General features: G+C 32.6%; 1 protein-coding gene across 1 annotated transcript; it reads left to right on the top strand.

The window, feature by feature from the left end:
- The first annotated feature begins 45,755 nt into the window (after nt 1–45,755).
- On the top strand, nt 45,756–52,326 carry LOC139840009 (uncharacterized). Its single transcript, XM_071830229.1, has 16 exons — nt 45,756–45,915; nt 46,799–47,007; nt 47,216–47,352; nt 47,432–47,542; nt 47,639–47,740; nt 47,917–48,025; nt 48,855–49,049; nt 49,144–49,312; nt 49,401–49,482; nt 49,880–49,973; nt 50,078–50,174; nt 50,415–50,508; nt 50,739–50,811; nt 51,224–51,397; nt 51,535–51,657; nt 51,970–52,326. The coding sequence occupies exons 1-16, from the start codon at nt 45,903–45,905 to the stop codon at nt 52,132–52,134; spliced, it is 1,947 nt and encodes a 648-aa protein (XP_071686330.1). The 5' UTR covers nt 45,756–45,902; the 3' UTR covers nt 52,135–52,326.
- Nucleotides 52,327–72,089: the final 19,763 nt, after the last annotated feature.

Here is a 72,089-nt window from a genome sequence, read left to right as displayed (position 1 = left end):
AAAGGTTTCAAAACAACATTTACATGTAACGACTAACGATGACTTAACGACTCAGTTAAAATGTATATACATGTAGTGTTTTAATATGTATTCATACACTTTTGAAAGACTTCAAGACACTTGTCAAAATACTTCTACTTAACAAAAATGCTTACAATTACATCCTCGTTCAGTTTCATCAACAATTCTATTCGTATGCACCCGTATTCGTACTCGTACAATACACAGCTTTTAGATGTATGTACTATTGGTATATACACTCCAATGATCAGCTCTTAGCAGCCCATGTGAGTCACCTAACACATGTGGGAACCATCATTTGGCAACTAGCATGAAATATCTCATAAAATTATAAAAATATTAGTAATCATTCATGACTTATTTACATGTAAACAAAATTACACATCCTTTATATCTAATCCATATACCAATGACCAAAAATACCTACAAACACTTTCATTCTTTAATTTTATTCATCTAATTGATCTCTCTCAAGTTCTATCTTCAAGTTCTAAGTGTTCTTCATAAATTCCATAAGTTCTAGTTTCATAAAATCAAGAATACTTCCAAGTTTGCGAGCTTACTTCCAATCTTGTAAAGTGATCATTCAACCTCAAGAAATCTTTATTATTTACAGTAAGATATCTTTCTAATACAAGGTAATATTTATATTCAAACTTTGGTTCAATTTCTATAACTATAACAATCTTATTTCGAGTGATGATCTTACTTGAACTTGTTTTCGTGTCATGATTCTGCTTCAAGAACTTTCAAGCCATCCAAGGATCCTTTGAAGCTAGATCCATTTGTCTTTTTTCCATTAGGTTTATCCACAAAACTTGAGGTAGTAATGATGTTCATAACATCATTCGATTCATACATATAAAGCTATCTTATTCGAAGGTTTAAACTTGAAATCACTAGAACATAGTTTAGTTAATTCTAAACTTGTTCGCAAAAAAAAGTTAATCCTTCTAAATTGACTTTTAAAATCAACTAAACACATGTTCTATATCTATATGATATGCTAACTTAATGATTTAAAACCTGGAAACACAAAAAACATCGTAAAACCGGACATACGCCGTCGTAGTAACACTGCGGGCTGTTTTGGGTTTGATAATTAAAAACTATGATAAACTTTGATTTAAAAGTTGTTCTTCTGAGAAAATGATTTTTCTTATGAACATGAAACTATATCCAAAAATCATGGTTAAACTCAAAGTGAAAGTATGTTTTTCAAAATGGTCATCAAGACGTCGTTCTTTAGACTGAAATGACTACCTCTTACAAAAATGACTTGTAACTTATATTTCCGACTATAAACCTATACCATTTCTATTTAGATTCATAAAATAGAGTTCAATATGAAACCATAGCAATTTGATTCACTCAAAACGGATTTAAAACGAAGAAGTTATGGGTAAAACAAGATTAGATATTTTTTGATTGTTGTAGCTACGGAAAATATTGTAACAATTCTATACAAATCATATCCTAGCTAACTTATATTGTATTATACATGTATTCTAATATATTATGTAATCTTGGGATACCATAGACACGTATGCAAATGTTTTGACATATCATATCGACCCATGTATATATATTATTTGGAACAACCATAGACACTCTATATGCAGTAATGTTGGAGTTAGCTATACAGGGTTGAGGTTGATTCCAAAAATATATATACTTTGAGTTGTGATCTAGCCTGAGACATGTATACACTGGGTCATGGATTGATTCAAGATAATATATATCGATTTATTTCTGTACATCTAATTGTGGACAACTAGTTGTAGGTTACTAACGAGGACAGCTGACTTAATAAACTTAAAACATTAAAACGTATTAAAAATGTTGTAAATATATTTTGAACATACTTTGATATGTATGTACATATTTGTTATAGGTTCGTGAATCGACCAGTGGCCAAGTCTTACTTCCCGACGAAGTAAAAATCTGTGAAAGTGAGTTATAGTCCCACTTTTAAAAACTAATATTTTGGGATGAGAATACATGCAGTTTTATAAATGTTTTACGAAATAGACACAAGTAAATGAAACTACATTATATGGGTGAATGATCGAAGCCGAATATGCCCCTTTTGCTTGGTAACCTAAGAATTAGTAAATCGATCTACTAATTGACGCGAATCCTAAAGATAGATCTATTGGGCCTAACGAACCCCATCCAAAGTACCAGATGCTTTAGTACTTCGATGTTGTTTTTATCATGTCCGAAGGATTTCCCAGAATGATAGGGGATATTCTTATATGCATCTTGTTAATGTCGGTTACCAGGTGTTCACCATATGAATGATTTTTATCTCTATGTATGAGATGTATATTGAAATATGAAAACTTGTGGTCTATTATTATGATTTGATAATATATAGGTTAAACATATAACTCACCAACATTTTTGTTGACGTATTAAGCATGTTTATTCTTAGGTGATTATTAAGAGCTTCCGCAGTTGCATACTAAAATAAGGACAAGATTTGGAGTCCATGTGTGGCGACCCCGTCAAAACACTTAACGGATCCGTCAGTTGGTCCCATAACTTGATCGGACTTAAATGAATTAAATAAATAAAGTTGCATTCTTTTATTTCAAAATGTTGCCCAAAAAGGAAACAAACCCAATTAAGTAGTTTAAAATCAACCAACCATAGTAATGAACCAAAAGTTGACACAAAACATTGCCAACAAACCCACAATTTAAATTATCCAAAATAGAATGCAAACTTAAGTTTCATAAAATCTGCCCAAATGCATGCAGACTCTTCTAACGACAGCGGAACCATCAAATAACTCAAGTACCTGTGAAAACATGCAAGTAAACTGTCAACACAAAGGTTGAGTGAATTATAAGTTTAAATAAATAAGTAAGCTTTAGACCACAAGATTTAAAAATGTTAGAAAACATTAAACATTATTCCATTATCAATGAGCCACCTGGTAACCACTTAACCCTTTATTTACCCTTGCCAAACACAATAAAAATATACACTTGGACAGTGTATCTACAACAAATTACGAAGTACTAAATATTCCGATTATAAATTGCTAGCGCGACTAGCTCGAAATGGGGTTGTCAAACCCGATAGATCTATCCGTAGGATTCGCGTTCACCGGTAGAAACCAATGATTACAGTTACCAGACTAGGAAATATTTTTGTCCAACTCACAATGAATAATTAAATTTAACTGTTACTTGTGTCTAACCGTAAATTAAAATATGCATGTAATCACATCTCAAAAAGTATACTTTGAAAAGTATATAAAAACGGGACTATAACTCACCTTAATTAGCAACCGAAGAAATCTCACAAACAAGCGAACAGCAAGTAAAGTAAAGTGATCAAGAAAGATCACAACGCCGACCTATAAATAAAGCAGGTCGAAATAAATAACAAACTTAGGCCAAGTCTTAGTATGATAGCTATTGTACATGTTGCAAGTAGGCATAGAACATTACTCAGCAAGCATCGGTTTGATTGGAACAGCATAAGGACACACACTTTCTATTTTTAGAAAGTTTCTATTTTTGGAAAGTTTCTATTTTTGGAAAGTTTCTATTTTTGGAAAGTTTCTATTTTTGGAAAGTTTCTATTTTTGGAAAGTTTCCTTATTTAGAAAGTCAACAGATGTCAACTGAAAGTCAAAGTCAACCGAAAGTCAACTCAAAAGTCAACCTTGGTCAAACATAGTCAACATTAATTTGAAAAGTGTAAGTTATAATAATAACATAGGTTATAATGTTATTTAAAGTCAAAAGTGTATAATAATGTCTTAACATAAGTTTAATTAAATAAAATGAATTATTAAAGTTAATATAAGTTGAAATGTTATAATTAGTACGACATAAGTATTTAAATAAATTAATTAAATACTAATCATAATATAAGTATTATTAATAATAATAGTTTTTAAATTATATCATAAGTATTTTTAATTAATAATGAATTATTAATCATATCATAAGCTTCTAATTAAAATTATTAAATCATAAGTATTTAATAATTAAATCATAATTAAATAATAATTAAGTCTTATAATAATTAAATAATTATTTAATCTTTATTATAAGTCTTTTAATAATTTCTCAAAAACAAATTTAATACTTATCATAAGTATTTTCCTTTAATAATAAAAGTATTATTAATCATAAGTTTAATTAAAATGTTAATTAAATCATAATTAATAATTAAATGATATAATAAATATTTATATCATAAGTTTTAAATAATAATAATTACTTCTTTTATCTAAAGTAATTTATTAATAATGAAATCCATAATTTTTATCATAAGTTTAATCATTAACCACAAGTTTTAAGTTTAAAAGTTCATCGGGTCGTATCTTGAGCCCCGGGTGTCGGTTTCGGGCGAGCCACATATGCATTTCCGCCTACTCAAACCACCCAACACAATTATGAACTCAAGAACACTCCAAGAACAGTCCCTAGGTCGTGGATATCAGCCATGACCACACTTGGGAAAATCAATTTACTCAAAACAGTAATTTAGGCACAACGGGTGAACCGTGGCTCGGATTTAGGTGACCCGAACATGAAAATTCGTCCCACCATCAGTCCTAACCAAATGACACACCCTAAAGACACCAAGGATGGTCACAAAGTCGGACCCAACCTTGTTCATGCCAAGAACACCTTTCAATCTTTAACAAAAATCAAATTAAGCATATCTAGGGCTCCGGGAATCGAAACGACATGAATCCGGAGTCTAAAATTAATGTCTTGATGAGAGGAACTCATTTATGTACTTTATTTTAACATTCATATCAGTTAAAAAGTCAGAAAACACGAATCAAACTGCTGTCCAAAATTTACAAACCGAAAACATATGCAAACGAGTAATTCTACGCATCCAAACAACATTACAACAACTAATAAACATCATACTAATAATATAAACACAAAATACAGAAATATAAATAAAAATGAAAAGTTCTAGAGTTAGGGTTTATACCCTAATCGAGAATAAAAGAATATAGATGTGTAGAGGAGATTGTGTAGAACGCGTTGGTGTTAATTGTTTCTTGATCCAAGCAATTGTTGAAGCAAAATGATGATGATGATGGGTGTGAAGGGCGACGGCCACAAGAGGGAGAGGAGAGGAGAAAAAGTGCAAGTTAGGTTTAGGGAATTTTTGTGAATTAAAATTATGTGAAACAAAAATGAGAAGCAAAGGGATACACCCCCCTCCCATATTCGGCCGATTTTGAATGGGGGTGGGCCCCTTAGTGGGCCAACTTGTCCATTATTGAAAAACGTGCAATTCCTGATGGCCCGAAAGCCCGAACGAATCCCGAAACGCGAAAACACGCTTACGCGGTTAAAAATCCGGAAAGATAACAAACGCGCGACGAAAAATAAATATAAATACACCTATTAATAATATGATCATAAAATATCATATTTAAAATATTTAGAATTTAAAGATCCCGAAAGCTCGACCGTTGGTTTAAAAACCGAAAAGATTCGCCGGATGGAAATCCGCGAGACGTAGAAACGTATAAATTAAAATATGAATACATATATTCATATAACACATAATAATTATTATATATATATTATTACAAAAATAATAATATAGGTCATAGAAATGACGTGGCACACTAACAGTTAACGGTCGTTAAATAATTAACGGAAAAAGATAACGGAAAAAGTAGGGTCGTGACACCATGCTTGTATGATATTATGTAAAAACTGCATTCAAGAAACTTATTTTTGATGTAATATATTCTTATTGTAAACCATTATGTAATAGTCGTGTGTAAACGGTATATTTTAGATTATCATTATTTGATAATCTACGTAATGCTTTTTAAACCTTTATAGATAAAATAAAGGTTTTGGTTGTTTTAAAAATGAATGCAATCTTTGAAAAACGTCTCATATAGAGGTCAAAACCTCGCGACGAAATCAATTAATATGGAACGTTTATAATCAATATGAACGGGACATTTCAGTTGGTATCCGAGCGTTGGTCTTAGAGAACCAAAAAATTGCATTAGTGTGTCTTACCGAGTTTGTTAGGATGCATTAGTGAGTCTGGACTTCGACCGTGTTTTTCTTCAAAAACGACTGCTTAACATTTTTTTGTTGGAAACTATATATTATTAACATGTAAATATTATGTGATATATTAATCTCTTAACGTGTTTGATATTGTGTGATAGATGTCTACCTCTAGAACAAATCCCATTGATTCACCTAATAATAATGAAGATTCGAATATATTTTGGGAAGATTCACAAATTCCCGAAGAGGAGCCGAAAGAGGAGGAACCGGAAGAGGAGGAACCAGAAGAGGAGGAATCGGAAGAGGAGGAACTAGAAGAAGAAGAGGTTCCGGAGGAAGAAATATTGATACCTATAGTAAATCGATTAAATAAAAGAAAATCTTCAACCAACGGACCAAAGTTAATAATGGTCAATGGTGTTTCCGTCGAGGAAGCAAAATATTGGGAAGATTACCAATTTTCTGATGAATCGGATCCCGATGAGGATTCCGATGATGTTATAGAAATTACCTCGACCCAGTTTAATAAAGGGAAAGAAAATAATAAGAGAAAAGGTATAAAAATAGAGAAACCCGATTCCAACCCCGATGAACTTTATATGTATCGGCAACATCCGTATTTCCTAAAATGTAACAATGACCCGGGAACCTCTAAACCATCAGGTTTTTCTAAACCATTATGGAAAACGACGGCTCGTATTAGAGGAACACTATATATTCCTAGAAAATTAGGAAAACGAACCAAGTCCGAAGAAGAAGAAACCAGTGATTCAGATTAGAGGGTTGTAATCATGTTGTATATTATATGTATTGTAGTGTGCTTGTACTTTTATGTTCTATGTAAAAAAATTGCTTGTATTGTTTGTTAATTATCTTTTACGAATCTAATCCTTGTCTATTTTACAGTATAAAAACAAAATGGACGTTAAGGGTAGACAACCGAATATTTTAGAAGACCTACCAGAGGATATGATTGAGGAAATTTTGTCTAGAGTCGGTCAGAATTCATCAGCACATTTAGTTATGGCGAAATTAACTTGTCAAACATTTGAAAGACTTTCCAGAAATGCCTTAGTTTATAAAAGGCTTTCCTTTGATAGGTGGGGTATATCACATTGGGGAGACCGTAAGTTACGCCGTGTTTTTTTTAAAGCATTAAATGCGGGGAACCCAAATGCAACTTTACGCTACGGGTTAAGAACCTATTTTGACTCAACATATCCCAATATAGGATTTCGTGAATTAGAAAGAGCTTCTAACATGCAACATAAAGAAGCATGTTATGCTTACGGGTTAGTGATGTTCGCTTCTTACCGAAGTGAGAAAAAGAACATCGAACTGCAGCTTTTAAATAAGACTTTCCCACAAGTGACGGATTCAGTAGTTGGGGTGAGAAACAAGGTTTTTAGATTATTACGGGGCTGTTGGACATTACGAAACCCTCGTCCTTTTGACGACATTACAATATGCTGCCTAGCCAATGGTCATAACGGTTATTTTCCACAAGACCAAGGATGAGAAGTCGTCTTAGTAAAACCAGAATGCATGACTTGTTTCTGGACTTATGAATTACGTGTCTTTATTTCCTTTGCTGAACAACTTGCGTATTAACTAGGTTTATCTTCAAAACTGTCCTGTATCAAAGTGTACTATATTTCATGTTATATGTAATATAGCGAAGTTGTAAGTTTGAAGAATATTTGTATGTGATATATTATTATAATCAGTTTTTCATATGGAATTATAGTAGTTGAATTGTATATTAGCTACTAAGTATGAACTTAACGGGTAGGTAGTACCCGAATTTAAACTTATAAAACGCTAATATGAAGAAAAAGCTTTTATAAATGAGTTCATATTATGCTACGAAATACTATTGACTACTCTTAATATTCTGTATGATTAACTCAATTCAATTAGCTATTTTGAAGGAAATGGCACCGACTACTCGACACACCATGAATATGAGCGAAGAGGAATTTCGTACCTTTCTTGCTGCAAACATAGCTGCAGTACAGGCTGTGCTACATACCAACAATAACTCTGAATCTAGCAATGTAGCTAACGGTGCGAGAAATCGTGCAGGATGCTCCTACAAAGAATTCACTGCCTGCAAACCTTTGGAATTTGATGGAACCGAAGGACCAATTAGATTGAAACGGTGGACCGAGAAAGTCGAATCGGTGTTTGCCATAAGTAAGTGTACTGAAGAGGACAAAGTTAAGTACGCTACGCATACCTTCACAGGTACTGTGTTAACATGGTGGAACACCTATCTTGAACAGGTAGGACAAAATGCTGCTTATGCACTACCGTGGTCGGCATTCAAGCAATTGATGAACGAGCAGTACCGTCCTAGAAACGAAGTCAATAAACTCAAGGCAGAACTTAGAGATTTACGAACACAAGGGTTCGACGTTACCACATATGAACGATGATTCACAGAGTTGTGCCTATTGTGTCTGGGAGCATTCGAAGATGAAGAAGAGAAGATCGACGCGTTTGTAAAAGGGTTACCAGTAAGGATTCAAGAAGATGTAAGTTCACACGAGCCCGCTTCTATACAGAAGGCAAGTCGAATGGCTCATAAACTCATAAATCAGATTGAGGGAAGAATTAAAGAACAGGCGGCCGAAGAAGCCAACACGAAACAACTCAAGAGGAAGTGGGAGGAAAACGGTGACAAGAGTCACCAGTACAACAACAACAACAATTACAACCACAATCGCAACAACTATCCCAACAACCGCAACAACAATCGCAACAATAACCGCAATCCTAACAATAACTACAACAAACATCCCAACAACAATAACAATAACTACAACAACCGTTTCAACAACAATAACAATCCCAACAACAACCTCAATAACAACAACGGCAACAAAAACCAAAAACATCCATGTCATAAGTGTGAAGAAAATCATCAGGGGTTTTGCACGACATTTTGCAACAGGTGTAAAAGAAATGGGCATAGCGCGACAAAGTGTGAGGTCTACGGACCAAAGTTTAACAGAACTAAAGGAACAAATAATGTCGGAACAAGTAATGCCGAAACGAATAGTGTCGAAGCAAAAATACCAACGCTGTTTGTTATAAATGTGGAAAACCAGGCCACATTATTAGAAATTGCCCGAATCAGGGGAATACTAATGGGCAGGGCCGTGGAAGAGTTTTCAATATTAATGCGGCAGAAGCACAGGAAGACCCGGAGCTTGTTACGGGTACGTTTCTTATTGACGATAAATCTGCTTATGTTTTATTTGATTCGGGTGCGGATAGAAGCTATATGAGTAGAGAATTTTGTGCTAAATTAAGTTGCCCATTGACGTCTTTGGATAATAAAATTTACTCGAATTAGCAAATGGTAAATTAATTTCAGCAGATAATATATGTCGGGATAGAGAAATTAAACTGGGTGATGAAACGTTTAAGATTGATTTAATACCAGTCGAGTTAGGGAGTTTTGATGTAATAATTGGCATGGACTGGTTGAAGAAGGTAAGAGCAGAGGTCGTTTGTTACAAAAATGCGATTCGCATTATGTGTGAAAAAGGAAAACCTTTAATGGTGTACGGAGAAAAGAACAACGTGAAATTAAATCTTATTAGTAGTTTAACGGCGCAAAAACTAATAAGAAAAGGTTGTTACGTCATTCTAGCACACATCGAGGAAGTTAAACCTGAAGAAAAGAACATCAGTGATGTTCCCGTAACAAAAGAATTTCCCGATGTATTTCCGAAAGAATTACCGGAATTACCCCCACATCGATCCGTTGAATTTCAAATAGACCTTGTACCAGGAGCTGCACCAATAGCTCGTGCTCCATACAGACTCACACCCAGTGAAATGAAAGAATTACAAAGTCAGTTACAGGAACTTTTAGAGCGTGGTTTCATTCGACCAAGCACATCACCATGGGGAGCTCCTATTTTGTTTGTCAAGAAGAAAGATGGTACATTCAGGTTCTGTATCGACTACCGAGAGTTGAACAAACTTACCATCAAGAACTACTACCCACTACCGAGAATCGACGACTTATTTGATCAACTACAAGGCTCGTCTATTTATTCAAAGATTGATTTACGTTCTGGGTATCATCAAATGCGGGTGAAGGAGGATGATATTCCAAAGACTGCTTTTAGGATGCGTTACGGTCATTACGAGTTTATGGTTATGCTGTTTGGATTGACTAACGCACCAGCTGTGTTCATGGACCTCGTGAACCTAGTGTGTGGGCCATATCTTGACAAGTTTTCATTGTTTTCATCGATGACATACTTATTTACTCGAAGAATGATCAAGAGCACGAAGAACATTTGAGAAAAGTGCTAGAGTTGCTGAGAAAAGAAAAACTGTACGCTAAGTTTTCAAAGTGTGCATTTGGTTGGAAGAAGTTCAATTCCTCGGTCACATAGTGAACAAAGAAGGTATTCAGGTGGATCCAGCAAAGATTGAAACCGTTAAAAAGTGGAAAACCCCAAAAACTCCGAAACACATACGCCAGTTTTTAGGACTAGCTGGTTACTACAGAAGGTTCATCCAAGACTTTTCCAGAATAGAAAAACCCTTGACTGCATTAACGCATAAAGGGAAGAAATTTGAATGGAAAGATGAACAAGAGAAAGCATTTCAATTATTGAAGAAAAAGTTAACTACGATACCTATATTGTCATTACCTGAAGGGAATGATGATTTTGTGATATATTGTGACGCCTCTAAGCAAGGTCTCGGTTGTGTATTAATGCAACGAACGAAAGTAATTGCTTATGCGTCTAGACAATTGAAGATTCACGAACAGAATTATACGACGCATGATTTGGAATTAGGCGTGGTTGTTTTTGCATTAAAGACTTGGAGGCACTACTTATATGGGGTCAAAAGTATTATATATACCGACCACAAAAGTCTTCAACACATATTTAATCAGAAACAACTGAACATGAGGCAGCGCTGGTGGATTGAATTGTTGAATGATTACGACTTTGAGATTCGTTACCACCCAGGGAAGGCAAATGTGGTAGCCGACGCCTTGAGCAGAAAGGACAGAGAACTCATTCGTGTAAAATCTATGAATATAATGATTCACACTAACCTTACTACTCAAATAAAGGAGGCGCAACAAGGAGTTTTAAAAGAGGGAAACTTAAAGGATGAAATACCCAAAGGATCGGAGAAGCATCTTAATATTCGGGAACCCAGAACCCAGTATAGGGCTGAAAGAATTTGGGTACCAAAATTTGGAGATATGAGAGAAATGGTACTTAGAGAAGCTCATAAAACCAGATACTCAATACATCCTGGAACGGAGAAGATGTACAAGGATCTTAAGAAACATTTTTGGTGGCCAGGTATAAAAGCCGATGTTGCTAAATACGTAGGGGAATGTTTGACGTGTTCTAAGGTCAAAGTGAAGCATCAGAAATCATCAGGTCTACTTCAACAACCCGAAATCCCGGAATGGAAATGGGAAAACATTACTATGGATTTCATCACTAAATTGCCAATGACTGCAACTGGTTTTGATACTATTTGGGTAATAGTTGATCGTCTCACCAAATCAGCACACTTCCTGCCAATAAGAGAAGATGACAAGATGGAGAAGTTAGCACGACTGTATTTGAAGGAAGTCGTCTCCAGACATTGAATATCAATCTCTATTATCTCTGATAGGGATGGCAGATTTATTTCAAGATTCTGGCAGACATTACAGCAAGCATTAGGAACTCGTCTAGACATGAGTACTGCCTATCATCCACAAACTGATGGGCAGAGCGAAAGGATGATACAAACGCTTGAAGACATGCTACGAGCATGTGTTATTGATTTCGAAAACAGTTGGGATCGACATCTACCGTTAGCAGAATTTTCCTACAACAACAGCTACCATTCAAGCTTTGAGATGGCACCGTTTGAAGCACTTTATGGTAGAAAGTGCAGGTCTCCGATTTGTTGGAGTGAAGTGGGGGATAGACAGATTACGGGTCCGGAGATAATACAAAAAACTACCGAGAAGATCATCCAAATTCAACAACGGTTGAAAACCGCCCAAAGTCGACAAAATAGCTACGCCGAAATTAAAAGAAAAAATATAGAATTTGAAATTGGAGAGATGGTCATGCTTAAGGTTGCACCTTGGAAAGGCGTTGTTCGATTTGGTAAACGAGGAAAATTAAATCCAAGGTATATAGGACCATTCAAGATTATTGATCGTGTAGGACCAGTAGCTTACCGACTTGAATTACCACAACAACTCGCGGCTGTACATAACACTTTCCACGTCTCAAATTTGAAGAAATGTTTTACTAAAGAAAATCTCACTATTCCGTTAGACGAAATCCAAATCAACGAAAAACTTCAATTCGTCGAAGAACCCGTCGAAATAATGGATCGTGAGGTTAAAAGACTTAAGCAAAACAAGATACCAATTGTTAAAGTTCTATGGAATGCTCTTAGAGGACCCGAGTTCACCTGGGAATGAGAAGATAAGATGAAGAAGAAATACCCGCACTTATTTCCAGAAGATACGTCAAAACCCCCAACTGCTTAAAATTTCGGGACGAAATTTATTTAACGGGTAGGTACTGTAGTGACCCGAACTTTTCCATGTTTATATATATTAAATGAAATTGTTATTTACATGATTAAGTGTTTCCAACATTTAAGCAATCAAACTTGTTAAGACTTGATTAGTTGAAATAGGTTTCATATAGACAATTGACCACCCAAGTTGACCGGTGATTCACGAACGTTAAAACTTGTAAAAACTATATGATGACATATATATGATTATATATATAGTTAACATAATATTATGATAAGTAAGTATCTCATTAGGTATTTTAACAATGAGTTATATACATAAAATTGTGTTTATTGAATTAAGAAACTCGAAACGATGTATATAACTATTATCGTTATAACAACGTCTTACTAATTACATATGAATCATATTAAGATATTGTTACACTATGTTTTATCATGATAAATGATAAGTAAACATGTCATTATGTATATTAACAATGAACTACATATGTAAAAATAAGACTACTAACTTAAGGATTTCGAAACGAGACATATATGTAACGATTATCGTTGTAACGACATTTAAATGTATATATATCATATTAAGATATATTAATATATCATAATATCATGATAATATCATGATAATATGATAATTTAACATCTCATTAGATATAATAAATATTGGGTTAACAACATTTAACAAGATCATTAACTTAAAGGTTTCAAAACAACATTTACATGTAACGACTAACGATGACTTAACGACTCAGTTAAAATGTATATACATGTAGTGTTATAATATGTATTCATACACTTTTGAAAGACTTCAAGACACTTGTCAAAATACTTCTACTTAACAAAAATGCTTACAATTACATCCTCGTTCAGTTTCATCAACAATTCTATTCGTATGCACCCGTATTCGTACTCGTACAATACACAGCTTTTAGATGTATGTACTATTGGTATATACACTCCAATAATCAGCTTTTAGCAGTCCATGTGAGTCACCTAACACATGTAGGAACCATCATTTGGCAACTAGCATGAAATATCTCATAAAATTACAAAAATATTAGTAATCATTCATGACTTATTTACATGTAAACAAAATTACACATCCTTTATATCTAATCCATATACCAACGACCAAAAACACCTACAAACACTTTCATTCTTTAATTTTCTTCATCTAATTGATCTCTCTCAAGTTCTATCTTCAAGTTCTAAGTGTTCTTCATAAATTCTATAAGTTCTAGTTTCATAAAATCAAGAATACTTCCAAGTTTGCTAGCTTACTTCCAATCTTGTAAAGTGATCATTCAACCTCAAGAAATCTTTCTTATTTACAGTAAGATATCTTTCTAATACAAGGTAATATTCATATTCAAACTTTGGTTCAATTTCTATAACTATAACAATCTTATTTCGAGTGATGATCTTACTTGAACTTGTTTTCGTGTCATGATTCTGCTTCAAGAACTTTCAAGCCATCCAAGGATCCTTTGAAGCAAGATCCATTTGTCTCTTTTCCAGTAGGTTTATCCACAAAATTTGAGGTAGTAATGATGTTCATAACATTATTCGATTCATACATATAAAGCTATCTTATTCGAAGGTTTAAACTTGAAATCACTAGAACATAGTTTAGTTAATTCTAAACTTGTTCGCAAACAAAAGTTAATCCTTCTAAATTGACTTTTAAAATCAACTAAAACATTTTCTATATCTATATGATATGCTAACTTAATGATTTAAAACCTAGAAACACGAAAAACACCGTAAAACCGGACATACGCCGTCGTAGTAACACCGCGGGTTGTTTTGGGTTTGATAATTAAAAACTATGATAAACTTTGATTTAAAAGTTGTTCTTCTGGGAAAAAGATTTTTCCTATAAACATGAAACTATATCCAAAAATCATGGTTAAACTCAGAGTGGAAGTATGTTTTTCAAAATGGTCATCAAGACGTCGTTCTTTAGACTGAAATGACTACCTCTTGACTTGTAACTTATATTTTCGACTATAAACCTATACCTTTTCTGTTTAGATTCATAAAATAGAGTTCAATATGAAACCATAGCAATTTGATTCACTCAAAACAGATTTAAAACGAAGAAGTTATGGGTAAAACAAGATTGGATATTTTTTGATTGTTGTAGCTACGGGAAATATTGTAACAATTCTATACAAATCATATCCTAGCTAACTTATATTGTATTATACATGTATTCTAATATATTATGTAATCTTGGGATACCATAGACACGTATGCAAATGTTTTGACATATCATATCGACCCATGTATATATCTTATTTGGAACAACCATAGACACTCTATATGCAGTAATGTTGGAGTTAGCTATACAGGGTTGAGGTTGATTCCAAAAATATATATACTTTGAGTTGTGATCTAGCCTGAGACGTGTATACACTGGGTCGTGGATTGATTCAAGATAATATATATCGATTTATTTCTGTACATCTAATTGTGGACAACTAGTTGTAGGTTACTAACGAGGACAGTTGACTTAATAAACTTAAAACATTAAAACGTATTAAAAATGTTGTAAATATATTTTGAACATACTTTGATATGTATGTACATATTTGTTATAGGTTCGTGAATCGACCAGTGGCCAAGTCTTACTTCTCGACGAAGTAAAAATCTGTGAAAGTGAGTTATAGTCCCACTTTTAAAAACTAATATTTTGGGATGAGAATACATGCAGTTTTATAAATGTTTTACGAAATAGACACAAGTAAATGAAACTACATTATATGGGTGAATGATCGAAGCCGAATATGCCCCTTTTGCTTGGTAACCTTAGAATTAGTAAACCGATCTACTAATTGACGCGAATCCTAAAGATAGATCTATTGGGCCTAACGAACCCCATCCAAAGTACCGGATGCTTTAGTACTTCGATGTTGTTTTTATCATGTCCGAAGGATTTCCCGGAATGATAGGGGATATTCTTATATGCATCTTGTTAATTTCGGTTACCAGGTGTTCACCATATGAATGATTTTTATCTCTATGTATGAGATGTATATTGAAATATGAAATCTTGTGGTCTATTATTATGATTTGATAATATATTGGTTAAACCTATAACTCACCAACATTTTTGTTGACGTTTTAAGCATGTTTATTCTCAGGTGATTATTAAGAGCTTCCGCTGTTGCATACTAAAATAAGGACAAGATTTAGAGTCCATGCTTGTATGATATTATGTAAAAACTACATTCAAGAAACTTATTTTTGATGTAATATATTCTTATTGTAAACCATTATGTAATGGTGGTATGTAAACGGTATATTTTAGATTATCATTAGTTGATAATCTACGTAATGCTTTTTAAACCTTTATAGATAAAATAAAGGTTATGGTTGTTTTAAAAATGAATGCAGTCTTTGAAAAACGTCTCATATAGAGGTCAAAACCTCGCGACGAAATCAATTAATATGGAACGTTTATAATCAATATGAACGGGACATTTCAAAATACTCAAAGATAGATACGATATTAATTATCGAGAAATAACGGTGATCCATGAAAGTGAAATGTCCCGTTCTTATTGATTAAAAATGTTCCATATTAATTGATTTCGTTGCGAGGTTTTGACCTCTATATGAGACGTTTTTCAAAGACTGCATTCATTTTTAAAACAAACCATAACCTTTATTTCATAAATAAAGGTTTAAAAAGCTTTACGTAGATTATCAAATAATAATAATCTAAAATATCCTGTTTACACATGACCATTACATAATGGTTTACAATACAAATATGTTACATCGAAATTAGTTTCTTGAATGCAGTTTTTACACAATATCATACAAACATGGACTCCAAATCTTGTCCTTATTTTAGTATGCAACAGCGGAAGCTCTTAATATTCACCTGAGAATAAACATGCTTTAAACGTCAACAAAAATGTTGGTGAGTTATAGGTTTAACCTATATATATCAAATCGTAATAATAGACCACAAGATTTCATATTTCAATACACATCCCATACATAGAGATAAAAATCATTCATATGGTGAACACCTGGTAACCGACATTAACAAGATGCATATATAAGAATATCCCCATCATTCCGGGACATCCTTCGGATATGATATAAATTTCGAAGTACTAAAGCATCCGGTACTTTGGATGGGGTTTGTTAGGCCCAATAGATCTATCTTTAGGATTCGCGTCAATTAGGGTGTATGTTCCCTAATTCTTAGATTACCAGACTTAATAAAAAGGGGCATATTCGATTTCGATAATTCAACCATAGAATGTAGTTTCACGTACTTGTGTCTATTTTGTAAATCATTTATAAAACCTGCATGTATTCTCATCCCAAAAATATTAAATTTTAAAAGTGGGACTATAACTCACTTTCACAGATTTTTTTACTTCGTCGAGAAGTAAGATTTGGCCACTGTTGATTCACGAACCTATAACAATATATACATATATATTAAAGTATGTTCAAAATATATTTACAACACTTTTAATATATTTTGATGTTTTAAGTTTATTAAGTCAGCTGTCCTCGTTAGTAACCTGCAACTAGTTGTCCACAGTTAGATGTACAGAAATAAATCGATAAATATTATCTTGAATCAATCCACGACCCAGTGTATACGTATCTCAGTATTGATCACAACTCAAACTATATATATTTTGGAATCAACCTCAACCCTGTATAGCTAACTCCAACATTCACATATAGAGTGTCTATGGTTGTTCCGAAATATATATAGATGTGTCGACATGATAGGTCGAAACATTGTATACGTGTCTATGGTATCTCAAGATTACATAATATACAATACAAGTTGATTAAGTTATGGTTGGAATAGATTTGTTACCAATTTTCACGTAGCTAAAATGAGAAAAATTATCCAATCTTGTTTTACCCATAACTTCTTCATTTTAAATCCGTTTTGAGTGAATCAAATTGCTATGGTTTCATATTGAACTCTATTTTATGAATCTAAACAGAAAAAGTATAGGTTTATAGTCGGAAAAATAAGTTACAAGTCGTTTTTGTAAAGGTAGTCATTTCAGTCGAAAGAACGACGTCTAGATGACCATTTTAGAAAACATACTTCCACTTTGAGTTTAACCATAATTTTTTGATATAGTTTCATGTTCATAATAAAAATCGTTTTCTCAGACTAACAACTTTTAAATCAAAGTTTATCATAGTTTTTAATTAACTAACCCAAAACAGCCCGCGGTGTTACTACGACGGCGTAAATCCGGTTTTACGGTATTTTTCGTGTTTCCAGGTTTTAAAACATTAAGTTAGCATATCATATAGATATAGAACATGTGTTTAGTTAATTTTAAAAGTCAAGTTATAAGGATTAACTTTTGTTTGCGAACAAGTTTAGAATTAACTAAACTATGTTCTAGTGATTACGAGTTTAAACCTTCGAATAAGATAGTTTTATATATATGAATTGAATGATGTTATGAACATCATTACTACCTCAAGTTTAGTAGGTAAACCTACTGGAAGTGACAAGAAATGATCTAGCTTCAAAGGATCTTGAATGGCTTAAAAGTTCTTGAAGTAGGATCATGGCACAAAAACAAGTTCAAGTAAGATTTTTACTCGAATTAAGATAGTTTATAGTTATAGAAATTGAATCAAAGTTTGAATATGAATATTACCTTGAATTAGAAAGATAACCTACTGTATATAACAAAGGTTTCTTGATCTTAGATGATTACTTGGAATGGATTAGAAAGCTTGGAAGTAAATTAGTAAACTTGAAGGGATTTTTGAAGTGTTTTTGAAGTGTTCTTCCTATGATGATTATAGCTTGATTCTTGAAGTGATTTTTGATGAAGATGATGATTAACTACTGGAAAAATACGTTCATAATAGTGTGTGTGTGTGTGTTGAGAGAGAATTAGAAAGAGAATTGGAAGTGAAATGGAGTGAATAATGAGTGGTAATTGGTGAGTGGTGAGTGGGGTTAAAAGGAGTTCTAGTTAGTTGACTAGCTCATGGTAGAAGTTAAAATTGATTAGTCATACATGACATAATCAAGAGTGGAATCCCATGCTAGTTCCTATTGGTATATACCTATAGTAAGTACGTTTTGAAGCTGTGTATAATAAGGGTAAGAATACGACTAGAATTCTTGATGAAAGAAAAGAATGGGAAAGTAACTGTAACCATTTTCGTTAAGTATGAGTGTTTTGATATATGTCTTGAAGTCTTCCAAAATTATTTTAATACATCTAAATACACTACATGTATATACATTTTAACTGAGTCGTTAAGTCATCGTTAGTCGTTACATGTAAGCTTTGTTTTGAAACCTTTAAGTTAACGATCTCAATTAATGTTGTTAACCCATTGTTTATTATATCTAATGAGATGTTAAATTATTATATTATCATGATATTATGATATATTAATATATCTTAATATGATATATATATATACATTTAAATGTCGTTACAACGATAATCGTTACATATATGTCTCGTTTCGAAATCCTTAAGTTAGTAGTCTTGTTTATATGTATATAACTTATTGTTAATATACTTATGGAGATACTTACTTATCATAATCTCATGTTAACCATATGTATATCCATATATATATCGTCATGTCGTTTTTACAAGTTTTAATGTTCGTGAATCGCCGGTCAACTTGGGTGGTCAATTGTCTATATGAAACATATTTCAATTAATCAAGTCTTAACAAGTTTGATTGCTTAACATGTTGGAAACATTTAATCATGTAAATATCAATCTCAATTAATATATATAAACATGGAAAAGTTCGGGTCACTACAGAAAGAATAAAATTGAAGATGTTAGTAGACGCTCTTATAAGAATCCCGGAGATTCTTATTAATGATCTGGTAACGTGGATCATCAGTCTAGTATTTCTTGAATACATGAATTTCTTGTTTATCTCTACAAATAAGTCCCAAAAGAAAAGAAAACGAGAGTGAATATGTTGAAAAATCTTGATTAAATAAACCCTGAGCTACCTTGAGACTTGAATGGTTTGAATTTTCTAAGATGCCTAGCTTGTTATGTATCATTCATAAATAAATGGTTTTAGACCATAACGCATATGTTTATTAAGTGTTATCTTTTATGTACTTCAGATTGTAACTTGTTTGCAGGTAATATAATTTGATTATCTTGCTGAAATATAACTCATTATTTGCTTATCTTATTTGAAGTTTTAGTACGAATCCTGCTGAAATACAACATCAATTAAATGGTAAAGACCTATATATTGCAGATAGTGGTAACATACACACTATGATCAAATCTAAGAAATATTTCATTGATTTAAATCAAATGAAGGAATTGTAATTACTATATCAGGTCTTGCAAACTTGATATAAGGAACGGAAAAGGCAAAAACTCATATTACCAAATGGTACGAATTTTCTGATAAACAATGCTTTGTTTTCTCCCAAATCAAAGAGAAATTTGTTAAGTTTCTCTGATATATATCACAATAGATATGATTATCAGTCAATGATAACCGGAAATGAGAAATACCTATGTAGCACCAAAAAGCGCATATGATTAAAAACGCATATGATAAAAAGCGCATATGATGAAAAGCGCAACATATGATTAAAAACGCGTATGATAAAAAATGCATATGATGAAAAGCGCATATGATAAAAAGCGCATATGATGAAAATCGCAACGCATATGATTAAAAGCGCATATGATAAAAAGCGCATATGATGAAAAGCGCATATGATTAAAAGCGCAGCGCATATGATTAAAAGCGCAGCGCATATGATTAAAAGCGCATATGATGAAAAGTGCATATGATGAAAAGCGCAGCGCATATGATTAAAAGCGCATATGGTGAAAAGGATATATAATGAAAAGCGCATATGGTGATTAATGAAAAGCACATATGGTGATTAATGAAAAGCAAATATGGTGATTAATGAAAAAAATATTGAGAAAGAATCACCAATGTTTCTTGAAAGAATTCAAGGTTATATATATGGACCAAATCATCCATCATGTGGACCATTTTGATATTTCATGGTTCTAATAGACGCATCTAGCGGATGGTCTCATGTTTGTGTGTTATCAAGCTGTAATATGGCATTTGCAAAGTTTCTTGCATAAATTATTAAATTGAGAACACATTATTCTGATTACACAATTAAAAGGATGAGACTTGATAATGCTGGTGAGTTAACATCTCAAGCATTTAATGATTATTATATGTCTACAGGGATTGTTGTTGAACATCCAGTTGCTCATGTGCATACACAAAATTGGTTTAGCTGAATCAATAGATAAACGCATGCAGCTAATAACTAGACAATTGGTAATGGGTACAAAACTCTCAATATTTATATGGGGACATGTAAATTTACATGATGCGACATTAATTCGCATTAAACCAAGTGCAAGTCATAAATATTCTCCATTACCAACTTAATATTGGTCGAGAGCCAAATATTTTTTATCTTAGAACATTTGGTTGTGCAGTGTATTTTTAATTGCACCACCACAACAAATGATTTCTCAAAGAAGGATTGAAATATATGTTGGATATGAAACATCTTCAATCATAAGATATATTGAATCCATGACGGGTGATGTTTTTACAGCACGTTTTTGCTGATTGTCATTTTAATGAAAAATTGTTCCCTATATTAGGGGGAGAAATGAAAAATAAATAAAATGATGTTTCATGATGTGAACATCAATTAAGGTATCTTGATACTCGCACAAAAGAATGCGAAACAAAAATTCAAAAAAAAAAATGCATATGCAAGAGCTTGCGAATAAATTGCCTAATGCATTTACAGATACAAAAAAGGAGTGACTAAATCATATATACCAGCAATAAATGCTTCAGATAGAATTGAAATTCCAAAAACTGACAACAATGTCACTCATGAGTCTTTGCCACGCCAGAAATGTGGGAGATCAGTTGGTTCCAAAGATAAAAATCCTCGGAAAAAAATCAGCTGATAATGAGAAAGTGTTCAAGAAGAACCACAAATCAATACTTCTTCTGCAGAGGAGATTGATAATGTCAATACGAAAATTGCAATCAATTATGCACATTCAAAAAAAAAAGTTATGGAATTAAAATGACATGAAAAATCTTGATGAGATATTTTCATATAATGTTGCATATGACATCATGAATGATGATGATGATCCAGAACCAAAATCTATCATGGAAAAATAGACACGATTGAGATCATTGGAAAAGAGCAATACGAGCTGAATTTGAATCGCTCAATAAAAGAAAAGTTTTCAGATGTATCGTTCTCACACCTAAAGATGAGAACTATGTGGAGTATATATGAATTTTTATCCGATAAAGAAATGAATAAAAATGAAGTTACAAGGTAAAGCTAGACTTGTAACTCAAGATTTCTCTCAAAGACCATGAATGGATTATGAGGAAAACTTATTCTCATGTTATGGATGCAATTACTTTTAGATACTTAATCAGCCTAACAGTTTCTGAAAAAATTAGAAATGCATCTCATTGATGTTATTACTACTTATTTAAATGAATCACTTGATAGTGATATATACATGAATATCCATGAAGGGTTTAAAGTATCAGAAGCATCTAATGCAAAACCCAAAGAAATGTATTCCATTGAATCACAAAGATTTTTATATGGGTTGATATAATAGTATAACTAATTAAGTGATTACTTAATAAGAAAAAAGGTATACAAATAATTTTATTTGAACATGTGTTCTTATTAAGAAAACAACATCCGGATATGTGATCATAGCAGTTTATGTCGATGATCTTAACATCATAGGTACAAATAAAGAGATCCATGAAGCCATTCAACTTCTAAAGAAAGAATTTGAAATGAAAGACCTCTAAAAAACCAAGTATTGTTTTGGTTTACAAATTGAGCATATACCTAATGGTTTACTTGTACATCAAACAACTTATACCGAAAAGATTTTAACACATTTAATTATGGACTGACAGATGAAACGCCCCGTCCTAATCCATCCGGACGATCTCCATATCGATTATAAAGGATTCACAACAGTTGATTACATCGCAAGGTACTTGACCTCTATATGATACATTTTACAAACATTGCATTCGTTTTTGAAAAGACAACCTTTCATTACATCGAAAGTTGACAACATGCATACCATTTCGTAATATATCCTACTATAATTGACTTAATAATAATCTTGATGAACTCAACGACTCGAATGCAACATCTTTTGAAATATGTCATGAATGACTCCAAGTAATATCTCTAAGATGAGCAAATGCACAGCGGAAGATTTCTTTCGTACCTGAGAATAAACATGCTTTAAAGTGTCAACCAAAAGGTTGGTGAGTTCATTAGTTTAACATAAATAATCATTTCATAATTTTAATAGACCACAAGATTTCATATTTCCATTTCTCATAAACAAACGTCCCATGCATAGAGACAAGAATATCATTCATATGGATTGAACACCTGGTAACCGACATTAACAATATGCATATAAGAATATCTCCATCATTCCAGGATCCTCCTTCGGACATGATATAAATTTCAAAATACTAAAGCATCCGGTACTTTGGATGGGGCTCGTTGGGCCCAATAGATCTATCTTTAAGATTCGCGTCAATTAGGGTGTCTGTTCCCTAATTCTTAGATTGCCAGACTTAATAAAAAGGGGCATATTCGATTTCGATCATTCAACCATATAATGTAGTTTCAATTACTTGTGTCTATTTCGTAAAACATTTATAAAAATTGCGCATGTATTCTCAGCCCAAAAATATAAAGGGTAAAAAAGGCAAATGAAACTCACGCATATAAATATTGTAAAATAGTTATTAAAACAGTGCATGTATTCTCAGCCCAAAAATGTAATGAGTAAAAGGGAGCAAATGAACTCACGCATATAAATATTGTAAAACAGTTAATAAAGCATTTGCATGTATTCTCAGCCCAAAAATGTAAAGAGTAAAAAGGGAGCAAATGAAACTCACCTAATGTATTTTGTAGTAAAAATACATATAACGACATTAAACAACAGAACAATGCAGGGTTGGCCTTGGATTCATGAACCTATATCATTTGTTTATTTATTAATACACATAATCGAAATCAAACAATATATATATATTTATATATTTAAATTTATTAGTTATATCATTTTTATATCAAATATATATATATATTTCATGTATTTATTTTGTATGTGAAAATATTAACTTTGTTATGTTTAATGTATAAAATATATATATCGTTTGTTTGTTAAAACTATTAATTGTACTAATATTAAAATGTTATTTATAATGGTAAAATGATAATATTGATAATACTTATCATTACTAATAAAAATGAAATGTTAAAAAAATCCTCTTAGTGATAAATATAATGATATTAACGATAATAACTGTAAAAATACTAATTTTACTATTAAAGATGTTTATGATAAAAATTTTAAAAAAATTATCTAATAACGATACTCATGATAATATTAATAACAATACTTTTAATGATTTGTTAATATTATTAAAAATGATAATAATAATAATAATAATAATACGTAATGATAATACTAATAATTATAGAATGTTACTAATAAGAATGTTTATGGAAATAATACTAATTTATATTATTTTCATATTACTAGTAATAATAATAATAATAATAATCGTAATAACTATAATAATGATATAATATTTAATTGATAAACTACAATAATAATAACATTGATATCACTTATAATACTAATTATAACAATTATAATTATAATCACAATAATAACAATAACAATAATAATAATAATAATAATATTAATGAAAATATAAAAGTATATACCCATTTTATAAGTTTTTCTAAAAAGAATAGCCCACGCCGGGGCTCGAACCCGTGACCTCCCGCTCACCCGTCATGTGCTTAACCATCCGTCTGCTTTTGGTTTTTCTGTTTTAATACCACAATTAATTTATATATCCTATACTATCTGTCTCACTATTTCTTCTTCATGAATTCAATCCGATCAGAACCCAAACAAAATCAATTCTGTTAGTTTGGAGGTTGAATTAAGATAAATTTGTGAAACATAAACAGGTAATCATCGTTGTCTTTAATTTAACAGAAAAGAAGTAAATAAAATAAAAAAAATACACTTACAGTGACTGTTTTAGAGTTCGATAAACACAAAATCGAATTTGAATTTTAAGGACGTTTTAGACATTACATATAACATGAAAAATCTTTTAAATCATATATGAAAACTTTCTGTATACCTAATTGTAACGACCGGTCAAAATCGCACGTTAATCATTGATTCTACAGTGAGGTTTTGACCTCTATATGATACGTTTTGATAAAATATTGCATTCATTAAAATAAGTGACTTTCTAAACATAGAAAGTTATAAACATGTGGGCGAGTGCTTAGGTATAAGCAAAACCCCGAAATACATAAGTCTTTAATTTACAGGTTGACATCACAGTCCAATTATTTATTACACAACGCAGTTTTATTTTGAATGCAATAAACTTTGTACAAAGCATGAGAGACTCCATGCAGGCAACAAGCACATCACAGCGAAAGCATTCTAAGGACCTGAGAATAAAACATGCTAAAAAGTCAACACGAATGTTGGTGAGTTATAGGTTTAATTGCTCGAGTCATAAACATATATAAAGATAGACCACAAGATTTCATCAAAAGTTTATCAATAGATTCTACGTAACAGAGCACCCTGGTAACTAAACTTAACGCTATAGTGATAATTACCCCATTCGTTTTAATACACGCAAATCAACGTGTCTTAAACTCAAATAACATACGTCCGTTAAAAGGCTAGCGCTCTAGCTCGGACGGGGATGTCAAGCCCTATGGATCCATATACAATTATTCGCGCCCACCAGTCCATATCCTATGTACTGGCAGCTACTAGTTACCAAAGCTAAGGGATTTTCGGTTTAACTAAGTGTAGAATTTTGTATGTACTTGTGTCTTATTGCGTTTAAAATAAATTGCATGTATTCTCAGCCCAAAAATATTTAAAGTATTTAAAAAGGGAGACTATAACTCACAGTTCAATATTGAGACTCAATATTGTAGGCAAATTGCGTAAACGTAATGATGGTAGACGACTGTATGGTTGACCTTGGATTCAAGAACAATACCCCGAACAATACCCAATATTTCCTTAGCTTAAAACGGTTTGAAACCCGAATTAAAAATACCCTTGTATATACCTTATTATTATTAAACTTAAATTTAAAATTATAATTATAATATAAATATAAATATTGAATATAGAAGAAGAAAAATATGTGAGAATCCGTCGAGCAAACTGGCATTTTTATAGTACCTTTTCATTTACTGTAGCTCATGCGATCGCATGAGTTTTCAGTGTTTTTGCCATGCGATCGCATGGTCGCCTTTTTCGATTTTGTTTGCTAGTTCGTCGGCATCAAATAGTGTTTACTGTAGCAAATCACTGTAGCAAAATACGGTTTCACTGTAGCAAATAGTGTTTTACTGTAGCAAATAGTGTTTTACTGTAGCAAAGTCGTTTTTACAGTAGCAATTAGTGTTCTACTTGTACATCTTATAATCTATATATATGTATATTTAAATAATATTAAATCATATAGAGAATTGGTTTAAATTAGTCAAAATTTTCCGGGTCATCACATAACCTCCCCGTTATAGAAAATTTCGTCCCGAAATTTTGAGTAGTACCTGTTTTATGAGCGATATCAGTGAACAAATGTGGATACTTTTGCTTCATTTGATCCTCACGTTCCCAAGTAAACTCGGGTCCTCGTCTAGCGTTCCAACGAACCCTAACTATCGGTATTTTGCTTTGTTTTAATTGTTTGACCTCATGGTCCATGATTTCAACAGGTTCTTCGATAAAATGGAGTTTATCATTGATTCGTATTTCGTCAAGAGGAATTACGACATCCTCTTCAGCTAAACATTTCTTCAAATTTGACACGTGAAATGTGTCATGAACACTACTAAGTTCTTGTGGTAGCCTTAATCGATAAGCAACTGCTCCAATTCTTTCGGTGATTTCAAAGGGTCCTACGTACCTAGGACTTAGCTTTCCTCGTTTACCAAATCGTACAACGCCTTTCCAGGGTGACACTTTCAACATGACTTTGTCGCCCACTTGAAAATCTAGCGGTTTTCTTCTTACATCAGCATAACTCTTTTGGCGACTCATGGCCGTTTTCAATCGCTGTTGTATTTGAATGATCTTTTCGGTGGTTTCGTGAATAATTTCTGGTCCAGTAAGTTGTCTTTCTCCTACTTCACTCCAACAGATAGGAGATCTGCACTTTCTACCGTAAAGTGCTTCAAATGGCGCTGCGTTGATGCTCGTATGATAGCTGTTATTGTATGAAAATTCTGCCAACGGTAAGTGTCGATCCCAACTGGTTCCAAAGTCAATCACGCATGCCCGTAATATGTCTTCCAATGTTTGTATTGTTCTTTCACTTTGACCATCTGTCTGTGGGTGATAAGCGGTGCTCATATCTAATCGAGTTCCCAATGTTTTTTGTAATGACTGCCAGAAACGTGATGTGAATCGGGTGTCGCGATCAGATATGATAGAGATAGGTACACCATGCCTGGAAACTACTTCCTTCAAATATAGGCGTGCTAATTTCTCCATACTGTCTGTCTCCTTTATTGGTAGAAAGTGAGCTGATTTAGTTAGACGATCAACTATCACCCAAATAGTATCATGACTACTTGTAGTCCATGGCAATTTCGTAATGAAATCCATGGTTATTCTTTCCCATTTCCACTGTGGAATTTCTAGTTGTTGCAGTAATCCTGACGGCTTTTGGTGCTCAGCTTTGACCTTTGAACACGTCAAACATTTGCTTACATAAGTAGCAATTTCTGTCTTCATATTAGGCCACCAATAAAACTTCTTGAGATCGTGGTACATTTTCCCATTTCCTGGGCGAATTGAGTACCTCGTTTTGTGTGCTTCATCCAGTACTAGTTGCCTTAGATTACCATGTTTTGGTACCCATATCCTATCAGCAAAATACAGGGTTCCATCGGCTTTTTCTTCAAGCTGTTTTTCTAACCCTCTGCTCATTTCGCCTTTTTCATTTTCTTCTTTTAAAGCCTCTAACTGTGCTGCTTGAATTTACTTTGTGAGATCAGTACAAATTGTAATATTCAAAGCTCGAACCCTAAGAGGTTTTACTCTTTCTTTTCGACTTAGGGCATCAGCTACAACATTAGCCTTTCCGGGGTGGTAACGGATTTCACAATCGTAATCGTTTAACAACTCTACCCAGCGACATTGCCACATATTGAGTTGTTTTTGATCAAAAATATGCTGAAGACTCTTATGGTCAGTGTACACTGTACACTTGGTGCCATATAGGTAGTGTCTCCATATTTTGAGTGCAAAAACTACTGCTCCAAGTTCCAAATCGTGCGTCGTATAGTTCTTTTCATGAATTTTTAGTTGTCGTGAGGCATATGCGATAACTTTTGTGCGTTGCATTAATACAAATCCTAAACCTTGGTGCGAAGCGTCACAATAGATCACGAAATTATCATTTCCTTCTGGTAATGACAAAATGGGTGCAGACGTTAACTTCTTCTTTAATAACTGGAATGAGGATTCCTGTTCCGTGGACCAATCATACTTCTTTCCCTTTTGAGTCAATGTATTTAAGGGTTTGGCGATTCTAGAGAAATCTTGAATGAATCTTCGGTAGTAACCAGCAAGACCTAAGAATTGGTGTATTTGTGTTGGAGTCTTCGGTGTTTCCCATTTACTAATGGCTTCGATCTTGGCGGGGTCAACTTTAATTCCATGTTTACTGACAACATGGCCCAAAAATTGTACTTCTTGTAACCAGAAATCACACTTCGAAAATTTTGCGTACAATTCTTCTTTCTTGAGTATCTCTAGTACCAGTCTTAAGTGTTGCTCATGTTCTTCCTTGTTCTTTGAGTAAATCAATATGTCATCGATAAAAACAATGACAAATTTGTCTAAATACGATCTACAGATGCGATTCATTAGATCCATGAATACTGCTGGAGCATTAGTTAATCCAAAAGGCATGACTAGAAATTCATAGTGACCGTAACGGGTTCTGAATGCGGTTTTAGGAATATCTTCTTCCTTCACTCTCAGCTGATGATATCCGGAGCGTAGATCAATCTTGGAATAAACACTTGATCCTTGCAATTGATCAAACAAATCATCAATCCTCGGTAATGGGTACCGATTCTTGATCGTTAATTTGTTTAATTCTCGGTAATCTATGCACATTCTCATAGATCCATCCTTCTTCTTGACGAACAGAATAGGAGCACCCCAAGGTGAAAAACTGGGACGAATAAATCCACGGTCCGATAATTCTTGCAACTGGTCTTGTAATTCTTGCATTTCTGAAGGTGCAAGTCTATATGGGATCGGGCTATAGGTGCGGCTCCTGGTATGAAATCAATCTGGAATTCTACACGTCTGTGTGGAGGTAGCCCCGGTAATTCTTCTGGAAATACTCCGGGATATTCTCTTACAACCGGCATATCATTAATGCTTCTTTCTTCAGTATCAATCTTATTTATGTGTGCCAGAATAGCATAACAACCTTTTCTTATAAGTTTCTGGGCCTTCATACAGCTCATAAAGTTCAGCTTTGAGTTGCTCTTCTCCCCATAAATCATTAATGACGTTTCATCCTTACGAGGGATGCGAATTGATTTCTCAGTGCAAACAACTTCCGCTTTTGTTTTGGACATCCAGTCCATGCCAACAATTACGTCAAAACTTCCTAATTCTACGGGTATCAAATCGATTTTGAAGGTTTCACCAGCGAGATTTATTTCGCAACCATGGCAAATTTTATCGGCTTTTATCAGTTTACCATTAGCTAATTCAATAGTATATTTATCGTCTAGAGGCAATGATGCACATTTTAGTTTAGAACTAAAGTCTTTACACATATAACTTCTGTCAGCACCCGTATCAAACATAATAGAAGCTAGTTGATTATTAACGGTAAACGTACCCGTAACAAGATTAGGATCCTCACGTGCTTCACTGGTACTAACATTAAATGCCCTCAAACGTGCGGGTTCTTTGTTCTTCTCCTTATCAGGGTATTGATTTATAAAGTGACCAGACTTCCCGCATCCATAACATTTCTTGACATCGGTCAGTTTTGTCTTTACTTCAGAAACGGTGGCATAACAATCTTTCGCCACATGTCCTTTCTTGTTGCACTTATCACAGACCACTTGGAAATAACCTGCATGATGTGTGTAACATCTTTTGCAGAACGGATGAGGTCCCTTATAGTTTGGACTAGCAGTTGCCCCATCTTATTTACCTTTAAAAGTTTCTTGTTTCTTCAGTTGAGTACTTTTGCCCTTATAGTTTTCCCATTTCCTCTTTCCTTCAGTTGTCTTGACTTCGGTAATTGGTGCCTTAATCGAACTCTCTGTGATCTGGTCCATGAGTTGGTGTGCCATTGTCATGGCTTCCTGCATCGTATTTGGTTTGGATGATGTAACATTTCCTTTGATATTGATTGATAAACCGTCAATATACATTTCTATCTTTCGTTTCTCGTTTGGCACCAATTCGGGACACAACAAGGCTAGTTCCATGAAACGCTTTTCATAGTTATTGAGATTCGCGCCGATAACCTTCAGATTACGTAACTCAGATTCCATTTTTCTGATCTCGTTTCGAGGACAGTACTCCTCGATTAGCATCTTTTTCAGTTCTTCCCAAGAGATATCATATGCCGTATCTATTCCTTCTGCTTTAGCATAATTGTTCCACCAAGTAAGTGCACCGTCTTGCAACGTGCACGAAGCATACTTTGACTTGTCTCCATTCGCACAATTACTGATTTTAAAAACGGACTCCATCTTTTCAAACCATCGGGTTAGACCGACTGGTCCCTCGGTTCCACTAAACATCTGTGGTTTGCATCCTTGAAAAGTTTTGTATGAGCATCCGTTTCGTGAGTTTGTGTTTACGACAGCTGCTTTGGCTGCTGCTTCGGCTGTTGCTTTTGCTGCCTCGGCTGCAGCAATTCTTTCATTCACACGTTTCTCGACTAGTTGCTCAAACTCAGCATCCGACATTTGAGACATGTTTCTTCAATAAACACAACAGATATAATTTAATCATATAGAATATTATAGGTAAAATGAGTTGTCGATAGTTAATCGTAGCATATTAATAATATGAACCGATTATTATAAAAGCTTTTTCTTCTTATTAGCATTTTATAATTATTTCTAGGGTATTACCTACCCGTTAAGTTCATACATAATAGCTAGTACAAGGAATTAACTACTAAAATCCTAATAATATTCCACTATGAAAAATTATAGCGAGTTACTACATTATTATGTAATAATAATAATAAGAATATTACTACAAATAATCATTCCATGCATTTATTATTAATAAACCAAAATAATACAATACCATACAATACTGATATTTTACATATGCTTATTTTACATAACAAGATAGAGTAGCACACATAAGCAATAGAATAGCGCATGGAAGATTTATGGTTACGAGGTCGTTTATTCAGAACTATCAGAAACTTCTTCCCATTTGGTTCTCTCTGCCAATTGTTTGTGTGCACATGGTCCAACAGACATTCTGGCAGTGTATTTTATTTTTGGTTGGGGTTTTGAGGTACCCGTTGCCTCAGTGGGTTTAATACAATAAGGGTGGTTACGGATCGAATGGTCATGTTCCTTTTTAATAATTAAGGACTTTTTATTATTATGGTTGTTTTTATTATCTATAGCAAGTTGGAATTTCTCCTTAGTGATCTCTTTTATTTCATTAGCGAAATCCTCCTCCTTACTGATCTCGTCTGATGACGAACTGTCTGAGTCATGTGTAGGAGAATATGATGACGAACTGCGAGAATATGTACCGGTGGTCATGAACCGAAATCTGCCAGGCGTAATCGGCACAACCCGCCCGTCGGCGGTATATCTGGACCAATGTCCATATTTGTTTAGAAATGGACGATCCTCGTTTACTCCAGGGATCATGGGTCCATGCCAACGATACTGTGGCTCCGAAAAACTAGAGTTGGGTGAAGCTGGAACCTCCTCTGGGTTTACCAGGAGTTGAGATTCCCCGGCTAACATAATTTCTTCTTTAATAGGTATTGGAACGCCTTTTTCAGTTGTGGATAGAATAGATTCAGTGTCCGATTTCGAGTCGTACAAAATGATAGGATTAGAAGAAGTCATCTATCACATAATTGAAACAACAATTACGTTAGCATATAAATATATCACATATAATGTTTTTGACCAAATAATAAGCAAAAATCAGTAAAAACAGATATGGTCATAGTCCAGACTCACTAATGCATCCTAACAATTACCAGTTAAACACACTAATGCAATTTCTGGTTTCCTATGACCTCAAGCTCGGATACCAACTATAACGACCCGTCAAAATCGCTATTGACGCAGCACGTTAATCATTGATTCCACAGTGAGGTTTTGACCTCTATATGATACGTTTTGATAAAATATTGCATTCATTAAAATAAGTGACTTTCTAAACATAGAAAGTTATAAACATGTGGGCGAGTGCTTAGGTATAAGCAAAACCCCGAAATACATAAGTCTTTAATTTACAGGTTGACATCACAGTCCAATTATTTATTACACAACGCAGTTTTATTTTGAATGCAATAAACTTTGTACAAAGCATGAGAGACTCCATGCAGGCAACAAGCACATCACAGCGGAAGCATTCTAAGGACCTGAGAATAAAACATGCTAAAAAGTCAACACGAATGTTGGTGAGTTATAGGTTTAATTGCTCGAGTCATAAACATATATAAAGATAGACCACAAGATTTCATCAAAAGTTTATCAATAGATTCTACGTAACAGAGCACCCTGGTAACTAAACTTAACGCTATAGTGATAATTACCCCATTTGTTTTAATACACGCAAACCAACGTGTCTTAAACTCAAATAACATACGTCCGTTAAAAGGCTAGCGCTCTAGCTCGAACGGGGATGTCAAGCCCTATGGATCCATATACAATTATTCGCGCCCACCAGTCCATATCCTATGTACTGGCAGCTACTAGTTACCAAAGCTAAGGGATTTTCGGTTTAACTCAGTGTAGAATTTTGTATGTACTTGTGTCTTATTGCGTTTAAAATAAATTGCATGTATTCTCAGCCCAAAAATATTTAAAGTATTTAAAAAGGGAGACTATAACTCACAGTTCAATATTGAGACTCAATATTGTAGGCAAATTGCGTAAACGTAATGATGGTAGACGACTGTATGGTTGACCTTGGATTCAAGAACAATACCCCGAACAATACCCAATATTTCCTTAGCATAAAACGGTTTGAAACCCGAATTAAAAATACCCTTGTATATACCTTATTATTATTAAACTTAAATTTAAAATTATAATTATAATATAAATATAAATATTGAATATAGAAGAAGAAAAATATGTGAGAATCCGTCGAGAAAACTGGCATTTTTATAGTACCTTTTCATTTAGTGTAGCTCATGCGATCGCATGAGTTTTCAGTGTTTTTGCCATGCGATCGAATGGCCGCCTTTTCCGATTTTGTTTGCTAGTTCGTCGACATCAAATAGTGTTTACTGTAGCAAAATAGTGTTACTGTAGCAATAGTGTTACTGTAGCAAATAGTGTTTACTGTAGCAAATAGTGTTTAATGTAGCAAATCACTGTAGCAAAATACGGTTTCACTGTAGCACTGTAGCAAATAGTGTTTTAATGTAGCAAAGTCATTTTTACAGTAGCAATTAGTGTTCTACTTGTACATCTTATAATATATATATATATGTATATTTACATAATATTAAATCATATAGAGAATTGATTTAAATTAGTCAAAATTTTCCGGGTCATCACACTAATTGTACTTAAAACATGAAAACGATTTCGAATTTTAACTAAGAACAAATCGTTGACTTTTATTTCATAAACTTTGACTCGCGAATTGAGACTCGATAGGATGAATTGAATCTTGAAACTTTGCAGATAATTTAAGTAAAACATTACTAACAAAACTGTTTTAACACTTTTTGCAATTGATTTAAAAATCGAGCTTTTGGTAAAAGGAGTCAAGAACAGAGGTACTCGTACAGGTTTCTGATTTTTATGGATTAAGTTCAATTGAATAAGGCTGTTAAGGGTTTTTGGAAATGGGTAGTTGATAATGTGAGTCTCTTTGATCGATTACAGCTGTAATTGATGAAATTAAATAAGGAACGATGGTCGACAGAAATTTTCAATCAGAGGAAATAAAAATAAAAAAATAATATAAGTACAAGATGAAAATGATGCTAAACAGATTTTTGTTTGGTCCTGTGATTTGATTCGATTTGGTAACATCTTTAAAGACAAGAACAAAATTATTTACAGTAGAAAGGTGTGTGAAACTGATTCCAAACTTTTATATTCAGTAGAAATATGATTTTATTTAATTAATTAATAATTATAATTATATTAATGATAATCTAAATTTACTAGTATTAATAATAATAAAAAAAGTATTAATAATATAATGATATCAAAAATAATGATTTCTATTAAGTTTAATAATAATTAAAAACAATAATAAAAAATGTTAGCAATATTATTAGTAATAATATTAATAATTTACGTTAATAATAATAATACTTTTAACATTATTAAGAATTATAAAATAAAAATAATAATAATAATAGAAATAATAATAAAATTAATCATTAATAGTAATAATAATAATAGTAATCTTATCTAATAATAATACAAGTAATAATTAAGATACAACAGGTTATATATATTAAATGTTGTATTAGACACCCTAATGTTAATGATACTAAGGTTAGTAATAATAATAACAACTTATATTATGATTTTTAATTTAATTTAATTTAATTTATTAATAGTACATATTATAAGTTATATTTATATACAATAACCTATAATATAATCCAATATATATATCATAATAATTCTTTATAGATTTCATACACATCTATAATTAGCTTTATTTTAATAATCAAATTATTATCTTGTATATTATTTTACATACTTAGTCTTACTGATCTACTGTATTTTATCATTTTAAATCATTATATTTTCATTTGTTTATATTACCATATATAGATATATACATACAGGTATACGTATTTATTTACACACAATTGTTCGTGAATCATCAGGAATGGCCAATGGTTTAAATGAATGTATGACAACATTTCAAAATTTTTGAGACTCAGCATAACAGACTTTGCTTATCGTGTCGAATTTATATTAAGATTAAAGGTTAAATTTAGTCGGAAATTCCCGGGTCGTCACAGTACCGACCCGTTAAAGAAATTTCATCCCGAAATTTGAGTAAGGTGGTCATGGCTAACAATAAAAATGTTTTCATGACGAATATGAGTTGATAATTAGAGTTTTATTATTATTGGAAAATATGGATAAAACAATTCGGTTACACGAGGCGTACTAGTGAAGCTATCGCAAAAGAGTGAAATGGGGAAATAAAGTTTCGTCATAACTTTTGACGTAGATAGGGTTGATTTTAGAATTTAAGGTGTGTCTTAACTTTTGACAGAGTCAGAGTTGAATTTAGAAAATAAGGCGTGTCTTACCTTTTGACGTTACCTTGGTTGAATTCCAGAATTCAAGGGATTTAAAGAAAATCTTCGAAATCTAAAAGATTTGATTCTTCGGCGAGTAAGGAAAATTAAGATCTCTAAAATTAAATACGATGATCTGCCTCGATTACTCTGTCTGATATTTCCATTATAAATTAAGCTCTTCCTTTCCCTTATTCTCATCATTTCTATACAATCCCCTAATTTAAAAGATTATGAAAATGCTTAATCCATTTCTAAACCCTAATATTTTCCTAATTATCATTTCTGTCATCCTTCTTTTTAATCTTCCACCAGAAAAATTTGTTTACTTCTACTGTTACCTTGGGGTGATACTATTCTTAATTATACCGTATCTTTATATTGCTATTCGCATTAATATCCACGATTTGTAACTTCCGTGTTGTTTTTGGGCTTTATATTTTCTCTTATACTTCAAAGTCTCTGCTTCTGTCTTTCCATAATCATTGATATCCACAGTTAATACTCTCTCCAATTTACTGTGATTTATACCCCCATTGATTTTTTTTGAAGTTTCCTGCTTTTGCTCTCCCTTCCCGACTTTAAGTCAAGCGAAATATGGTCCAGAATTCGTAGATATGAATTTTCGAATGAACCTAATAATATTCTTAAGCAGAAATGATTTGTAATAGCATGATGAAATTAGCAACTGCTGAAATCATGGAAAAAATAGAACTATCAAGAAAATATGTTCTTGATTTGTTTATAGATTAGATAGAATGTAAGAGTTGTGTAATATGGCACATGGTGACGTTAGGATCTGTGAATCATCATGTTTCATTAGAAACTCAGCATGACTTACTGTAATATAATCACGTTGATCAAGTGTCATTATATTATACTAACTCATGCATCAGTTCCCAACATTACTTCAATAACATTCATATTTTAAGCTCGAAAGTTTATAGAATATAGAAACTAACAGTTTCTATGTGATGTAACACTGATATCATGAAGAGATTAATGATTTTAGATAAGAACAGTTATAAAAATATCTTCAGAAATATGGAGGATATTTATAATGAAAGATACGATGATATCTTGGAACTTCTAAGATCAGAGGATGATGGAGACTATTGTCCGCAAGGGTTTAGAGTAAGGAGCAAGATATTCGCTAAAGACTTCAACAGGTATTGAATCATTTGGATTCTTTGAAGTCAAACTTATTCTTTGTGATTTGTCCACGGCTTCCTTCATAGTTTCGCATAATCTGCATTTCGGTACTACATTTTCTATTGAGTGTTTCCAATACTCCATTCTTTATCATCAACTTTTGGCTGTTTAGGTCGTTTACAGTTTTTGGTTGCTTCATTCAACTTTTCAAAATTCACGAGTATTAATTCGCAGACTGGGTGCTTTTCAGAATTTCAGAATGGAAGATCATAGTTCTAAGAGATAAATGTTATATGGATACATATAACTGCTGGTGTGGAAACGTTACGAGATTCACAATACAGATTTGCTGATTCCCAGTAATTGGTATGACAATTCTTGTTACTAGATGCGGATGAGTACATGATGAGACTTCAATAGATAAATATAGTGATTTGTCGGAGGGATTTAAGCCAAGGAGCAACGAGGTTGCTGGTACGTCCGCTGGTAATATGATGGAATATAAAAGGTTCCCCGGTAACTATAAAAGAGCACGCATATATATCAAGGTTATAATAAGGTTGTTTCGAACGAAAAGTCGAAGTTGACTTGCTGGAGCTGTGACAAAATTAGCTATCTCGAACAGGAGTTGCAAGGTTATTTTCGGTAATAATAACGCCAAAGAAGCTAGTACAGATACGTGTTAAACGTTTACTCAGATTTCGAGTATTTTCAGGTGCATAACTATATGCATCACTCTTTTCTTCTGTAGATGAAATGCGATTGGTTCATCCTCTCGATTGAAGTGTTTTCAAGGATCATGAAAGGTTTGAACGCAGATTGTAATCGTCAAGATACAAATGAGGTTTAGAATGAAATCAAGTGGCAAACTTGAAGAATTGTTTAGTTTCATATGTTATAGTCAATATTTTAATTCATTTTAATTGTCCAATGTTGGTAGTCCACAGTTGATAGTCCATAGTTAGCAATTCAATAATTCATATATAGTTTAATATATAATATTCGAATTAATTAATACGTATCGTGACCCGTATTCGTCTCAGACTCGATCACAACTCAAACTATATATATTATTGTAGAATCAACCTCAACCCTGTATAGCTAACTCCCACATTACTGCATATAGAGTGTCTATGGTTATTCCAAATAATATATATAGATGGGTCGATATGATATGTCAAAACCTTGTATACGTGTCCCGATATTTAAAGTGCGTAAAATAAATAACAGAAATTAAATGACGATAAATAAAATTGCGAGAATTTAAATTGCGATAAATAAAATGCGATAAATAAATTGTGATAAATAAAATGCGATAAATAAAAATGTAATCAGTTAGCTAGGAACAATTAGCTAGAAACAGTTAGCGTGGATTCTTAACAAAATTCCTCATAGTTAATTTGTTTGTTTCTAACAAATTTTATTTTGTCAAATATTTTCTTCATCATGCCACTTCTTGGATTCTGATAAATCAAAATTCAAATATGAAATTGGATGAATATGGTTATTCTGTGGTAAACGGATTCGTATCTCTGTAAATGTAAGTAGGATAGTAAATGAATGTTGAATCAGATTCGAAGAATGTACAGTGTAACTTATTATTGGGAAATCTGAATATTCCTCGGGTATTACCTACCCGTTAAAATATTTTCACCATTAACAGTTTGTACGAAAGAATTTTTAATTACAATCTTTATGAAAATATATATACATATATATTTTCTTCAGATATAATCACGGGTTTAATGAGTTAATTAATCTCATTTTATTTATTGTTAGAACAAGAATATATAATCTCTAAAACATTAGAGATTACATAATCGCCATACTGAAAGAAGATAATTGATGTAGAACGGTATGTAGAACGATGATTATACTCGAGGTACGGAATGAGATGTTGAGCCGCGTGATGTTGAAACTTGGGTTGTTGGTGGTACTGGTGCTGTTACTGATGGTACTGTTGGTGCCGGTGATGTTGCTGAAGCTGGTACATTTTGTACCATATTCTCTAGATTGATTACTCGAGCGCGAAGTTCGTTGACTTCTCCTATTATTCCAAGATGATTGTCGGTCGGAACGAGTGGATGAATAAGGTTTAGAATTTTTAGATAGAATATAATCGTGACGTGCTACCTTGGAAATGAGGCTGAAAATGGTGTTTCAGATAGGTTCGCTGGTAAGCGCTTCAGGTTCATTGTCAAGAGGTGAATTCGGTTGGTGGAAGGGATCTCCTTCTTCGCGTCTCCATTGATTAAGTCGACTACGAACTCATCAGATGAATTGGGGATGGATGATTGGTTGATTCATTCTAGTGACACTGCTTTCAGAGCTTAGGTGAAACTCCATATCAAAATAGTTGTCGAAATCCAAGGAATTCGAGCCGGCTGAGAGATTCATCACATACGATCAGATGAAGGATTTTCGATAAGAAATATATTATAGGATGTAGATTAGTACCCTGCAATACATAATTTACATATGCATATATAATACTAAAATTCCATAAGTTACGGAGGAATCTACGGAATATGTCAGGCAAAGTTACAGTAACAGATACGCTAAGATATGAAGTAGTAGATACGCTAAGATATGAATTTTGTCTATACACTATTTATGCAGTCAATGCAGTAAAACGTGTCTAGACTAAGAATGATAAGCAAGTAATTCTCTAAGAATGATAAGCAGGTAATTTTCGACACGAAATGATAAGCAAAACTTTTGACATGCAGACACAGTCGAAGTCCAGACTCAAAAATGCATCCTAACGACTTATCAGTTAGACACACTAATGCAGACCTGGTTCGCTAAGACCACCGCTCTGATACCAACTGAAACGCCCCATCCTAATCCATACAGACGATGTCCATATCGATTATAAACGATTCACAACAGTTGATTACATCGCGAGGTACTTGACCTCTATATGATACATTTTACAAACATTGCATTCGTTTTTGAAAAGACAATCTTTCATTACATCAAAAGTTGACAACATGCATACCATTTCGTAATATATCCTACTATAATTGACTTAATAATAATCTTGATGAACTCAACGACTCGAATGCAACGTTTTTTGAAATATGTCATGAATGACTCCAAGTAATATCTCTAAGATGAGCAAATGCAAAGCGGAAGATTTCTTTCGTACCTGAGAATAAACATGCTTTAAAGTGTCAACCAAAAGGTTGGTGAGTTCATTAGTTTAACATAAATAATCATTTCATAATTTTAATAGACCACAAGATTTCATATTTCCATTTCTCATAAACAAACGTCCTATGCATAGAGACAAGAATATCATTCATATGGATTGAACACCTGGTAACCGACATTAACAATATGCATATAAGAATATCCCCATCATTCCGGGATCCTCCTTCGGACATGATATAAATTTCGAAATACTAAAGCATCCGGTACTTTGGATAGGGCTCGTTGGGCCCAATAGATCTATCTTTAGAATTCACGTCAATTAGGGTGTCTGTTCCCTAATTCTTAGATTACCAGACGTAATAAAAAGGGACATATTCGATTTCGATCATTCAACCATATAATGTAGTTTCAATTACTCGTGTCTATTTCGTAAAACATTTATAAAAATTGTGCATGTATTCTCAGCCCAAAAATATAAAGGGTAAAAAAGGCAAATGAAACTCACCCATATAAATATTGTAAAACAGTTATTAAAACAGTGCATGTATTCTCAGCCCAAAAATGTAATGAGTAAAAGGGAGCAAATGAACTCACGCATATAAATATTATAAAACAGTTAATAAAGCATTTGCATGTATTCTCAGCCCAAAAATGTAAAGAGTAAAAAGGGAGCAAATGAAACTCACCTAATGTATTTTGTAGTAAAAATACATATAACGACATTAAACAACAGAACAATGCAGGGTTGGCCTTGGATTCATAAACCTATATCATTTGTTTATTTATTAATACACATAATCGAAATCAAACAATATATATATATTTATATATTTAAATTTATTAGTTATATTATTTTTATATCAAATATATATATATATATATATATATATATATATATATTTCATGTATTTATTTTGTATGTGAAAATATTAACTTTGTTATGTTTAATGTATAAAATATATATATCGTTTGTTTGTTAAAACTATTAATTGTACTAATACTAAAATGTTATTTATAATGGTAAAATGATAATATTGATAATACTTATCATTACTAATAAAAATGAAATGTTAAAAAAAATCCTTTTAGTGATAAATATAATGATATTAACGATAATAACTGTAAAAATACTAATTTTACTATTAAAGATGTTTATGATAAAATTTTTAAAAAAATTATCTAATAACGATACTCATGATAATATTAATAACAATACTTTTAATGATTTGTTAATATTATTAAAAATGATAATAATAATAATAATAATAATACTACGTAATGATAATGCTAATAATTATAGAATGTTACTAATACGAATGTTTATGGAAATAATACTAATTTATATTATTTTCATATTACTAGTAATAATAATAATAATAATCGTAATAACTATAATAATGATATAATACTTAATTGATAAACTACAATAATAATAACATTGATATCACTTATAATACTAATTATAACAATTATAATTATAATCGCAATAATAACAATAACAATAATAATAATAATAATATTAATGAAAATATAAAAGTATATACCCCTTTTATAAGTTTTTCTAAAAAGAAGAGCCCACGCCGGGGCTCGAACCCGTGACCTCCCGCTCACCCATCATGTGCTTAACCATCCGTCTGCTTTTGGTTTTTCTGTTTTAATACCACAATTAATTTATATATCCTATACTATCTGTCTCACTATTTCTTCTTCATGAATTCAATCCGATCAGAACCCAGACAAAATCAATTCTGTTAGTTTGGATGTTGAATTAAGATAAATTTGTGAAACATAAACAGGTAATCATCGTTGTCTTTAATTTAACAGAAAAGAAGTAAATAAAATAAAAAAAAATACACTTACAGTGACTGTTTTAGAGTTCGATAAACACAAAATCAAATTTGAATTTTAAGGACGTTTTAGACATTACATATAACATGAAAAATCTTTTAAATCATATATGAAAACTTTCTGTATACCTAATTGTACTTAAAACATGAAAACGATTTCGAATTTTAACTAAGAACAAACCGTTGACTTTTATTTCATAAACTTTAACTCGCGAATTGAGACTCGATAGGATGAATTGAATCTTGAAACTTTGCAGATAATTTAAGTAAAACATTACTAACAAAACTGTTTTAACACTTTTTGCAATTGATTTAAAAATCGAGCTTTTGGTAAAAGGAGTCAAGAACAGAGGTACTCGTACAGGTTTCTGATTTTTATGGATTAAGTTCAATTGAATAAGGCTGTTAAGGGTTTTTGGAAATGGGTAGTTGATAATGTGAGTCTCTTTGGATCGATTACAGCTGTAATTGATGAAATTAAATAAGGAACGATGATCGACAGAAATTTTCAATCAGAGGAAATAAAAATAAAAATAATAATATAAGTACAAGATCAAAACGATGCTAAACAGATTTTTGTTTGGTCCTGTGATTTGATTCGATTTGGTAACATCTTTAAAGACAAGAACAAAATTATTTACAGTAGAAAGGTGTGTGAAACTGATTCCAAACTTTTATATTCAGTAGAAATATGATTTTATTTAATTAATTAATAATTATAATTATATTAATGATAATCTAAATTTACTAGTATTAATAATAATAATAAAAGTATTAATAATATAATGATATCAAAAATAATGATTTCTATTAAGTTTAATAATAATTAAAAATAATAATAAAAAAATGTTAGCAATATTATTAGTAATAATATTAATAATTTACGTTAATAATAATAATACTTTTAACATTATTAAGAATTATAAAATAAAAATACTAATAATAATAGAAATAATAATAAAATTAATCATTAATACTAATAATAATAATAGTAATCTTATCTAATAATAATACAAGTAATAATTAAGATACAGCAGGTTATATGTATTAAATGTTGTATTAGACACCCTAATGTTAATGATACTAAGGTTAGTAATAATAATAACAACTTATATTATGATTTATAATTTAATTTAATTTATTAATAGTACATATTATAAGTTATATTTATATACAATAACCTATAATATAATCCAATATATATATCATAATAATTCTTTATAGATTTCATACACATCTATAGTTAGCTTTATTTTAATAATCAAATTATTATCTTGTATATTATTTTACATACTTAGTCTTACTGATCTACTGTATTTTATCATTTTAAATCATTATATTTTCATTTGTTTATATTACCATATATAGATATATACATACAGGTATACATATTTATTTACACACAATTGTTCGTGAATCGTCAGGAATGGCCAATGGTTTAAATGAATGTATGACAACATTTCAAAATTTTTGAGACTCAGCATAACAGACTTTGCTTATCGTGTTGAATTTATATTAAGATTAAAGGTTAAATTTAGTCGAAAATTCCCGGGTCGTCACAACAGAACCATTAAGTACTCCTATGGTTGTTAAATTACTCAATATTGACGCTGATCCATTTCATCCCCGTGAAGATCATAAAGATTTTATTGGATCAGAAGTTTCATATCTTAGTGAATTGGGGCTCTTATGTATTTTACAAATTATACAAGAACTGACATTTCTTTTGCAGATAATTTGTTAACAAGGTTCAGCTCAATTCCTTCCAAAAAGACACTGGAATAGGATCAAATACATGTTTCATACCCTTGAGGAACTACTGATTTATGATTATTTTACTCTAACAATTCAAAACAAGATTTGATTGGTTATACAGATGCAGGTTATTTATCTGATCCACATAAAGCTAAATCTCAAACTGGATATGTATTCCTAAATGGAGGTACCGAAATATCATGGCGTTCTCAAAAACAAACACTTGTTGCAACATCATCAAATCATGCCGAAGTGATTGCATTACATGAAGCTACTCGGGAATGTTTTTGGTTGAGATCAATGACACAACTCATTACTGATTCTTGTGGACTAAAACGCGATAAAAGTCCAACAACTATCTATGAAGATAATGCAGCTTGCATAGCACAGATGAAGGAAGGATATATCAAAAGTGATCGAACAAAACATATACCTCCGAGATTCTTCTCATATACTCAAGATCTCATTAAGGACAACCAGATTGAAATGAGATATGTTCAATCCATTAAAAACTCTGCTGATCATTTTATTAAAGCACTCTCAACTGCTATTTTCAGAACGCACGTTCATAACATTGGCATGAGACATGTTCAAAAGATGTAACAGCTGAAGCGATGCCTACTTGAGGGGGAGTTAACTCCATGCTGCACTCTTTTTCCCTTAGCTAAAGTTTTTTCCACTGGGTTTTCTTTAGCAAGGTTTTTAACAAGGCAGTAACTCGTAGTTGATCTCCAATGAAACAAAATTGTCGTTCAAGGGGGAGTGTTATAAATATTAAGTGGCCGACAACTTTTGTAGATACAACCAAAAACATGTGAATTACATCTGGATAAATTGTGAAGCTGTACATGACTTTATGTAGTATAAATATCGGACGAATGTAAGCATATCGATACACCATTCTTGAAATATAGAATATTTTGCTCTCTTCTTCACTCTTCTATAATATCAATATTAATAATATATTGTCAAAAATCAAGCCTTAAAAGGTAGTTATAAACTCCTAAACTCATAACAGTGACAAATATATTTAGAGTATTGTGGGCTGAAAAAAATGAAGTGGATCAGTGGATGACACTTAACAAGATTCAATTTTTTTTTTTTTTTTTAACTTCAAATAATGTAATAATAACAAATTACATTAATCAAAAGAAATACATTAACTAAAAACTAAAAAATATATTAGAAAGTCTTCAAAAATAATGCTGATGTAGATGTCATACACATTGCATGTTATGTGTATGGACTTTTGTGTTAAATTAAGTTTTTCATGAGCTCTTCTAAATACTTGTATACGTAATGTATGTTTGAATAAAAAAAAAAAAAATAGAAAAATGAATGAACAATCATTCCATATCGAATGGGTGATATAAAGACCCGATATAAGTTCGTATAAATACAAGTGCAAGAGGAAATCAACTACTAAATGACCCTAAAAGCTTGACTTGTTAACACCCCCAAACAACGACCCTAAAAAATAATACGAGTAATACAGATCAAAGACCCGGAACAACTTAAGCGGATAAACATCAGTTCCAACAAATACTACCATAAAACCTTATCAATATGACCTTAATCAACTATAACGATTGAAAAGTCAATTCTAGATAACGCAACCATAAAACACAAACAATGTCCCTCACAATGATCTACCAATCTAAAGAGCTACCTATCATTCAAAACTTAGACACCACACATGAGAAAATAAGAGAAATCATTCATAAAAAAAATTTAAACAAGTAAAAGTAAAAGAACCAACCATGACCATAACAAGTGACCTAAACCCATCAACCTTAAAAGGAAACACTTTCTCACAATATAATTAAACTAAGTTGTAATATTGGGAGATGTATGGATATCAACCAAGAAAGCACATATGGCCATAAAACCATGACTTCAAAACACTCCTTGAAAGCTCACTAATTACTTGAAACGAGTGACAACTATTCAAAAAACCCCTACCACCAGTACAATCACCGATAAAAAGCCTCGATCGAAACCACTTAAAATCATACCATATCTACCATAACACCCATCTCAATCATCACAATTCACATGATACACATACTTAATACCATCATTTTAAGTTCTTTTGGTGTGAAATTTCTTTATACTATCATCACAAGATCAACAAAAACTCAATTTTAAGAAAATATATGTAATTTTATTAATTATTATCTTATGCCCTTTATGGCATAATTTAGTCAGCTCATTATTTTACTTCTAATTCCGGATCGTGCTTGTGTCTTGATGAGAATTGGAATCCTTAATTGCAATTACTCATTAATATGTAATTAAACATATTCCTTACAGTAGTAGTAAGATGACATATACTTCAAAATAGGTCTAAAATTCAAACATCACTAACAAACATTTTATTTTTTTAATGCTAGTGAATGGGTAAAAAATGATCATAAAATGAGGTCATTAAACTTTTGCAGCTCATGTTGTGTGGAAAAAGTGAAAAATTTATTCCAATTTTTCTGATGTATACAGACCTAACCGGCTAACCCTTGCCACACATGTACGGAATACACATAAAAGTAGATACACCAATATCTATATCCGGAAATAGTAAAATTTATATTTATATTTATAAGAGTTATCAAAAATACTGAAATAGTAGTAGTGCCATTTTTCTGTTCAATCGAGACACGATCATCATCGTCATCATCATCACCGTCTCGACTATCATTCCGTGCACTCATCTTCCAATTTTTTTCATATTTACAAAATGAACAACTCAGGTTTGTATAACCTGTTCCTTCATCAAATCACATACGTAGTATATAATTTTGCTCAACTGCTTTGCTTCGTTACTGATTTCTGTTGGTTTTTTTTTTTTTTTTTTGGTACTAATATATACCGGTTTGGGTGTAATTTTAGGGTTTTGTACCTGGACGTTTGTTTGATTAATTGTACTTTGTTGTTTTGCTTTAAAGATCAGAATCTAGAATCTATTTATATGCTGTTATATTGTTAATCTTATGCGTTGAAAATTAATGATACTTGATTATCAATTAATTGATTGTTTATAAGGTTTTATCCTGATTCAACACTGTACTGTTAGGTTTTATCCTGATTCAACACTGTACTATTAATTCATTCACACACACCCTATGTATGTAGTAATTAATGTTAGATCGATTAAAAGTTAAAGCAGGATAGGGTGTTTGTAAATTGGGGCTTAGTTGATGATGTTAATATATCTATGTTATGGGGAAGGAGGGGACCAATTTATACATTCGTTAAGGGCTCAGTTGGGTTCCATTTGTAGCAACTGAAATGCAACTAGAATAGGCGTACTCTGTGTGTATATAAAGCCTTAATGCAAATGAATATCTAGTTCCGGTTATTATTATATTTAGATTATCGCTTATCGAGTATTTTTATAAATGTACTAGCCCTTTTAGTTTATCTAGACTAATTTGCTATGAATTTTCTAGTACCATTTATATGAACGGAGACTTGAGTAGTGAATTTAAGTGATATGTAACTGGCTTTCTGTATATTAAGTGATATCGGGTATATCTTTGTACTTTTTTCATTTATTGACATACATTTGAATAGTGAATTTAAGTGAATGCACAATTATACTTTATCATTAATAATTGCCATATTTTGCTATAGGGAGTCCTGAAGACATGGTTCCTCCAGTTGAAGGCGTTGCAGGTGGCGGGACCTCATACGGATGGGGTGATAATAGCTTACAAGATCCAAGTCTACTGAGAGGGACGATCGATCCCACTCGAATTCCGTCTTCTGAGTTAGTACATGTATGGTGCATGCCTAGCACTGCAAATGTGGGACCTCAAGAAATGCCTCGACCATTGGAGTCTGTAAGTATCTAAGTTCATGATTCCTCAAGACCTCAGATTATTGAACTGTAGTGACTGAAATGATGTTTATAAGTTTGTTCATGAATGTATCTCATAAACACAAATATTGAGGATTAGTAGATACAAGGAAATAATAAAAAAATTAGTGAGAAAATAATTTTGCAGCCGAGACACTTTCTCATTCTTATAATCTGCTCTAATTTTGAAGGTATCTCTTTTAGCTGCAAGAAATGAGAGGGAAAGCATTCAAATTGCTATTCGTCCTAAAGTTTCTTGGAGTGGATCAAGTAATGCTGGGGTTGTACAGATTCAATGTACTGATCTGTGTTCAACTTCTGGTGACATGTCAGTATCTTTTGACACGTGTGTTGCAAATATTAATTTAGTTATCTACTGTTTTTGAACTAAATTTAATTTTAACCAGGTTAGTAATCGGTCAGTCAGTTACTATGCGACGTGTGGTTCCTGTTTTGGGTGTTCCAGATGCTCTTGTACCACTTGATATGCCTGTGTCACAGATAAACCTACTTCCAGGGTATGATTACAGATTACATAATTGATAGAAAAATTCATAATTGAGTATGCTTTGCTGTTGACTTTTGATTTGACTTTATTATGGTTTTCTCTGCAGAGAAACTACTGCCATTTGGGTATCGATTGATGTTCCAAGTACACTACCCCCAGGACAATATGATGGAGAATTTATAGTTACTGCGACGAAAGCAGATGCAGAGTGATTGCCTACCCCCTTTTTCAGTTAAATATTAGTTGTTAAATGTTAACATGTTACTTTCAGCTTGTTTACATGTCTATATGGAACTTAACACTTTTAGATTGCAAAAAGTAATGATTGTTAAACGTCTTTTTTAGTTACATTTACATATCTGAATGAAGTCTGATTTATTGCAGATATGCTGCACAATCTTTTGGTAAATCTGAGAAATATCAAGTATATAGGGAACTCAAAAATTGTCTTGAAGTGATTGAGCCAATTGAAGGGAAACCAGCTGAAGAAGTGGTGAGATTAGAATTATTTCATGCATTTGCAACAATTGTATCAACACTAGATGTGGCAATTTTGACTCATTTGCTTATAAATGGGCCGGTTGGTGTTTTTTATAGTATCTTAAACGGATCAACCAAAATTTAGCCAAGGGAAGGGTCAAACGAGTTGAAAGTCACCTATTTATTTATTTAATTATTTTTTTTAAACGGCGATTTTTTGGCATCTGTATATCATTTATTTCAACGACCCTCATCATTTGCACGTAACACACACGTTCGAGCGGAAACTCGAACCCGATCGACGGTACCCGGGAACACATCCATTCAGGCAGTGTTCCGGGTAGAGGTCCGTGAACGAATCCGGTAAAACCTCCCTATAGGGTCAATATATACCACCATTATTGGTGTTCAATTGGTTTAAAGAAAATCATGTCATCCCTGAGGATCGAACCCATGACCTCTCCCTATCCCATGACACAAAGTACATGGGGGAACCGTTGGGCTATGCAGTTCTCACCTATTGTTTTTTGAATGCATAAACTGTTCACTCACGCAGTTAGATTATCATCAAGAGATTATTGCCTCTGTAATCAATGCATAAATTGTTCAGTCACGTTGTTAGAAGACTATTTCCATTGTAATCATGTATAATACAAAATTGTATCAATTCAAAAGGCCAAAAAGCCTTCAAAAGGCCAAAAAGCCTTTTCAAGTCATTCTTATCTGACCCGTGTTGACGCATTATGTGACCTGCCAATGTTGCCAACTCTGGTTATGCGTTACGGCTGTTGTGAATTCTTAAGAACTGTTCATTAAATCCTCTTTTCTTTTTTTTTTGTCAGGTAGAAAGAGTAAAATCTGCAACTACAACTTTAAGAAGAGTACTTCTTTCGCCTTCTTTTTCTGAATTCTTTTCTGAAAACGGGCTGCCAGATATGATGGATGAAGATGCAAACCTTTCAATACGTTTGAAGCTAAGTTTGACTGTCTGGGACTTTATTCTCCCCAGGACACCTTCACTTCCTGCTGTTATTGGCGTATCCTAAATCCCTACATCTTAATTTCATGACTTAAATATTCGGCCTTTAGTACTTGCTCTGAAATATTTCTACATCCTTAATTAAATTTAAGATATCAGATACTGTAATTGAAGATCGTTTTGGTGTTGAACATGGTAGTGCTGAATGGTATGATGCTCTAGAACAACATTTTAAGTGGCTTCTTCAATATAAAATCAGTCCTTATTTCTGTAAATGGGGTAACAGCATGCGTGTTTTGACATACACCTCTCCATGGCCTGGTATGATAATGCAAGAAAGCAGCTTTGTTCGATTATAATTGTTTAAGTCTTTATAATTCTGATTGTTTTTGCTCCTTGTGTTGTGTAGCTGATCATCCCAAATCAGATGAATTTTTTTCAGATCCTCGTCTCGCAGCTTATGCTGTGCCATATAGTCCTGTAGTCTCTTGGTACGTAATTAGATGCTTGGAGTGTTGTTTAATGTATCGTAGAGCTGTAAATTTCTTCAACCAGTCAAATGGGATCAAGTAAAAAAGTTTAGATAAAAACTACTAGGTCGAAAGGTCCAAAAATCACCGAGTGTGTGCTGTTAAGGCTAACAACCTTCTACATTATTTTATATAAAATGTTCGATGTTAGATTATTGTTGTAATAATCCAACATTTGTTATTGTATTTATCGCACTAATCATTTGGTATAATATCGGACAAAAGGTGTTGAGTCAGCTGAATTCATACTGGAAATCACCTTTGTTGACCACAAACATGTTATTCATGCACACTTTTTGTCACTTCTACTATATCGTGATATTGATCATGCATCAATGACATTACTGATTCTTAACAGTGGTGATTTAGCAAAGGATTATCTGCAGAAGGAAGTTGAGATCTTGAGATCAAAAAGTCATTGGAAAAAAGCCTACTTTTACCTGTGGGATGAGGTAATAATACCTCACTTATTGTGTATTTTTTACTATCGCTATATATCTATGTTATATTCTTCTTATTCGTGCGTTCTATTTTGAACCAAATTTTATCCTTGCAGCCACTTAATGTACAACAGTATGATGCTATTCGTCACCAAGCTAGTGAGATTCATGTCTATGCACCTGATGCACGTGTATTGACTACCTACTACTCCGGTAAGAACATCTTCAATTGCAAATCGTTTGGAGGTGCGATGATAATAACATAGTAATATGCCTTCTGGTTTTCCTTTGGTCAATGTTAATAACATAATATTATGCCTCTTTTGTAATTTGACCTTAAGATTGTCCCTTGGTCAATGTTAATAACTTAGTATTATACTATTATGCCTTTTTTGTAATTTGCACGCTTTATTTACTTGCAAAGATCATAGACTAGTTTCTAGCTTTGTTCAGGTCCAAGTGATGCGCCTCTTGCTCCAAATAATTTTGAGGCTTTTCTGAAAGTACCAGGGTTCCTTCGCCCGCATACACAAATTTACTGTACAAGGTACTAATGTTGTTCTCTCAACTATGTTTTCATCGATGTAATGTAAGTATCTCATCATTAAGATCGTTTGTAGAGCGTATAAGTTTTGTCTAACTTCTTTATCGGTTATTGCAAGTGGTTAGATACCGGAATTTGTTTAGTGTAAACTCCACTTGGACCTTGATGCACACTAAAAGCTTCACTAGTGTACTCAAAATAGGACTAAATGGTTTTTTATTTTGCATTTGCAGTGAATGGGTGATTGGTAACCGGGAGGACCTAGTGAAGGACATAATTGCAGAGATACAAACCGAGAATAATGAGGTATTATCGTGATGCATTTTCCTCAAATATGTTGAGATACGTTGATTATTGATTAATGTGCATCATTGTTTGCACACACACACACACACACACACAACTAATGTGAAAGTAAATGAGTCAATTCTGAGTGCATTCTTTATGGAGGTGGTAATTGACCCAGTTACTTATGAATGGGTCAATTTGAGCTGTACTGAATGTTGATGTGGTTTTCTTTTTTTTTCTTTTTTTTTTTTTTTTTTTTTTTATCGCTAATAAAATCTGAAGAATGGACTAGAGGCGTTTGAGGGTCAACTGGGCCATTTCAGCCCAAACATGTTACTCATCCCACCGATCTTGTCACTTTAAATTCTTGAATCTACTATTACTATTTGCAGATATAGTATTGAAATGAATTGATGAATCAAATTGGCAGGAATGGTGGACGTATGTTTGCATGGGACCATCGGATCCTCATCCTAACTGGCACCTGGGTATGCGAGGTACACAACATCGTGCCGTCATGTGGCGTGTATGGAAAGAAGGTGGAACTGGGTTTCTTTATTGGGGCGCCAACTGCTACGAAAAGGCAACTGTTGCCGGAGCAGAGGTACATGCAAAAAGTCCTTACCTAGTACTCACCGAGTAGCGAGATTTGCAACCCAGGGCTCATCCCATTGTTACTTTCCTTTTTCCTTTATGTTCAATTGTTTAATGTTTATATAAATAATGGGTATGTGTGGACAGATCAAGTTCAGGCGTGGGCTACCCCCAGGTGACGGGGTATTGTTTTACCCAGGTGAAGTTTTCTCGTCTTCACATGAACCAGTGGCTTCTCTTAGGTTAGAGCGCCTTCTGAGTGGCTTGCAGGTAATCTTTTGATTATTTTATTTATTTTTCTTGTTTCTTTACACCATCACGGGTCACGGCCTGAGGTGGCTATATCTACCCATGTATATAAAACAGGTCAGTTCGGGTTGTTATTAATTACGTTGATTATGTATCATGTATGAACTAAATAATGGAACATTTAATGTTGCTGGGTCAACCCGACATGGCCTGTACATATGAAGGATCCATTTTGACTCCATTTTTAAACCCACCTATTTTGCCAATCGTGAAATTTGGCCATTAGTCGTATACGTTATGTTTTTCTTATGGTATTTGTATTGGTGTTTTTAGGACATAGAGTACCTGAAGCTGTACAGCTCAAAATATGGTAGGGATGAAGGGCTTGCGATTCTGGAAAAGACGGGTATGTATCAAGGGCCAGAGCGTTACACTCTCGACCACAACCCAATAGACATAATGCGGGGTGAGATATTCAGAACATGTCGGGGCTCATAGATATATAGGAGGAGGTCTTTTGGTGTATTTATTTATGAGTTGTAGTAGTCATATAAATATGTTGAGAATCAAAGTTCCACAGCATAGTTCCATGCAGCGTTCATGTTTTTGCATGTGGCATGAAACGTTACAAATGATGACCCTAAATCTGTTTCTTTTTTTGTTTAAATCCTATATATTTAGGTTGTGGTAGCTGAGTAGCTTAAATTTATTAATATTAATATTAATATTAATATTAATACTTATATCTAAAAAATCATGAATAGTAATCAGGGGTAATTTCGTCATTTTTCTTTTTTTTTTTTTTTTAAGTTTTCTTCCACCTTTTTTTTTACAAAAAAAACCTCCCCACTTTGTTGAATAATTTAAATCGACCCTCCAACCAGGGGGTAAAGTATCACATAATCATTTTCATAAAAATCTTAAATAAACTCCACTCAAATATTCAACGGGTCATATCTTCTCGCTCGTAACGAGTTAAATTTTCCAACACCATCGTTAAACTCGAAATAATTTTAGGAACACAATTTAACCAACTATACGCAAAACGGACGCTTTTTAAAGAACGATAAATATTTGAGGTACTTTTTATACACGTTGATTTTGCGTTAAATTTTTAAAAGTCGACAATTTCATAGCGAAACGCGGAGATGCACATATATTGTTAATTTAAAATAATATTTAAATCTTTCACGGATTATACATTTTAGTTCGATTCGAGTTGCGCTTCAACGACATCATCGTTAGCCACGAAATAATTTTACAAACTAAACGCAATAAAATACATTGAAAACCGAACCCCCGGCGCGAAGCGAGGATTCAAAAACTAGTTTATTCTATAAGTCACAACTAACATTCTAACAAACTTTAATATATAAAATAAGTGCTCAAAATTAAGCCAGTTAGTTTTCTTTTTTCTTTTTTTTTTTGAACGGCGATTTTTTTGGCATCAGTAGAATATTTATTTCAACGACCCTCATCATTTGCACGTAACACACACGTTCGGGCGGAAACCCGAACCTGATCGACGGTACCCAGGAACACATCCATTCGGGCAGTGGTCCGGGTAGAGGTCCGTGAACTGTAACGACCCAGATTTTTCCAATTATTGAGACTTGTGTTTTTGAAGAGTTTTACACAACGTTTGACCGTCCAATTTGACCGATGATATCACGAACTATATAACATACGATAATTATACGTTTGTGTATATATATGTATTTATGTATATTTAACATGATCTAAGGATGGTTTAACATCTCATTGTGTACTAATGACAATGAGTTATAAGTATATTTTGAAACTACTAACTTAAGTTTTCAAAACGATAACTATACGTAACGTTCTTTGACATAAATACTTAAAACTTATAATGTTTATACATGTATCGTATAGTGATGTCAAAGCAGAGGGGTATAAAATACTATTAAATTTTAGCAGGAAATACTATTAAATACGATACAATTTTACACAAGATATTTATTTATTTATAGAATGGATATACTTAAACCTTGCTACAACACTTATAGGCAGTGTACCTAATCGTACAGTAGTGTAATTTTTAGTAAGTCCGGTTCGTTCCACAGGGAAATCTTTAAACAAAGCTCAACGCTATATTAGTTTACTTTTATAAAAATACAAATATATATATAAGTGATATTATTATTATAAAGGGGGGTTTTTTTACCGTTTAATGACCGGCTTGTCGATTTTAAAACTTTAGTCGCAGTTAAAACCTAATGTAAAATATAAAATAAATACAAGACTTTAAATTAAAGCGTAAAGTAAATAACGATAATGAAATTGCGAATAATAAAAATGCGATAAAATTAAATTGCGATAATTAAAAGTACGATAATTAAAAGTGCGATTAAATAAAATAACAATAAATAAAAGTGCGATAATTAGAAGTGCAATTAAATATAAAATAAAGGAAATTAAATATGAAATAAAAGAATTATGCTTATTTAAACTTCCGTAATCATGATGTTTGACGTGTTGATTTTAGTTTTATGCCCATGGGTTAATTGTCCTTTGTCCTGGATTATTCAATATGTCCGTCTGGTTTTTGTCCATAACAGTCCATCAGTCATAAATATAAATTGCAAGTGTCCTTGTCAAATTATTATTATACCCGAAGTTAAATATTCCAACTAATTGGGGATTCGAATTGTAACAAGGTTTTAATACTTTGTTTAATGAATACACCAGGTTATCGACTGCGTGTAAACCAAGGTTTTACTACTTTGTTAACAATTACACCAATTACCCTTGAATGTAATTTCACCCCTGTTTTAATTATTCTAGTGGCTATTAATCCATTCCCGTGTCCGGTTAAATGAACGATTATTCGTACATATAAATACCCCGCCCATCGTGTCCGATCGAGTGTATATGGTAATTTATAGGGACACCCAATTGTAAATCTTTATATTAACATTAACAAACTTTCATTTAGTTAAACAAATATAAAGCCCATTAATAGCCCATAGTCTGATTTCCACAAGTGTCGTTCTTTTGTTCAAACCCCAATTATGGTACAAAGCCCAATTACCCAATTTTAGTAATTAGCCCAACATCATGATTACTTCGTTTTAAATAAGCATAATAATAACTTAGCTACGAGACATTAATATAAAAAGGTTGAACATAACTTACAATGATTAAAAATAGCGTAGCGTTACACGGACAGAATTTCGACTTACACCCTTACAACATTTGCTAACATACCCTTATTATTAGAATTATAATTAAAATTAAAATATAAATTATAAATATAAATATATTTACGTATGAAGAGGAAGAGAAAAAGATGATTGATTTTGATCAGAATTCGGTTGGCTTTATAGCCAGACTTGATTTTTGGGGCTCCGCGACTCGCGGCAAAATGCCCTTAAAACTCCGCGAGTCGCGGAGAGGTATTTACAGCTCACACCCTTGGAGTTTCTTGCTGCCGACGGTTTTTATTATATATATATAATATATATATAATTAATATAATTAATTATATATTATATTATATTTATATACATAGTTAACTTGTAATTTTTAGTCCGTTGCGTCGAGCGTTAAGAGTTGACTCTAGTCCCGGTTTCGGATTTTCGAACGTCCTCGCGTACAATTTAATATCTTGTACTTTGCGTTTTGAATCTTGTACTCTTGTGATTTCGAGACGTTTCTTATCAATAATTGGAACCTTTTTGATTGTCTTTTGTACTTTTGAGCTTTTTGGTCGTTTGCGTCTTCAATTCGTCGAATCTGTCTTTTGTCTTCACCTTTTATTATTTAAACGAATATCTCTTGTAAATAGAACAATTGCAACTAAAAGCTTGTCTTTCTTGAGGAATAATGCTATGAAATATATGTTCGTTTTTAGCATTATCAAATATTCCCACACTTGAGCGTTGCTTGTCCTCAAGCAATATTGTCTTGAAATACTAGAATCACTTTTTTATTCTTCACACTTTGTACATCAGTGATTTCTATACGGCGGTATAAACAATGGTAGTAACGATATGGTTTACAGTCCCACATGACTATAAAAATTTAGATCCATTAAGGAAATTGGATCTTTATGAAAACATTTGATCTTTTGAAAATTAAATCTAGTTTTTACCCTAGATAAGTTTTTCGGAATAACCCTTTACCGGTGTTTGCAAAATATTTTTGTGGGTTTGGTGGGTTTCAGATTTGAAAATTTTAGCTCAAAACTTGCGGTTTTGTGTCACCCACTTGCTAACCTTGTATTTGGAAAGCAACACGTCCAGTTTACTTGTTCCGTATATTACCTTTCGGCAAACTACCGTCCGGTTGTAAAGGAAAGCGTTGAACAAGCAACTGTTAAGGCAATGTCCCGTGACATGCTTTTGATTATGGTCTATAACGCGTCGGACGCAATTACTATCCTTGGTAGGAGCAATAGTAAAGCTCACCCTTATAATTTTTCCGGTTTGGCACAAGGTCATGTCTTTGACCACTATGCAACCACCGTTCTTACGGTTGACACCCGATTTAGTTCAGGTGACCTAATGAATTCCAGGTGAATTCCTAGGATTTTACGTTCAATGGTAATGAACGCATTGAAATTAGGGTTTTCAGAAAACAAATCGGTTTGTAATTTTGATCAAAATATTTTCTCGTTTAAGCTCGAGTTTAGATATCATTGAATTCCATGAGTTTGTAATTCTCAATCTTTAAGGTCAATCTCAAGGATTGAGTAATATCAGGCTTAAAAGCTGATTTTTGATCTTTAAGGAGATTATCCTTTCTGGGGATCTGATTCATTAGTCTTATCAAGCTAATTTGCACGGTGCCCCCCCATTGTACGAGATAAATCCTTCTCATGGTTAGGATAAATCTGACCACTTGGCGACCCTGTTTGATGCTGAGGTCCGTGGATTTCCTGCTGATTTTAGTGATGACTTTTCTAGATTTTTCGTCAACCTACAGCTGGTCTGGACGACAACTTCATGACCTAAATCAAGAAGCGCGTTTCTTTTTCGGAAGACTTTACTTCCTTTTAATGATGGAATTGATTCATCGTGTAGATCCATCTCTTCTTTTCTTTCATCGGGTAAAACAGTTTAGTTTAGTTCAAAGCAAAAGTATTTTCAGTTATTTGTTACAAATATATGTGACATATGTTTAAAATAACTTGGTAAATTTTCCCACACTTGGCTTTTTATTTTTCTTTTTATCGTCCTCTATTCCATTTTAAATGAATTTTAACATTTTAGTTTGTTTCTCAATTTATGTCCTTTCCGAGGTAACAATAATTTCGGTGTTAAAACCTAGTTTTATCGTTCATAAATATGTATAAACATGATTTTGAATTCATTTAATTGAAATTTTTTTTTTTTGAAAATTTTTTACTTAGAATTGGGTAGTTAGTATATAAGACTAGGGCTGTTCTTTTTTATCAGAGAGCACTAGATTCTAATACAACTACTGCTTTACTAGTATTTTTAATGGTAACCAAGTGTATAAAGTAAAAATTTTTTAAAATCCGAAAGAATTTAACCCCTTCCCACACTTAAGATCTTGCAATGCCCTCATTTGCAAGAAATCAGTAACAATTTAAATTATTGAGGGTGATTTGTGTGAAAATGATTAAATTTTTACCAAATTTTCCAAATATATTGGCGTTTGTTTGCTGAATGATAAATGGTGCACATCATTTGTTCATTCCGTCTTGTTGGTATTTCACATATATTTTGCATCATTGTCGTCAAAATTAGTTGCTTTTGCTGAACTTAATGCCAGTCTTTGAAAATGCGTTGTTTTACCCTGTTTTGTACATAAGATAAACTGCAAACATATATACATATTTTTGAAGTTTGGTTTATTACCCCACATTCAAAAATTATTAAAATCTAAGAATAAAAGTTAGATAATTATAAAAATGATTACAATATTAACAAAAATATTAAATGTATCAATAATTACAAATTACAAAATAATAAAAAAAAATAATAAGTAAACTAAGGATGATATTGGTACCAATAGGGGTTCCACGCATAACCATAAGTGCTATAGAATGCTTCGGCAGGGTCATACGTAGGATATGGTGGCTGCATCTCTATCGACCAAGGAGGGAAGACGGGTTTCGGTGTAGGAATATAGTTTCTACCTATATGTTGGCAATGCGCTATGATCTGGTTCTGATGAACTTGCCAATCTTCAAATGCTCTCTGTCTAGCATTTTCGTATTCCTGAGAAGCTATAAACCTATGCATTTCTTGCATCTCATTCCCCCCTCCTACATTACCTTGTTCCTGGTTTCTCTCTACCTGTGGATGTCTACCATTGTATCGTACTGCGGCGTTATTTCGCCGCTTCAAAACTTTCGCACCATGGTATACATTTAAACCTATAGTGTCGCGGGGTTCCGGCTCTTCTACTAATAATCCCCCCCGACTTATATCCACACCGAGATATTCACCAATCAAAGTAATAAAAATACCACCTCCTATTATGCTATGTGGACGCATCCCCCGAACCATAGCTGATAAATAATAACCCACACAATATGGTATACTTACAGCGCTGTGTGGGTCTCGAATACACATATGGTAAAACAAATCTTGTTCATTTACCTTTTCTTTGTTTTTACCCCTTTGTGTAATCGAATTAGCTAAAAACCTATGTATTACTCTTAATTCGGCTCTATCTATATCCAAATAAGAGTAGTTTCCCCCTTTGAAACGGTGATGGCTTGTCATTTGACTCCACACACCGTGTGTATCAAAATTCTCATCTATCTTTCTACCGTTTAGTATCAATCCTCTACAATCGGTAGACGCTAATTCCTCAGGCGTATATATACGTAAAGCCTGAGCCATGTCCAGTAAAGACATGTGGCGCATCGAACCGCCTAACAAAAATCTAATAAAAGAACGATCGGTTAAACTAGCTACCCGATCATTCAACTCTATACTACATAACAACTCTTCACACCATACTTTATATACAGGTCTGCGTATGGTGAATAAACATATCCAGTCATTAAAAGAAGAATTACCATACCTCTGTACCAGTAATTCCCTAATTGGCCCGGCCAATTCTACAGCTTCCAAGGGTCCCCATTCTATGACCCTTGGTACCTCAACAACCTTGGAATGAAGAGTATGCAAACCCCGTTGATATTTTGGATAATCTATCCAAAGTCTGTCAAATCTCAGGTTCGGGTGCAACTGTTCCAAGTGCATATCTGAAAAGGTCATGACTGGATGAGGTACATCCTGCTTGTAGTAGTTATCTACCTCCTGTTGTTCCAAGTTCTCAGCAGGAGCATGGCGGGCTTGGGATGAAGATTCACCCCTTTCATTCGTTTTTCTTGAGTAGTTCTTAGATATCATCCTTCTCAACATGATTTTAGCAAAAAATTTGGTGATTAACGGTTAAAAATTGAGATTTTTGGGGGTGATTTTCGTGGGTTTTCGCAGTATTTTTCGGGTGTTTATGCAGTGTGTTTGTGTGTGGGAGCTGATCAGTTCGTGTGCAGCTCTTATTTTTTTTTCTGTAATCCGGTCTCTCCGCGACTCGCGGAGATTTACCCTCCAAACTCCGCGAGTCGCGGAGTTTGGTATTTTTTTTTTTTTTTTTTTTTTTTATATAATCTTTAACTTATAAATCAATTAAGTATTTAATTTTAAAATTTTGTTTCCCTTGTTATTTAGGACGAGGTCGTTTCGGATCGATGTCCTAGTCCGTCCTTCGACAAAATTTTAAAATTTGTCTTTTTGTAGCGATTGTTTTAAAAGCTAAGATTTTTGGGTTTTTTCAATGTTTTTGGCATACTTTAAATCAATAAGATTAAAAATAATGATAATAAAAGTTCTCGTCCCTTCCTCGGGTAAAGCAATTTCGGTTCAAAGACCTAGTCTTCAACTTACGACGAATTTTAAAAATCATATTTTTAACTTAATGAGATAAAGTAAATTTTTGTTTTTAAATTCACACAACTTAAATATAAAATTCAAAATTAATATTAAAAATTCAAAATTCACACCAAACTTAAAATTTGAAATGCATAAAATTAAAATTTCATATTTTAAAAATTAAAAATTCACACCAAACTTAATTTAAAAATTCATAAATTCATACCAAACTTATATTAATTTTTCAAATATTTACAATTTTAAATATATTGTTTTTACAAAATTTACAATATTAATTTAAGATTTAAATATTAAGATTAAAAACATGGTAAAAATAAAATTAAAAATCTTTTTGTCTTTTTATCCCACTTTAATCAATCAAATATTATCAAAAATATGCGCCCCTCGTTTCGGTAAAGTAATTTCGGTTCCAAGACCTAATTTAACTCATGACGAATTTTTGAAATATTTTGGTTTGATTGATTAAAGATATTTATACCTTAAGAATAAACGTTAAATTTCGCAGTGATGTAATAAATTTTTGAATGATATCAATAATTTCGGTCGCCAAACCTAATTTTATTTAATACCAATTTAATACTTTTTAGCGAACAAATTAGCGTTTATTATCAAAAGGTTAAAAATAAAAATAAAAATAAAAACTGTACAGACATACCTGTGAAATAGATTTCTTAGTTATATGATCTATTATATTCATAAGATAGTCGGTTTAATTGATTTTCCATGGCTGCATAGGCGTAACCTCGAGCATTCATTGTCTTTTCTTCTAAACATATGAACGGTCCGTCTCTGCATAAAGTAACAAATTCGGTATTTGAATAGGTTTGATTATTTGAACATTTACCTCCATGTGACCATTTTCCGCATTTGTGACATCGTTCTAGGTGTCGTGCTCTTCTTTTTGCTGCGGATTTTGATTTTCCTTTACCAAATTGTAACTTATTATCTTCGCATCTGGATCCTTTTCTAACTCCGTCCATTCTTTCTCTGATTACTGATACTATTTCACTCGGGAGTATGTCATTATTACGTTTAGTGATCAAAGCGTGTAGCATTAGACCATGGTTTAGTTCACAGGCAGTCTTCATTTTGTAAAAACCTAAAAAAAATAAAAATTCAGAATGGGGGGAGAAGACTAGTTCTTTAGGGTCTGCTAGGGAAAGACCATACGTGTTCCATTTTCGAGAACTACACGAAAACAGACAATCTAACTCTAACAGAAATACATATTATCCTTTAAAGACTTGATTCTCCCCACACTTAGTTAGCTGTGGTGTCGAAATTGTGATTAACTTCGTTGTCGACTTCCATCGGACCATGTATGTAATGTTTAACTCTGTGACCATTAACTTTAAATTCAATCCCATTTGAATTTATTAATTCTATCGTTCCGTATGGGAAAACTCTTTTGACTATGAATGGTCCAGACCATCTTGATTTCAATTTTCCAGGAAATAGCTTGAATCGTGAATTGAAAAGAAGAACTCTGTCTCCTTCTTTAAATTCTTTTGAATTTCTGATTCTTTTATCATGCCATTTCTTCGTTCTTTCTTTATAGATTAACGAATTTTCGTATGCTTCATGTCTTAATTCTTCTAATTCGTTTAGTTGACTTAATCGTAGACGTCCGGCTTCATGTAAATCAAGGTTACATGTCTTCAAAGCCCAAAATGCTTTGTGTTCAATTTCTACTGGAAGATGACATGCTTTTCCATACACAAGTCTAAAAGGTGTGGTTCCAATTGGAGTTTTGTAGGCTGTTCTAAAAGCCCAGAGTGCATCCTCCAATTTAATGGACCATTCCTTCGGATTTGATCCTACGGTTTTCTCTAGAATACGTTTTAAAGCTCGGTTTGTATTTTCAACTTGTCCACTTGTTTGTGGATGATATGCGGTGGAGATTTTATGAGTTACTCCATATCTTTTAAGAACTTTCTCAAGTTGATTATTACAGAAATGAGTACCCCGATCACTTATTAAAGCTTTCGGTGTTCCAAACCTTGCAAAAAGACGTTTTAAAAAGTTGACTACAACTCGTGCATCGTTAGTTGGGAGAGCTTGTGCTTCCGCCCATTTAGATACATAATCAATGGCTACGAGTATATATAGATTATTATGAGATTTTGGAAATGGACCCATAAAGTCAATACCCCAAATGTCAAATACTTCACATACTTGGATGACATTTTGTGGCATTTCATCACGTTGACTTATTTTTCCGGTCCTTTGACATGCATCACAGGATTTGCAAAGAAGGTGTGCGTCTTTGTAAATTGTAGGCCAATAGAATCCAGCTTCATAAACTTTTCTTGCTGTTAGTTGAGGCCCATAATGCCCTCCTGTTGGTCCTGTGTGACAATGGTTTAAAATTTTACTAGCTTCATCTCCAAATACACATCGGCGTATTATTCCATCGGGACAACTTTTAAACAGATGTGGATCTTCCCAGAAATAGTGTTTTATATCACTGAAGAATTTCTTTCGTCTTTGGTACGATAATCCTTTTTCAAGGAATCCACAAACTAAGTAGTTTGCATAGTCTGCAAACCATGGGATTTCTTTATAATCTATCTTCAATAGATATTCATCAGGAAAGTTGTCTTGTATGGCCGATTCATTCAGAACTTCTAATTCGGGATTTTCAAGACGAGAAAGATGATCAGCGGCGAGATTTTCTGCTCCTTTTTTATCTCGGATTTCAATATCAAACTCTTGTAAGAGTAAGATCCAACGGATTAATCTTGGTTTAGCATCTTGTTTTGAAAATAGGTATCTAAGAGCAGAATGGTCGGTATAGACCACCGTTTTTGCTAGAACGAGATATGATCGAAATTTGTCAAAAGCAAAGACAATAGCAAGGAGTTCTTTTTCAGTAGTTGTATAGTTCGTTTGTGCTCCTTGTAACGTCTTACTAGCATAATATATAGGTTGAAATCGTTTTTCAATCCTTTGTCCTAAAACGGCTCCCATTGCAAAATCACTTGCATCGCACATTAGTTCAAATGGTAGATTCCAATTTGGTGTTATCATGATCGGTGCATTAGTGAGTTTTTCTTTAAGAATATTAAAAGATTTGATACACTCATCTGAAAAGATGAATGGAGCATCCTTTTCTAGGAGTTTATTCATAGGAGTGGCAATTTTAGAAAAATCTTTTATGAAACGTCGGTAAAAACCGGCATGCCCTAGAAAACTCCTAACTCCTCTAACATTTGTGGGATGTGGAAGTTTAGCAATTACATCTACTTTAGCTCTATCCACTTCAATTCCTTCTTTTGAAATTTTATGTCCAAGAACGATGCCTTCTTTAACCATGAAATGGCATTTCTCCCAATTAAGTACTAGATTTGATTTTTCGCATCTAATTAGCATTCGTTCCAGATTAACTAGACATGATTTAAATGTATCACCGAAGACTGAAAAGTCATCCATGAATACTTCCATGCATTCTTCTATCATGTCATGAAAAATCGCCATCATACACCTTTGAAAGGTTGCAGGGGCGTTACAAAGTCCAAATGGCATGCGTTTGTAAGCAAAAGTACCATAAGGGCACGTGAATGTGGTTTTCTCTTGATCTTCGGGTGCTATTGGAATTTGAAAATATCCGGAAAATCCATCTAGAAAACAATAGTAACTATTTCCGGCTAATCTTTCCAACATTTGATCTATGAAAGGTAAGGGAAAGTGATCTTTTCTGGTGGCGTCATTTAATTTTCTATAATCAATACATACACGCCATCCTGTTACAGTCCTAGTAGGAATAAGCTCATTTTTCTCATTTGTGATGACAGTCATGCCACCCTTCTTAGGCACGCATTGAACTGGGCTTACCCATGGACTATCAGAGATTGGATAAATCAAACCTGCATCTAGCAGTTTAATAATCTCTTTCTTAACTACATCTTGCATATTAGGATTTAGTCTTCGTTGACGTTGCACATACGTTTTATGACCTTCTTCCATAAGGATTTTATGTGTGCAATACGAAGGACTTATTCCTTTAATATCATGAATCTTCCATGCAATGGCTGGTTTATGAGCTTTCAACACAGAAATGAGTTGTGATTTCTCATTTTCAGTAAGAGAAGACGATATTATTACAGGTAATTCAGATTCACCATGTAAATAAGCGTATTCCAAATGGTTTGGAAGTGGCTTTAACTCTAATTTTGGAGGTTCTTCTATCGATGATTTATATCGATATCTGTCTTCTTCTTTTAGCATTTGAATTTCTTCTGTTGTTGGTTCATATCCATTAGCTATAAGTGTAGCTAACATTTCAGCTTCATCAATTGGTTCATTACCTTCTCCTAAAGAACATTCTCCTGTTCCTTGTAATTCTGGAAATTCTTCTAATAATTCTGCATGTGCATCTATAGTTTGAATATAATAACATGTATCATCTGCAGATTGTGGTTGTTGCATTGCTCTATCAACTGAAAAGGTAACACTCTCATCCTCTATACTTAGGGTCAGTTTCTTACCGAACACGTCTATCATTGCTTTAGCCGTGTTTAAGAATGGTCTTCCTAATATGAGAGGAACTTGAGAATCTTCTTCCATGTCCAAAACAACAAAATCTACTGGAAATACTAAAGTACCAACTTTAACTAGCATGTTCTCCATTATCCCTCTAGGATATTTTATTGATCTATCGGCTAGTTGTATGCTTATTCTGGTTGGTTTCAATTCTCCAAGGTCTAGTTTAGCGTATAGTGAATACGGCATTAGATTTATACTAGCACCTAAGTCTGCCAATGCTTCTATTGAACTAAGACTACCCAGAAAACATGGAATTGTGAAACTTCCTGGATCAGATAATTTTTCTGGTATCTTATTCAACAGCACTGCTGAACAATTAGCATTCATAGTAACAGCCGAGAGTTCTTCCATTTTCTTTCTATTCGTGATTAGATCTTTCAAGAATTTAGCATATCTTGGCATTCCTGAAATCACATCAATGAAAGGAAGATTTACATTTATCTGTTTAAACATATCCAAAAATTTGGATTGCTCGGCTTCAAGTTTCTCTTTCTTCATTTTACTCGGGTAAGGAAGTGGTGGTTGGTATGGTTTAACATAAGGTTTATCCTTAACTGTGTTATCTTCATTAACCTTTTCAACTACCGGTTCTTTTTCCTTATCTTGATCGGGTTGTGGTTCTTGTGGAGTAGGAATAGTTTCATCAGAAGTTACAGGTATTTCAGGTGGTTTAAGTGTTGTACCACTTCTTGTGGTAATAGCTTTAGCTGTTTCATTCCGGGGGTTAGCATTTGTATCACTAAGTAAACTTCCCGGTTTTCTTTCCCCTATTAACCTTGCTAGGTTACTTACTTCTTGTTCCAGATTTTGAATAGAAGCTTGTTGATTTCTAAATGCTTGAGCATTTTGTTCATTGGTTTGTTTTTGAGATGTGAAAAACTGCGTTTGAGTTTCAACTAGCTTCGTCATCATATCTTCTAAATTTGGCTTTTTATCATCGGTTTGTTGTGGTGGTTTGTTTTGAAAATTCGGTCTTTGCTGATTATAAGTATTATTGGATACTTGTTGATTGCTAGGACCTTGTTGGTTGTTGTATGGAATATTTCGGTTATAATTCTGGTTTTGATTGTAAATCGGTCTTGGCGGTTGATAATTATTCTGATAATTATTTCCAGGCCTTTGGTTTATGTATGAAATATTCTCTCTTTGTTCCATTGTTAATTCAATACTTAGACAATCTTTTGTCAAATGTGGTCCTCCACACTGCTCACAACTAATTCGTATTGCATGAATATCTTTAGTCATCTTTTCCATTCGTCTTTCGAAAGCATCTATCTTTGCCGAAATGGAATCTAAGTCATGGCTAGAATCGGCTCTAGCTGCTTTAGATGATCTAATGATATCTTTTTCTTGGTGCCACTCATGTGAGTGGGAAGCAGTATTATCAATAATTTTGTAAGCATCAGTTTCGGTTTTCTTCATAATAGAACCACCAGCTGCTATATCTATATCTTTCCTTGTAGTGATGTCGCATCCTCGGTAGAATATTTGTACTATTTGACAGGTGTCTAAACCATGTTACGGACATCCTCTTAATAACTTTCCATATCTTGTCCACGCCTCATATAGAGTTTCATTTGGCTTCTGTGTGAACGTAACAATTTCTGCTTGAAGTCTTACGGCTTTAGATGCAGGAAAGAATTGTTTAAGAAATTTGTCAACTAAAACATCCCATGTATCGATCGCCCCTTCAGGTAACGATTCCAACCAATCTTTGGCTTCTCCCTTTAAAGTCCAGGGAAATAACATGAGATATATCTGTTCATCCTCCACTTCTCGTATTTTAAATAGTGTGCAGATCCTATTAAAGGTACGTAGATGTTCATTTGGATCTTCCTTCGGCGCACCACTAAATTGGCATTGATTAGTCACCATGTGTAGAATTTGTCCTTTGATTTCATAATCTGGCGCATTAATGTCTGGATGAGTAATTGCGTGACCTTGGCCAGTGCGTTTAGCTCTCATTCGGTCTTCCATACTTAAAGGTTCCAAATTCTCCATAATTGAATTTGTTGAATCGGTATCACTAGATGATTCTGATTTAATAGTTCGTTCCTCAACAATCTCTGTTTGAATGATTGGTGGTTCCGGAGGAAAGTTTAATGGTTCAGGATCTATGAACCGTTCCTGAATATTTTCTGGATTCTCAATTGTGAGGTTTGTTTCAAAAACTGGATTATCGGAAATTTGAACTGAAGTACTTGGTCGACTGGATGACGATTCTAAAGAAAAATCAACGGCGGTTATATTTGTTAAACGATGTCTTGATCGAGTTACAGGTGGTGAACGTACAAAAGGTGATGAACGTCTTGCTCGGTGCATTCACAGAATATCCTATTAGTTTTTAAAAGGAAAGAAAAATTATAATAAGTTATCCAATCAATAGACTTTTCTGATTTTGCCCACGTTTCGAATAGCCAAAAGATGCAGCAGAGGGGCAGGATTCGTTTGGTCTCAATATAATTGAGGACTGTTTGGCTCCAATAACCCGGTCCACGTACAAATCCAACTATTACTACGAACCAGAAAATTTTGATGTCTATTAATTTAACCACTTAAAATAAATTTTCGTAATTTTAAGAAAATTTAGATAAGAAGTAGAAAAAAAATTCTAAGTCCTAAAAACTAGAATGGCGAGAAATAAGAGAGAAAAAGAATTTGTCGCAAAAGGTCGAAAAAGAAAAATGGTTGAAAAATAAAAGGTGACGGAAAAATAAAAGAAACTTATAAAAACTTAAAAATACTTAACTAATTTAACCTTATTATTACAACTAACTTAAAATTATAATCGCAAATTGAAATTACTAATTGAAATGATAATTGGTACATAGTAAAAGGTCTAAAAATATTAAAGCTTACAAGGAAAAACTAAATCCCAAATGGAAATAACTTAAAAAGAAACTAAAACTTAAAAAGGCGTCGCAAAATTCTAAAGCACCTAAATCTTAGTCTAAAGAAAAAGCACTTAAGGAATTCTACGGCAAAGCCTAAAAATATAGGAGTAAAAATAACTATAGCAAAAACTAAGTTTAAAATTAAATATGAGCTAAAAAAATACAAATATTACACTACAACGATTAAAAAGGTACAAAATATAAAAATATACAAAAAGTTGTAAAAAGTACAATAATATAAAAATATTATTTTTATATTATTTATTTTATAAAACTATTAATTTTACAATTTTATAAAACTAATTTAACTAAAATATATAAATAAAAAGTAAAAGTAAAATTAAAACTAATAATAATAATAATAATAATTAGGTTTTAATAATAATAATTAAAAATACCCGTAATCAATGCTTGATTAGGGTTTTTGTCCGTGTGTCAGAAGGTCTCCGCGAGTCGCGGCAAATAAAGAAGAAATCCCCGCGAGTCGCGGGGTTCCAGAATTCAGTTGACAACTTTGTGTTTTTACGCGTTTTTCTTTATTTTTTTTTTTTTTTTTATTTTATGTTTTCTGTTTTTTATATAAATAAAAGATTTTAAAATAAACTTATATTTTTATAAACTAAAATAGAAATAAAGAAACTTATAAAACTTAAATATTTAACAAAATCTTAAAAATACTAATATTTTTGTTTTTCTTTTTATATTTTCGAATATTTAAAACGTATTTTTACAAAAACGACTTTTAATAAAAGTAACTAAAAATCTTTTTTTTTTTTTTTATATATTAGCGTTGCGCTTCCGGCTTTTAAGATAGTTCCCCGGCAGCGGCGCCAAAAATTACTTGATGTCAAAGCAGAGGGGTATAAAATACTATTAAATTTTAGCAGGAAATACTATTAAATACGATACAATTTTACACAAGATATTTATTTATTTATAGAATGGATATACTTAAACCTTGCTACAACACTTATAGGCAGTGTACCTAATCGTACAGTAGTGTAATTTTTAGTAAGTCCGGTTCGTTCCACAGGGAAATCTTTAAACAAAGCTCAACGCTATATTAGTTTACTTTTATAAAAATACAAATATATATATAAGTGATATTATTATTATAAAGGGGGGTTTTTTTACCGTTTAATGACCGGCTTGTCGATTTTAAAACTTTAGTCGCAGTTAAAACCTAATGTAAAATATAAAATAAATACAAGACTTTAAATTAAAGCGTAAAGTAAATAACGATAATGAAATTGCGAATAATAAAAATGCGATAAAATTAAATTGCGATAATTAAAAGTACGATAATTAAAAGTGCGATTAAATAAAATAACAATAAATAAAAGTGCGATAATTAGAAGTGCAATTAAATATAAAATAAAGGAAATTAAATATGAAATAAAAGAATTATGCTTATTTAAACTTCCGTAATCATGATGTTTGACGTGTTGATTTTAGTTTTATGCCCATGGGTTAATTGTCCTTTGTCCTGGATTATTCAATATGTCCGTCTGGTTTTTGTCCATAACAGTCCATCAGTCATAAATATAAATTGCAAGTGTCCTTGTCAAATTATTATTATACCCGAAGTTAAATATTCCAACTAATTGGGGATTCGAATTGTAACAAGGTTTTAATACTTTGTTTAATGAATACACCAGGTTATCGACTGCGTGTAAACCAAGGTTTTACTACTTTGTTAACAATTACACCAATTACCCTTGAATGTAATTTCACCCCTGTTTTAATTATTCTAGTGGCTATTAATCCATTCCCGTGTCCGGTTAAATGAACGATTATTCGTACATATAAATACCCCGCCCATCGTGTCCGATCGAGTGTATATGGTAATTTATAGGGACGCCCAATTGTAAATCTTTATATTAACATTAACAAACTTTCATTTAGTTAAACAAATATAAAGCCCATTAATAGCCCATAGTCTGATTTCCACAAGTGTCGTTCTTTTGTTCAAACCCCAATTATGGTACAAAGCCCAATTACCCAATTTTAGTAATTAGCCCAACATCATGATTACTTCGTTTTAAATAAGCATAATAATAACTTAGCTACGAGACATTAATATAAAAAGGTTGAACATAACTTACAATGATTAAAAATAGCGTAGCGTTACACGGACAGAATTTCGACTTACACCCTTACAACATTTGCTAACATACCCTTATTATTAGAATTATAATTAAAATTAAAATATAAATTATAAATATAAATATATTTACGTATGAAGAGGAAGAGAAAAAGATGATTGATTTTGATCAGAATTCGGTTGGCTTTATAGCCAGACTTGATTTTTGGGGCTCCGCGACTCGCGGCAAAATGCCCTTAAAACTCCGCGAGTCGCGGAGAGGTATTTACAGCTCACACCCTTGGAGTTTCTTGCTGCCGACGGTTTTTATTATATATATATAATATATATATAATTAATATAATTAATTATATATTATATTATATTTATATACATAGTTAACTTGTAATTTTTAGTCCGTTGCGTCGAGCGTTAAGAGTTGACTCTAGTCCCGGTTCCGGATTTTCGAACGTCCTCGCGTACAATTTAATATCTTGTACTTTGCGTTTTGAATCTTGTACTCTTGTGATTTCGAGACGTTTCTTATCAATAATTGGAACCTTTTTGATTGTCTTTTGTACTTTTGAGCTTTTTGGTCGTTTGCGTCTTCAATTCGTCGAATCTGTCTTTTGTCTTCACCTTTTATTATTTAAACGAATATCTCTTGTAAATAGAACAATTGCAACTAAAAGCTTGTCTTTCTTGAGGAATAATGCTATGAAATATATGTTCGTTTTTAGCATTATCATATAGATATGTATTTAATCACTTTTAAAGGGCTTTTATACATAAAATAATATAAGTATATTTACAAAATATAGCTATATTTGAATCCTCGTTCCGTTTCCTCAAGATTTCTATACGTATATCTAGGGTATATGTACCCGTATCATACCCAGCTTCTATACGTATTTACTATTGGTATATACACATCAAATCAACATCCTAATCAACATTATTACTGTCCTAGATATGAGGTAACTAGGATTTGTCAAGTAGCATGAATTATTAGTAAGAAAACAAAATTAGGAACCCTTTTCTTTCTTTATAAACTAAAAACGTTTTTATGAATGAACACCATTTCTTCACTCCATTTTCTCATACCTACACCCTCATTTCTCTCTCAAAATACTCCTAACTTCATACTTGATCATCTACAAGCATTTTACCCATCATTTAGCTTCAATTACAAGCCTTAAACACCATAAGAAAACTCTTTCAAGAACATATCAAAATAACCACCCATTTGAAGAAGTATACTTCCAACCTTTTGATCTAACTCCACCACTCTTTGATTCCAAGATTTTTTTTTATCTCTTACAGTAACTTTGTCCAAGTAACTTGAGGTAGTAACCTTGTTCATAATCTTGTTCGATTCATAATTATATAGCTATCTTATTTTATATTGTAAAATTTTAACAACAAAAACATAGTTTGAATGATTTCAAACTTGTTTGCAAACTAAATAGATCCTTCTAACTTAACTTTTAAAACACTTCAAGACCTGTAATATATCATAATGATATGCTAACTTAACAAGATATAACTTGGTTTTACAAAGAACACCTTAAAAACTGAATCTACGTCGTCGGAGTGTAACCGGGGCTGTTTTGGTTTGGATAATTAAAAATCATCTTGAACTTTGAATTGGAAGTTCATGTTCTGGAAAAATGATATTTCTTATGAATATGTTAACACATAAAAATTTCATGGTTTAACTCAAAGTGTAAGTATTTTTAGAAAAATGATCATTAAATGTTGTTTTTATGATGGAAAATGATCACTTTCATAAGTTTCACCAAAGTTTGACCTATAACCTATGATTTCGAATACAAACTAAGGTATTTTCAGTTCATATTCTTAAAATTTGACTCGATCCAAGGAAGTGGCAAGTTGAACCAACAAAAACAGAGTTGTAATGAAGAAACTACGACTAAAACAAGATTGGGTATCCGAAGCTAGTTTAGCTAAGAAAATATTTGGAGAAAAAGTAAATTAATCATATCTTTTCTAATTAATATGATATTTTATATATAATTACTTATGATTTGATTTTATATATTTCAGGACCACCCGTAAACAACACGAGAAGATTAATCATAAGACCTCATGATTGTACGCAACACGTCATTTGACAACACGGTACTTTATGTACGCAACACGTCATTTGACAACATGGTACCATGGGTCGAGATTAATTCTGATCAATACGAATATGATGGGGTCTTTATTTATTTTATTGAGCAACTAATTGTGGACCACTAACATCGGACTGCTAACTACGGACTAAGAAAATATTAAAAGTATTATAAGTATATATATATATATATATATATATATATATATATATATATATATATATATATATATATATATATATATATATATATATATATATATATATATATATATATATATATATATATATATATATATGTAACGATTACTTGAAAAGAAAATATGTTGATATATTATATATATGGTTAGGTTCGTGATATCTATCGGAGACCAAGTCGAGTTAAATACCTTCAAGGCAAAAGTGAGTATATAGTCCCACTTTTAAACTCTAAATATTTCGGGATGAGAATACATGCATTTTATGATTTACGTTATGGACACAAGTGATTAAAAATATATATTCTACGTTGAGTTGTACCACTGGCATACTTCCCTGTAACTTGGTAACTACTATTTACATGAGGTATTGTAAACGCGAATCCTGTTGATAGATCTATCGGGCCTGACCTGTAACAACCCGTCCTTATCCATCTGGACGAAGTCATCAACATTTGGTCCCATTGCGATGATCGACTCCAAGTAATGTCCTTAAATTGAGCAAATGCACAGCGGAAGACTTAATTCGTACCTGAGAAGAAACATGCTTTAAAGTGTCAACCAAAAGGTTGGTGAGTTCATAGGTTTATCATAACAATCATTTCAATATTTTAATAGACCACAAGAATTCATATTCATGAACATTTCAATAAAAATATTCTAAGTTGTTGAGCACTTGGTAACCATACTTAACTATTA

The sequence above is a fragment of the Rutidosis leptorrhynchoides genome, chromosome 4 (genome assembly GCF_046630445.1).
Source record: "Rutidosis leptorrhynchoides isolate AG116_Rl617_1_P2 chromosome 4, CSIRO_AGI_Rlap_v1, whole genome shotgun sequence".
Lineage (NCBI taxonomy): Eukaryota > Viridiplantae > Streptophyta > Magnoliopsida > Asterales > Asteraceae > Rutidosis > Rutidosis leptorrhynchoides.
The sequence above is the reverse complement of the archived record's forward strand: the minus strand, read 5'-3'. Positions and strand labels throughout refer to the sequence as shown.

Excerpts from the sequence above, each read along its gene's own strand:
- LOC139840009 (XM_071830229.1), top strand. Across the intron at positions 47,543-47,638 it reads CAGATAAACCTACTTCCAGG|AGAAACTACTGCCATTTGGG; the intron begins GTATGATTACAG and ends TTTTCTCTGCAG. Across the intron at positions 49,313-49,400 it reads ATACACCTCTCCATGGCCTG|CTGATCATCCCAAATCAGAT; the intron begins GTATGATAATGC and ends TGTGTTGTGTAG.